General features: G+C 40.6%; 1 protein-coding gene and 1 pseudogene across 1 annotated transcript; one reads left to right on the forward strand and one right to left on the reverse strand.

Moving 5' to 3' along the window:
- Window positions 1–8,173: 8,173 nt before the first annotated feature.
- On the forward strand, window positions 8,174–43,186 carry LOC147926572 (uncharacterized; annotated as a pseudogene).
- Window positions 43,187–49,396: 6,210 nt separating this feature from the next.
- LOC104746721 (vicilin-like seed storage protein At3g22640) lies at window positions 49,397–51,635 on the reverse strand. Its single transcript, XM_010468248.3, has 5 exons — window positions 51,010–51,635; window positions 50,796–50,876; window positions 50,276–50,584; window positions 49,867–50,188; window positions 49,397–49,768 (listed from the first exon to the last, which is right to left on the reverse strand). Exons 1-5 carry the CDS (start codon window positions 51,586–51,588, stop codon window positions 49,575–49,577), a joined length of 1,485 nt encoding a protein of 494 aa, XP_010466550.2. The 5' UTR covers window positions 51,589–51,635; the 3' UTR covers window positions 49,397–49,574.
- Window positions 51,636–53,261: the final 1,626 nt, after the last annotated feature.

Consider the following 53,261-nt stretch of genomic DNA (forward strand, 5'->3'; position numbering starts at 1 on the left):
TAAGGTATTAAAAAAAAAAAAAAAACGGGAAGGGTTGTTTCATTTTGGTATCAGAGCCCTTACGGTTCTAGGTCTAGGGTTCATTGTGTTTTTGCTGTTGATGTTTAGGATTCCATGCTATGATTGATTGTGTGAGATGATCGATTTTGTGTGGCATGAAGTCCTAGAACATCCTCTTCGAGCCTGTTTTGTGATTCCACGGTAAGTTGTGTTTTTGTGTATTAGAATTATTGTTTGCTTAGCCTTCTGTTCTTGGATGATACAGATGGTTAGATGTGAGGATGCTGTTGGTCGCGGTCGTGGTCGTGGTCGTGGGCATGGTCGTGGTCGTGGTCGGGGATGAGGTCAGGTTCCTGAGGCCAGTGTGAGTGTGACCCAGAGCATGGCCAGTGAGGAGGTGGCGGAGTCACAGGTTCATCCTAGTGTGTCTGGAGACCAGGCTGGTTTGGGTGACGGCAGGGCGGATGGGCTCGGTGTCGGTCACGGTGTTGCCCCAGGTGTGAGGGTTGCAGCTGAGGGTGCTCCGGGCAGGGAGGATGTCTTGATGGACTTGCTAGCTCAGGTTTTGCAGCGACTTCCAGCAGTTGTGCCGTTAGTGGTTGGTGGGCAGGATCCAGTAGTGCTGCCAGTGGTTGGTGGGCAGGATCCAGTAGTGCCGCCAGTGGTTGGTGGGCAGGATCCAGTAGTGCCGCCAGTGGGTGGTGGGCAGGTTCCAGCGGTGCAGCCTGTGGCGGGTTTGCAGGCAGGTGTGCAGCCGGGGGCCGAGGTAGTGGATGCTCAGTATGTGCGGATGATGGAGCAGCTGCGGCATGTGGGAGCAGGGTATTTTTCAGGAAGTACCGATCCGAGTGTAGCGGATGAGTGGAGAGAGCGGATGGAGGATATTTTCCTTTCGCTTAGGTGTCCCGACCGATATAGGGTAGATCTGGCAGTGTTTTACTTGTCAGGAGATGCACGTGTGTGGTGGAGGTCGGTGACAGCACGGAGGGTGCAGCGGGGTATGTCTTGGGGAGATTTTGTGAGGGAGTTTAACTCCAAGTATTTTCCTTAGGAAGCTCTTGATCGTATGGAGGCACAGTTCTTGGAGTTGACTCAGGGGTACCGTACAGTGCGGGAGCTGGATGCAGAGTTCAGTCGGCTTTTGGGGTATGCAGGCAGGGCATGGGAGCCAGAGTCGGCTCAGGTGCGGAGGTTTTTGTTGGCTCTGCGGGATGATTTGAGGACTCGGTGCAGAGTGAGGAGCTATGCTACGAGAGCGGAGTTGGTTGAGGTTGCAGCTGGGATAGGGGATGACTTGAGGTCACAGATTGTTGTGGTCAGTCCTTCAGTACAGCCATAGCGGTCTCAGCCACATTCTGTTCCTAGCAAGGGCGGCAAGCCTGCGCATGGGCAGAAGCGGAAGTTTGAGGATATGCAGAGGTCGAGGTACGGTGGTGCGAGGTGCTTTGGGTGTGGTAGCAGGGACCACAAGGTGACCAACTGTCCTCAGAGAGGTGAGCAGCGGGCAGTGACTGAGCAGCGGGCGGTGATGGAGCCGCGGACAGATACTCGAGTGTGTTACTACTGCAGAGAGACGGGGCATATCAAGCCTCATTGTCCCAAGTTGCAGCAGAGGGGAGTAGCAGTGTTGCAGGCTGGAGCTCAGCCAGGGGTGCAGCAGGGTGTGCAGCACGGTGTGCAGCCAGTGGGTTGGATCGAGCCGACGTCACAGGTGTACTCGACCCAGGAGCCCGGTGGCACTAGTGCAGGAGCGATCACAGGTATAACTTCTGAGATTCGAACTTAGTCAATTCAATAGTTCAGATTATATTTGTTTTTGCTTGTGGTCAAGTGTTAGGTTCTTAACACATGAGGTTTGTGTAGGGACCTTGTTGGTGGGCGGGTTTAAGTCCCATGTTATGTTTGATTCTGGAGCTTCTCATAGCTTCATTACTCCAGAGTGTGCCGAGAGTGCGGGGATCAGAGGGGATTCTGGAGAGCGTTCAGGAGTTGTCAGAGTTGCGGGAGGCAAGTTCCTGAGGGTTATTGGACGAGCTGGAGGAGTTGATATTCAGATCGCAGGAGAGTCGTGGCCAGCGGATTTGCTTATCAGCCCAGTGGAGTTGTATGATGTTATTCTTGGGATGGATTGGTTGCATCGGTATAAGGTGCATTTGGATTGCTATCGGGGTAGAGTGGAGTTTGAGCGTCTAGGAGGGAAGTTGGTTTTTCAGGGCATTAGGCCGACTTCGGGGAGTCTCGTGATCTCAGCCGTTCAGGCTGGGAAGATGATCGAGAAGGGCCGTGAGGCTTATCTAGTTACTATATCTATGCCAGAGTCAGTGGGGAAGTCTACGGTTAGCGGTATTCCGGTTGTGAAGGACTTTGAGGATGTGTTCCAGTCATTGCAGGGATTACCACCATCTCGGTCGGATCCTTTTACTATTGAGCTGGAACCGGGGACGATGCCGTTATCCAAGGCTCCTTACAGGATGGCTCCAGCAGAGATGGCAGAGCTGAAGAAGCAGCTGGAGGATTTGTTGAGTAAGGGTTTTATCCGTCCTAGTTGTTCACCGTGGGGAGCTCTGGTGCTGTTTGTTAAGAAGAAGGATGGGAGTTTTCGGTTGTGTATTGACTATCGGGGTTTGAACCGAGTTACTGTGAAGAACAAGTACCCTCTCCCGAGGATTGATGAGTTGTTGGATCAGTTGAGGGGTGCTACTTGGTTCTCCAAGATCGACTTGGCATCAGGATATCATCAGATTCCTATACATGAGGCAGATGTGAGGAAGACAGCCTTCAGGACGAGATATGGGCACTACGAGTTTGTGGTGATGCCGTTTGGGTTGACAAATGCGCCAGCTGCGTTTATGAGATTGATGAACAGCGTGTTCCAGGAGTTTCTGGACGTGTCAGTCATCATTTTCATCGACGACATCCTGGTATATTCTAAGAGTCCTGAGGAGCATGCAGTACATTTGAGAGCAGTGTTGGAGAAGCTGCAGGAGCAGAAGTTGTTTGCTAAGCTGAGTAAGTGCAGTTTCTGGCAGCGTGAGATGGGGTTCTTGGGTCATATTGTTTCAGCTGAGGGAGTTTCAGTGGATCCAGAGAAGATTCAGTCCATCAGGGAGTGGCCGAGGCCGCAGAGTACCACTGAGATTCGGAGTTTCCTGGGGTTAGCAGGTTACTACAAGAGGTTTGTTCGGGGTTTTGCGAGTATGGCTCAGCCGATGACTAGGCTTACAGGGAAGGATGTCCCATTTGTGTGGTCACCAGAGTGTGAGGCAAGTTTTGCAAGCCTCAAGCAGATGTTGACTACCACGCCGGTGTTAGCACTGCCTGAGCAGGACGAGCCTTATGTTGTGTATACAAACGCTTCTAGAGTGGGGTTGGGTTGTGTACTTATGCAGCAGAGGAAGGTGATAGCCTATGCTTCGCGGCAGTTGTGGAAGCATGAAGCTAATTATCCTACTCATGATTTGGAGATGGCAGCAGTGATCTTTGCTCTTAAGATTTGGAGATCCTATCTGTATGGTGGGAAGGTACAGGTATTTATAGATCACAAGAGTCTGAAGTACATTTTTACTCAGCCTGAGCTGAATTTGAGGCAGAGGCGTTGGATGGAGTTAGTAGCGGATTATGATTTGGACATAGCTTACCATCTTGGTAAAGCTAACCTGGTTGCAGATGCCTTGAGTCAGAAGCGGGTGGCTTCGGCTCAGGAGCAGGATATGGAGGCGTTGGTAGGTGAGATTAGTGCATTGAGTTTGTGTGCTATCTCACAAGAACCTTTGGGTTTGGAGGCAGCTGATAGAGCGAATTTGTTGAGCAGAGTGAGGTTAGCTCAGGAGAGCGATGAGGGGCTGGTGAATGCCTCTAAGGCTGCGGGTGCAGAGTATCAGGTTTCTGCTAATGGTACTATCCTTGTGCATGGTCGGATCTGTGTGCCCAAGGGTGAGGATTTGAGGCAGGAGATACTGAGAGAGGCTCATTCGAGCAAGTTCTCTATTCATCCAGGGGCGACCAAGATGTACCGTGACCTCAAGCGGTATTATCACTGGGTCGGGATGAAGAAGGACGTAGCCGACTGGGTGGTGAAGTGTGATACTTGCCAGCTGGTGAAGGCGGAGCATCAGGTTCCTGGTGGTTTATTACAGAGTTTGCCTATTCCAGAGTGGAAGTGGGATTTGATCACGATGGACTTCGTGGTGTGTTTGCCTGTGTCGAGGACGTTTGATGCTATTTGGGTCATTGTGGACCGTTTGACTAAGTCTGCGCATTTTCTGGCCATCAAGAAAACTGATGGAGCAGCGGTTTTGGCCAAGAAGTACGTGAGGGAGATAGTCAGACTGCATGGTGTGCCTGCTAGTATTGTGTCTGATAGAGATTCCAAGTTCACATCGGTGTTCTGGAAGGTATTTCAGGCAGAGATGGGCACGAAGGTGCATATGAGTACAGCCTATCATCCTCAGACGGACGGTCAGTCAGAGAGGACGATCCAGATTTTGGAGGATTTATTGCGGATGTGTGTGCTGGATTGGGGTGGTCATTGGGCAGATCACTTGAGCTTGGTGGAGTTTGCTTATAACAACAGCTACCAGGCTAGTATTGGGATGGCTCCTTATGAGGCCTTGTATGGGCGGCCGTGTTGTACACCATTATGTTGGACTCAGGTGGGGGAGAGGAGCATATTTGGTGCAGATTTTGTTCAGGAGACTTCGGAGAAGATTCGGGTTTTGAGGCTGAACATGAAGGAGGCTCAGGATCGGCAGAAGAGCTATGCTGATAAGAGGAGAAAGGATCTTGAGTTTCAGGTTGGTGATAGAGTGTACCTCAAGATGGCTATGTTGCGGGGTCCAAACAGGTCATTGACGGAGACTAAGTTGAGTCCGAGGTACATGGGTCCGTTCAGAGTGGTTGAGCGGGTGGGACCAGTGGCATACCGGTTGGAGTTGCCTGAGGTTATGCGTGCGTTCCACAAGGTATTTCATGTGTCGATGCTGAGGAAGTGTCTTCACGAGGGTGATCAGCTGTTGGCTAAGATTCCTGAGGATCTTCATCCTAACATGACTTTAGAGGCGAGACCATTGAGGGTGCTCGAGAGGAGAGTCAAGGAACTTCGGAAGAAGAAGATTCCTTTGATGAGAGTCTTGTGGGACTGTGACGGAGTAGAGGAGCAGACTTGGGAGCCCGAGGCGAGGATGAAGGCAAGGTTTAAGAAGTGGTTTGAGAAGCAGACCGCGACTTGAGCTTGTCTAGCCGGGTCCGAGTTGTAGTCCGTGGCTGGAGCGGGTACGAAGTATTCCAGCCCATCTCTCTTGATATTTGGTCGCTTAGGGGTGGTTGGTTGTGCGACTAAGTATCAAGATGAGGTGGTGCTCGGGATGCAGGTTGATGGCTCTGGTTGCTGTATTTTTGTTTTTTCTGATGTAATTTCGTTGAGATTGTAACGATTATGACATTTTTGAGATTAATAAGATGAGTATTTTTCTTTACGTTTGACTGTTGTTGTCATGGGAAAAGAGAAATAGCTCGGGTTTCTATTTTTGGAAAGTTTCCATAAATAGAAAGTTTCCACAAAAGGAAGGTTTCCAGAATCAGAAAGTTTCTAAAAAAGGGAAAGTTTTGTGGAAATGTTGAGGTAGATCTAGCCTGGAGATACTCGTTGGCATCAGTATTTGTTTTGCTCAAGGCCGTGCGGGCCCAACTCATGTGATACCGATAGCTCGATGGACTTTGTGGCCAGAGAGTGGGAGTGGTATGTTGCTTCGGATGACGATCCGAGAGCGCGCTTGAGGGTGACGACCCAAGAGCGGGATATGTGAGGCTCCCTAGATACCGTAGCTGTGAGCCGAGGCTCGGCAGTGAGCCGGTATGTCTCGAGGGTTGCGACCCGAGAGTGGGGGGAGTGTGTGTGAGTGACTTCCTGGATGCCGTAGCTTAAGGCGGTTGGCCTGATAGCGAGCCGGCATGATTCGTTGGTTGCGACCACGGACAGGGGAAGCACTGAGTTGTGAGCAAATAGTATTTATGATGCGAGTATATTGGCTAGAGGGAGACCTCGAGGGTCAGTCGGAGGTGTGCGGGCAGTTGCGACAGTGGCACGGGAAACCTTGGCTGACGGTGTTTAGTCCGGTCTGGGGATCGGCTGGAATCGCCGTGCTGACGGTGGCACGGAGGTCCTTGGCAGACGGACGGTATTGCGGGATTCGGGGACGAATCCATATTGGTGGGGGAGAATGGTAACTGTTGGGAATGTCCTGAAATCATTTGTACTTACTCTAGTTTAAGTTTTATCGTCAAGGTTCGATAGTCGAATAATATTAGATGATTATAATGTTTTGCTAGAAGCCTCTTATAATCAATGACTTTAGAAGTTCATTGCTAATATTATACGATCCTACAGGGTCACACACCTAAGCAAACTGGATCAACATTGGGTTTAAGTTGTAGTATATATCATATGAGATATGTATGTATCTATAGACTGTGTATTTATAATAAAGTGTTTATTATATAAAAGATATATATGTAATATACGATATGCATATATATATATATATACAATGTACGTGAGGTTAGTTGGGCTTCGTGGCCCATTACTAATCTAGGTTAACGATAATGACTATATGTAGTCATATGTTATCACGTTCAAACACATCTTTTTGGTAGCCGCAACCATAACCCGACAAAAGTAGTTTGTCATCTTTGAGATTTTGATCTCTACGGTACTAGCATCCCGTTCGATCCAGTTTGTGTGCGTGTGGATACCAGTAGAGGCACGACGTTTGGAGTGCTTTACAACCTTGGTTTATTTTAGTTCATCTTTCCGCTGCGAACTATCCAGGTATATTCATAATCTTATGACATAGATTTGATTCAAAATTATACATGTATGCTCTAATACCACTGTTGGAATTTGGGACTAGTTTTATAAATTGTTATAAACCGGTACAAATTCTAACAGTGGTATCAGAGCATACATGTATAATTTTGAATTAAACCTAATTTACTGTTCATATTTGATATGCAAAGTAGTTTTGTTTTGTTTGTTAAATCCGATTATTATGGTTGATGAATGAATAATCGATACATGCAGAGTTGTAAAATTGTTTACGTTGCATGTATTATTACAAAAACACATAAGAGTTATTATGAATATAATATGGTTATTAGAACAACACGTATTTCGGCAATACTTGTCTGTTTGATTTTTGTATCATATATATAAGAGACTTATGATCTGTTTCATTACGTCTCTTTTAGGGCATAATAGTTATGCATATATGATGATACATATAACTAATTAATTGAAATATATATTGGGTATGTTTTGTTAGAGCATCACGTTTATATATATATATATTATGTTTGATTAAAGAATGAATATAATATATAAGATTAAACTTCATTTCCGAGAGATTGGAATTTGGTAATGAAAGTCATTACGGAAATTCTAATTTGATTAGTGTTATTGAAATTTAATTTGATTAAAATAATTAGTTTTAAATCATTTTTAATATGATTAAGAATGATTTACAAATTAATAATTATACAATAATTACACATATTAGATATGTATTAGTTGTATATCATTTAAATTTTTATATATCAGATATAAAATTTAGATAAAATATAAAATTAATTAAGATTAATTTCGAATAATTAAGTACATATAAGATATGTATTATTTATATTGGATATAAATTTTAAATATAAGATTAATTTATAAAATTAATTCCTCAACAAATATCAAGTATTTTTGATGTCTTTCCAATCTTGTCTACTGTCAAGCCTCGTTTCATTGTGTGATGGGTCTACCAAGTAGAGTGTCCATGATTACATGAGTAAGACAGATGGTAATGGTTACCATTTGAGTTAAAAGATTGGTTTACTTGATTAAGCTATCAAAACGGTTTTGGGCTTAGAGACATATGTTGGATATGACATAAGATGTTATCTAACAACCAAGAATTATATTAGATATAATTAGCAAGGATGTTGCTTACCTAAATAACTAAATATTCGGGCGATGAGCCAAAGCTCACTTGAATTTTAGTGAAATAAGGATCTTGGATTACTATATTCTTATGAGGAAATTTTGTTTTGAGTATAGTATGAGTTTTCTTAATTGTTGAGATTCCTCTAATTTTATGAATATCATATTAATTTCTGCTATTCTTCTGATACAGAGATGTCAAACCCTCACAATTTTAATTCATCTCAATGTGTCATTAAGAATGATAAATTGGATGGATCAAACCTCCTTGATTGGTATCAAGTTTCGAGAAATGTTCTCGAAAGGGAAGAAAAGAGTTTCACCCTTAAAAACAACTTTCCTGAAAAATACTTGGAAGATCTGAAAGAAAAGAAGGTTTTTGAAACTTCCTCTAAAGGAATATATGTTATAGAGGTAAATGTTACCACTTGTGGTTCTACTCGTTGGGTATTAGATACTGGCTGTGGCGCTCATATTTGTACAAATTGAAAGGCCTAAGTAATAGTAGAATTTTGGAGAAAGGACAAGTGGACCTACGCGTTGCTAATGGAGCAAAAGTTGCTGCTTTGGCCATAGGTACATATCAGTTGTCTTTACCTTCTGGCATGATTTTGGAACTTAAGAATTGCTATTATGTACCTACAATAAATAAGAATATCATCTCTATTTCATGTTTGGACATGGAAGGTTTTCATTTTTCGATCAAGAACAAATGTTGTTCATTTGATCGTGATGATATTTTTTATGGTAGCGGTCCATTAGAGAATGGACTTTATGTTCTGAACCAGAGTATGCCTATCTATGACATCCGTGTTAAACGATTTAAGTCTAACGACTCAAATCCTACTTTTCTTTGGCATTGTCGTTTAGGCCATATAAATGAGAAACGCATTCAGAAGCTTCATAGTGATGGACTTTTGAACTCATTTGATTATGAATCATATGAAAAATGTGAATCTTGTTTGTTGGGTAAAATGACTAAGGCTCCCTTTACTGGACACAATGAAAGGGCCAGTGACTTGTTGGGCCTTGTACATACGGATGTATGTGGACCAATGAGCTTAGGTGCCAGAGGAAACTATCAGTACTTCATTACATTTACTGATGACTTCAGTAGATATGGTTATGTTTATTTGATGAAACATAAATCTGAATCTTTTGAAAAGTTCAAAGAATTTCAGAATGAAGTACAAAACCAACTTGGCAAAACAATGAAAGCTCTTCGATCAGATCGTGGAGGAGAATATTTGAGCCAAGTTTTTAGTGATCATCTCAGGGAATGTGGAATTGTTTCACAGCTCACTCCTCCAGGAACACCTCAATGGAATGGTGTGTCTGAAAGGAGAAACCGGACTTTATTAGATATGGTTCGGTCAATGATGAGTCACACAGATCTTCCATTATCCTTTTGGGGATATGCTCTAGAAACGTCTGCGTTTACACTAAACAGATGTCCATCAAAATCAGTTGAAGAGACACCATATGAGATATGGACAGGAAAGGTTCCTAATTTGTCTTTTCTAAAAATTTGGGGTTGTGAAGCTTATGTCAAACGTTTTATTACTGATAAGCTTGGACCCAAATCTGATAAGTGCTACTTCGTTGGTTATCCTAGAGAGACCAAAGGTTATTACTTTTACAACCCTACCGAGAACAAAGTGTTTGTTGCTCGGAATTGTGTCTTTTTAGAGAGAGAGTTTCTTTCTAAAAGAAACAGTGGGAGTAAGGTACAACTCGAAGAAGTTCGAGAACCACAGGAGATGGCTCCACCTATTGAGGAAGAGCATCAATTGGATTTACGAAGAGTCGTAGAATCTACGCCTGTGGAACCTGAAGTGCGTAGGTCCGAAAGGACACGTCACGAACCTAATAGATATGGGGTTTGGGTGACAGATCATCATGATATATTTATTATAGAGAATGATGAACCTACGTCTTACGAAGAGGCAATGATGGGCCCTGACTCCGATAAGTGGTTAAAGGCCGCTGAATCTGAAATGGATTCCATGTCACAAAACAAAGTATGGACTTTGGTTGATTTACCTGATGGTGTAAAAGCCATTGAGTGTAAATGGGTTTTCAAGAAGAAAATTGACATGGATGGTAATATACAGATATACAAAGCTAGACTGGTAGCTAAAGGTTACAAGCAAATTCATGGTATTGACTATGATGAAACCTATTCTCCAGTTGCCGCTTATTATGATTATGAGATTTGGCAAATGGATGTGAAAACAGCTTTCCTTAACGGAAACCTGGAAGAGGATGTGTACATGACACAACCTGAAGGTTTCACACATCCTGAGAATGCTGGGAAAGTATGCAAACTTCAACGTTCTATTTATGGGTTGAAGCAAGCATCTCGGAGTTGGAATCTTCGTTTTAATGAGGCAATCAAAGAGTTTGATTTCATTAGAAATGAAGAAGAACCTTGTGTTTACAAGAAGACTAGTGGGAGCGGAGTTGCATTTCTGATATTGTATGTAGATGACATACTACTTATTGGAAATGACATTCCTTTGCTTCTGTCTGTGAAGACTTGGCTAGGAAGTTGTTTTTCAATGAAAGACATGGGAGAAGCTGCATACATTCTTGGAATAAGGATCTATAGAGATAGACCAAATAGACTAATTGGACTAAGTCAAGATACTTATATAGATAAGATCTTACATAGGTTCAATATGCATGATTCTAAGAAAGGCTTTTTACCAATGTCTCATGGCATAACGCTCAGCAAGACTCAGTGCCCTAAAACACATGATGAGCGAGAGCGCGTGCGTTCCACAAGGTATTTCATGTGTCGATGCTGAGGAAGTGTCTTCACGAGGGTGATCAGCTGTTGGCTAAGATTCCTGAGGATCTTCAGCCTAACATGACTTTAGAGGCGAGACCATTGAGGGTGCTCAAGAGGAGAGTCAAGGAACTTCGGAAGAAGAAGATTCCTTTGATGAGAGTCTTGTGGGACTGTGACGGAGTAGAGGAGCAGACTTGGGAGCCCGAGGCGAGGATGAAGGCAAGGTTTAAGAAGTGGTTTGAGAAGCAGACCGCGACTTGAGCTTGTCTAGCCGGGTCCGAGTTGTAGTCCGTGGCTGGAGCGGGTACGAAGTATTCCAGCCCATCTCTCTTAATATTTGGTCGCTTAGGGGTGGTTGGTTGTGCGACTAAGTATCAAGATGAGGTGGTGCTCGGGATGCAGGTTGATGGCTCTGGTTGCTGTATTTTTGTTTTTTCTGATGTAATTTCGTTGAGATTGTAACGATTATGACATTTTTGAGATTAATAAGATGAGTATTTTTCTTTACGTTTGACTGTTGTTGTCATGGGAAAAGAGAAATAGCTCGGGTTTCTATTTTTGGAAAGTTTCCATAAATAGAAAGTTTCCACAAAAGGAAGGTTTCCAGAATCAGAAAGTTTCTAAAAAAGGGAAAGTTTTGTGGAAATGTTGAGGTAGATCTAGCCTGGAGATACTCGTTGGCATCAGTATTTGTTTTGCTCAAGGCCGTGCGGGCCCAACTCATGTGATACCGATAGCTCGATGGACTTTGTGGCCAGAGAGTGGGAGTGGTATGTTGCTTCGGATGACGATCCGAGAGCGCGCTTGAGGGTGACGACCCAAGAGCGGGATATGTGAGGCTCCCTAGATACCATAGCTGTGAGCCGAGGCTCGGCAGTGAGCCGGTATGTCTCGAGGGTTGCGACCCGAGAGTGGGGGGAGTGTGTGTGAGTGACTTCCTGGATGCCGTAGCTTAAGGCGGTTGGCCTGATAGCGAGCCGGCATGATTCGTTGGTTGCGACCACGGACGGGGGAAGCACTAAGTTGTGAGCAAATAGTATTTATGATGCGAGTATATTGGCTAGAGGGAGACCTCGAGGGTCAGTCGGAGGTGTGCGGGCTGTTGCGACAGTGGCACGGGAAACCTTGGCTGACGGTGTTTAGTCCGGTCTGGGGATCGGCTGGAATCGCCGTGCTGACGGTGGCACGGAGGTCCTTGGCAGACGGACGGTATTGCGGGATTCGGGGACGAATCCATATTGGTGGGGGAGAATGATAACTGTTGGGAATGTCCTGAAATCATTTGTACTTACTCTAGTTTAAGTTGTATCGTCAAGGTTCGATAGTCGAATAATATTAGATGATTATAATGTTTTGCTAGAAGCCTCTTATAATCAATGATTTTAGAAGTTCATTGCTAATATTATACGATCCTACAGGGTCACACACCTAAGCAAACTGGATCAACATTGGGTTTAAGTTGTAGTATATATCATATGAGATATGTATGTACCTATAGACTGTGTATTTATAATAAAGTGTTTATTATATAAAAGATATATATGTAATATACGATATGCATATATATATATATATATATACAATGTACGTGAGGTTAGTTGGGCTTCGTGGCCCATTACTAATCTAGGTTAACGATAATGACTATATGTAGTCATATGTTATCACGTTCAAACCCATCTTTTTGGTAGCCGCAACCATAACCCGACAAAAGTAGTTTGTCATCTTTGAGATTTTGATCTCTACGGTACTAGCATCCCGTTCGATCCAGTTTGTGTGCGTGTGGATACCAGTAGAGGCACGACGTTTGGAGTGCTTTACAACCTTGGTTTATTTTAGTTCATCTTTCCGCTGCGAACTATCCAGGTATATTCATAATCTTGTGACATAGATTTGATTCAATATTTACATGAATCCTGGCAATAGAATTTGGGACTAGTTTTATAAATTGTTATGAACCGGTACAAATTCCAACAGTAACATCCGCGATCCAATTTTTGTAATTTTGGTGTGGGTGTCGATCGACACCCTTTGGGGCATCGATCGACACCATGTGATTCCGGTTTGGTCGGGTTCGTTTTAATTGCGGTTTGGTTCGGATTGGTTCAATTAAAATTTCTAATCGTGGTTTTAAGCGTCTAAGGACGAATTAAGGGTTTCAGAGTCTTATTTTTGGTCGCCGTTGAGTGAAAAGAAAGAGAGAAAAGAGAGAAAAACGTTTCTGAGATTTTCTGGGCTTGTTCTTGGAGATTTTGGAGAGATCTGAGGCTGTAGAAGGGATAGCTGTTGCTGGGAACGAAGGAGAAGCTCCTGGAGGTGTTGTTCCATCGTTTTCTCAACCCCAATCTTCTGTTCTTGAGGTGAGTGCTTGACCATGGTTGATCTAAGCATGAGATCTCTCTTGTTTGGGGTGTTTTCTTTGCTGTTTGTGTTGTTTTGTTGCTTGGGTTCGTTGCTTTTGTGATTCCCAGTGATTTCCGAGGTAATTGGGTGAGTTTGAGACGGATTCGAGACAATTTGGAAGGAGAGTTCGAAGTTCGGATTTGCGCAGATCGTGTCTGCAGAAGAGGCATTGATCGACACTAGGAAGCATCGGTCGACACCATTTTGAGGGGCATCGGTCGACACTGTTTAGCATCGGTCGACATCATTTTTTGTAGCATCGATCGACACCGTGAGGCATCGGTCGACACTGGTCTCAGCCGAGACCTGTTTTTCCTGGTTTGATGTATTGTTGTGTGTTGTTTGTTTTGCTTAAACATGAGGGTCTCATATGCTTGTGTGTATAACCTAGTAGATGGGAGGACGGCCTCACTAAGTATTTATGATAATACTTACGCATCTCAATTGTTGTTTGTGGTGTGCAGGTAAAGGAAAAGTGTGATCGTGGAATCAAAGGCGATGAGGAGGAGGATGTTCTAGAGGCTTGATTGATTGCGGTCTAGCTATTGTTAGGTTGCTATTATTGAGTTGATAGAGCATTGTAGGATGTTGGAACCTTGCTTTTTCATTGTTGATTATCGGATTATTGTTGTTGGTATTCTTTTGGTTTAATGGGAATTGTTTTATTTGGTTATCCGCAGTTATTGATTGTTGTTAGGATGTTAGTGGGTATGGGACCACTAGCAAATTAAGGTATTAAAAAAAAAAAAACGGGAAGGGTTGTTTCAAAGATGAACCCCAATTTGTCTTACCGGAGCACCAATGTTGCAAATCCACAAGATCAGGTGTACCCTCCTCAACAGCAACAACAAGGTCCGCAAAAACCTTTTGTTCATTACAATCAAGGATTCGTGCCTAAGCAAAAGTTCCAGTAAGGTTATCATGCTCCTTCTGGACCACCACCAGGATTTTCACCTCAACAAGTTCAACCTACTCAAGCTCCAGATCAAGAAATGAAGCACATGCTGCAACAACTTCTTCAAGGTCAAGCTAGTGGTTCTCTGGATACTGCTAAGAAGTTTGCTGAACTCAGTCAACGGATGGAATGTTCTTACAATGATCTGAATGTCAAGTTTGAAGCTCTTAACTCCAAGATGAAGTACATGGAAGGCAAGATTGTTTCTACTTCTACCCCAACAACTGGCCAACTACCCGGAAAAGCAGTTCAAAACCCCAAGGACTATGCTACTATCCATGCCATCACCACCCAAGTTGTAGATGTACGGCTCACTGAGGACACTGAGAATTTAGATGGGGAGGATTTTCTTCAAGATGAAGTTCAGATAAAGGATCCTGTCAAAATGCTCAAGGATCCAATTAAGTCAGCCAAGCAATCTGATCCTGAAGCTACTAGAGAACCCACTGCTCCCAAGGATAAACCTGTGAGATTCATTCCTCCACCATACAAGCCACCTCTACCATTTCCAGTGAAATTGAAGAAGCAGCTTACTGAGAAGAACAAAGCTCTGTTCGAAAACCAAGTCAAGGAGATTGAACTTAGGATGCCTTTGCTTGATGCATTTGCACTTGTGCCTCAATATCAAAAGTTTTTAACTGATCTGGTAACAGAAAGGACCAAAGAGAAGGAGGAGATAGCTAAAGGAGCTCAAACTAAGGTTTTGGAAGATGAGAGGGTAGTGCATGACATAGGTGGGGTTATTCATGAATGCAAAGCTGTTATTCAGAAGATGATTATCCCAAAGAAGCTAAAGGGCCCTGGTTCTTTCACCTTGCCTTGTTCTCTAGGTCCATTGACCTTCAAAAAGTGCCTATGTGACCTTGGTGCTTCGGTAAGCCTCATGCCACTCTCTGTAGCTCAGAGGCTAGGATTCAACGAATACAAGTCATGCAACCTCCGCTTAATATTGGCTGATAGGACTACTAGATTGCCTCATGGTCTACTAGAGAACTTGCCCATCAAAATTGGACAAGCTGAGATTCCTACTGATTTTTTGGTGCTGGGAATGGATGAAGAGCCTAAAGATCCACTAATTTTGGGAAGACCTTTCTTAGCTACAGCTGGAGCAGTCATTGACGTCAAGAAAGGGATGATTGATCTCAATCTGGGTAAAAATCTCAAGATGAAGTTTGACATCAAGAATTCTAAGAAGAAACCAACTATTGATGGGCAGACCTTCGTGATTGAAGAGAAAGATCATAAAGCTGGGTTTGACATCTTTGAGAGTGTGAATGAGGCAGAAACTGAGGTTTTAGTAACCAAAGAGAAAACTCAAAGTGTCACTCGACCATTCTCTAACTCGAGTGCAGTCGTTACCCTTCCTAAGCGTCAAGTCCTGCTTCCTAAACCTCACCAACCGCAAGAGTCAAGTCCTCCCGCGCTTGACAGTTTGTTTGAACTCCAAAATACTTAGATTCTAAGGGATTCAGTGAAAGAGTTAACTGCTATGGTGAAGGAGATGAGTGGGCAAGTCAAGAAGCTCCAAGGTACAATGAAAAGTTCTCCTCCAAGGAAATTAAGGAAGAGGTTTGGGATAATGAAGAAGAGGTGTTGCAGAGTTCAACCACCACCGTGTGTTCTCAACCATCGTCGACTCGAGCAAGGTTCAACCAAAGGCGTGGAATCAGACTCCACCCATCCTGAGAGGTTCATCATTCTGCACTCGTTCGAGCCACGCCTCCGCTGTCACGCTCGTCAGAGAACACTCTCCCCGGTTCCTTCCCTAGCACGTCAATCTTCATATGTGTCACGGGAGCGTCCGCCTTCACCCGCTCCTTCACGCCACTCGTCACATGAGTCTAGAGAGAGAAGGAGACGCGGTTCGCGAGGTTCTAGAGCCTCCTCTAGTCGTAGATCAGCGCGTCGCTCTGCAGCTCGAGATGAGCATGAGGTTGAGCAGCAAGTTGAACATCAGGGGGATTATCAGCCTACCGAGGTTGTTGTGTTGGTCTCGGACCATGGTGAGTCCAGAGTCGATGACATGCAGTGTGACGAGCAGCCGAACATATATCAGAACACGCAAGCAGTTGAGCAGCAAGTCGACCAACCAGCTGATGTCACACCTGCGGATCCCGAACAAGGCGAAGGACAGAGTCAGTTTTACGCTCCTCCTTGGGCGAGCACAGACTCCTTCTTCTTCTACTACTGAGGTACTCCGACCTTCCCTTTGTACATACCATTTCATTCCTGCATTGTTTCTGTTGTGATTCTTAACTCCTCCTACAAATTTTTCTTACACTAGAGACTGTGTAATTTAAGTTTGGGGGAGGGTTTGAGATGATGTATCTGATGTTGTGTTCAGTGATTCTTATTTTAATTTTTGCATCATATCATGTTTGAGTTTGCATCCATCTATTGCATAAAAAAAAAAGAAAAAAAAATCGGAAATTTCCACAAAAACAGAGTGTTCATGTAGTTTGCACTTGCATATTAGGATTGAGTCTAGGTTTATTCATATAGGGTTGTTGAATTTAGCATAGGAGTTGATGATGATTGTAACCTTGTTAGCATGCTGAATTCAATAGGATAGGATCAAGGCCCTTGTTATTAGTTCTTTGATGCTTGTTGATTGAACTTGAAAATGGAAGATTGAAGCATGTTTTGAATTGATATCATTCCCTATCTACCTGAACCTAATCCTGACTTGCAATTATCATGTGATGCATTGAAGTTGAACTCATGGATACCATACACATACTTGGATTGTCTTTCACATTTTTACCACCCTTGTCAATCCAAGTAGCTGATTCCCATCTTTGGAACAGTTCCCCGCACCCTTAACCAACCGTTCTTTCAAGCCAATTGTATTCTTGAGTGTCAGGCCTTTTCCGAGTTGAGCTTGTTAGAAAGTGTTAGGTTCTAACCGACAAGAGTAGGATCCTGTGTAGTTCTAGTTCGCGTTATCCGGACTAGTAGGACTAGGTGAGAACTCGATTCTGGATATTGGGTATGGATTTGTGCAGAAAAGTAAAGAGGTAGAAAGTCTTTAGGAGGGGGATGTGTTTACATAGTTTACAAGTTTAGTAAAGGATTTGGGTTGAGCAAAGTAAAAAGAGTTATTGGTTCTGGGCATAAAATAAAAAGATTAGACAAAGAAAAGAAAAGAAAAAAAATGCTTAAGATGTCTAGAGTCCCTAGAAGAAAAGAAAACGAACCATAGTGATAATAAAGATTTCCCAATCCGCTAGAATAAAAAGAAGTGAACTCCCCCTACGACTAAGTGTAAAAAGTTTGAGATGAAGTTTCTAATGAAGGGTAGAGATAGGACCAACTTCGGTTTGGAGTGTTCTTTGGGTAGACAGGACGCTGCTCTTGTATGTATCAGTTGGTTTCAACCTTTGGCCTTCTCTTAAGCTCAACTCCTTTTCGTGAGAGAACCTTGTTCTGTATTGATAAAACCGCTTGATGAGGAGACCATCTATGTCTCTAACCTTTACCCTAGCCAAATTAGTTCAATGACATTGCTTAGCTTGATTCACGGTTTTCTGTTAATGAATGTTAAAGGGGATGACTGATAGGATTGCATGTGTAGATTTGAAATAAAGTTCCTTCACCATGCATCATAGAACTAAAAAAAAGGACCTTGATTCTAACTATTCTATTCAGCATGTTTTAGGTTCGGAGACCCCATCTTCACACCTCTCTTCCGTACTTCGTTCTTGATAGTTTGCTTGAGGGCAAGCAAAAAATAAGTTTGGGGGAGTTGATATGTCTATATTTTGCATCTCCTTAGCTTGTATTTGTCATGCATTTAGCTAGGACAACTAGTCGTTTTGCATCATTTTAGAACCTCTTTCGTACATTTTGCATGTTTAGGAAGTTTCTGCATCATCCTTGCATACATTGCGCATTTCGGAGTTTTTCAGGTGTCTAGGAGACGTTGGAAGCGCAGAGGATCGAGCCATGCTCAACCTCCGCAATCGAGCCACGCTCAACCTCCGCAACCGAGCCACGCTCAACCTCTGCAACCGAGCCATCCTCAGTTCCGCAATCGAGCTACTCCTCACTTCTACAATCGAGCCCTCCTCACTTCCACAATCGAGCTACTCCTCACTTCCACAATCGAGCCCTCCTCACTTCCACAATCGAGCTACTCCTCACTTCCACAATCGAGCTACTCCTCACTTCCACAATCAAGCCCTCCTCACTTCCACAATCGAGCTACTCCTCACTTCCACAATTGAGCTACTCCTCACTTCCACAATCGAGCCATCACTCGAGCCACCGGACTAGAGATTCAGCTTTTGACGTCTTCATCAAAGTTGTAGAGAATTGAGTCATCTTTCCAATTCTGTTTATTTCAAGCCAATCGGAGGTGTGGTTCAAGAGTTATCATCGTTTTAGTGGATACGTATACACCCAGCTCGAGCCACTTTCACCGACCATGCTCGAGCCATTTTTCACTCACACCACTGGAGCCACTCCTACTCACTCCACTCGACCTCACTCTAGGGAGAGACGACACGCGACTCGACCGCACATGTCAGGAAGACGTTCCGTCTTACGCGCTTCAGAAGATTCCCAAACCGATGCTTCACCTTGTCGTTTTAAGTTTTAGGGATTTACATGTTTTTTCTATAAATACATTTTGTTAAGTCTTGGCTGAGGACATCTTAGTTTTTATCTTGTTTTGTTTTCTAAGGTTGACCTAGCCACCAAAAACGTATTCCGACATTGTAATCCACATAACTTTGATTTTATTGAGTTTTTGCATTGGATTTCTAACAATGCTTCTTTCAATGTTTTCTGAGTTTGTATTGTTGATGATGATTTTCGGATCTGAGTAGTGCGTTAGTTCTTGAGGTTGGAATAAATTAGGTGGAGGATCCTAGGATGTAGAGTGTTTAAGCGTTGATTGTATGATTCCCTTCTGGACTAGAGTAAGAAATACTAGTTTTTCTCTGATCAATTGGGACTAGGTTTGAGACATTTCCACACCCAAAAGGTGTTTGATGAAATGTCTGACCAACTAGTGCTAGAGACTTACGTTCCTAGCCTAAGAGATTAGCTGTCTAGGATGTTTGTTGACGTGAATGAACTTGTTTGTCATGCCATGCTTGATCATGTTTCTCTAGCGAGAGCTAGGTTTGGAAGTGGTTGAGTCTGAGTAGCTTCTGTCAAGAGATTGGATTAGCTAAGTCGTGATGTTCATTGTTTAGGGATAGATTGCTTGTGGCATGTTAAACACTATGTAGACTAGGATACTCCATCGACGTCAATTACTCCCATCCTTAGGACTTTTATCTTTCTGATTTTTATTACATTCCCGAGACTGTTTCGTTTCTCGCCTATTTAGTTCATGCTTAGACTCGTTTATGTTTTTATTCATTTTCGCTTCTTATCATGCATTCTCGTTTCTAGTTCTGTAACTCATTTCCGTTTTGCATTTTAACCATTCTAGGATTGTTAGACAAACACTCTTCTTGAATTGGCTTGACTTGTGATTGCTTGATTGCATCTTGATTGTTAGCAACATCCCATTTGGATTGACACCTTAAGTACTACAACGCATAAGGTTAATTGAGACCTACTAGGAGACACAAAAAAACCTAGTATCAGCAAGTTTCATCAATACGCATTTAACAAGACTCACCTCTACCATGTGTTTATCAAGTCGAAAGATCCAAAGATCACCCTAAGCTAATCCCAATTGCATTCTAGAGAGAGAGACAGAGGGAAAGAGAGAGAAAAACAATGTCTTGGAGAAGTAGGAAGATTTGAGTTATCTCTTCTTTCGTCCATCACATGATTTTAGAAATAAAAACATAGAAGAAAAAAAAAAGTTATCTGGTGAACAATTATTTTATGTTCTCCTAGGTTATGCAGTTAACACTAAAAAAAAATAACTCAATAATATGATGGTATGTTTTTCCTCTTTTTCATTGGTCATTTTGAGTATAATACAATATATATATATATATATATATATTAATTTTAAACAGAAAAGTATAACACACAAAAAAGCAAATTTTATTTGATATAATAATATATCAATATATATTAATAACATTTATTTACTCAATTCTAAACTAAAATTCAGTTTGCATTTAGTATGTTCAATAGATATAAAATACGTGATAAAAATATAGAAATATCTAACAGCGAACTTTCTTTTCCAAATACAATTAATCAAGAAACACAAAGAGATTAGGCTCATAAATTAGTTCAAATTATTGGGTTTAGCATGTGGACTGACCAAAAAAAACAACCAACACTTATAAACGATAAAAGATGAGATAGTTTTTTTACATAAATCTAATAAACTTCATCGGTAAATTGGATATATTATGTTTACTTATAAAAAATTTGTACTAGTAAAACATATTGAATTTATAAAAAAATATAATAAATATTGAATTTTGAATTAAATGAATTTTGGAAGTAAAATAATTTTTTATTAGAAAACAAATTGCAGCGTTTTTTCCAAAAAAAAAGAGAAAAAAAACAAAGCATGGATGTTGGGCTTGGATGAGATTAGGCTAACCGATTAGTTCAAAATATTATAATTGAATTTTAGCATGTGACTGAATATTAAAATGTTATCAGTTTCCAAGACAGCCAAGAAAGATGAATGGAGGCCTATTTGGACAAAGAGGGCTCTATGAATGTAGAAGTCGAATTTAAAGTCGTGTCTACCACCAAATACTCTTCATGAAGATTCTTTTTCATCTTTTATTTTAAAAAAATATTAGGTATGGAGCCTCCGCGATATCGCGGGAAACTCATTTTAGTAAAATATTTATTACAAATATTCTTTAGTTAAATTTATTTATTAAACTATTGGTATTTCTAAACTATTTATTAAAAATTTTAAAAACATACAAATTTTGAAACATTCTTTATCTTTCTTAAAATATATTTCTTAAAAAATAATCTTACTTTTACGTATGATTAAATAAATAATTATCAATGCTACACACATCAAATTAAACAAATTTTTACGATTAACTGCCATGAGATAACATTTTAGTTGTGTTATTTCGTTCGCTTTTACTCGTCTTAACCTTCTGTTCGCGTCTTTTCAATGTAACCTCTTATATATGTATTTTCGTCGTAATTTTTTGTAAAATATTTTTAAATTTTTGAAAAATGAATAAATGTAATCTACAGTCATGTCTTCTCTTTTTAACCTTATAGTCATATTTTGTATATTTTATGAACCATTACGACTTATTCTCTTGTTGTCAAATATGATATGTAAATGATTATATTTTTAAATTTCTTTTTTTTTATTTTGTTTTAAATGATAAAATTATGAATACATTATACAAGACACTATAAATTTCTTTAATAATCATATAACAAATTATAAATATTAAAAATATTAATTGAGGACCATTCTTAAATTGACATAATGATTTGTTTAAATTCATTTCTATTAATTATTTTAATCCTTTGTAGCATAACTCAAACATATTTCTATTTCAAAAATCAATTTTTACTTCATAAAAAATGAATATAAATATTACTATTCAGTCAATCAGTAAGAAAATTACCAATCCTCTCAAATTTGAATATAACTAAACAGAAAATTTTCACATATTTATTTATTTAAATCAAAAATTAGTTATATATTCGTATAAAAGAATACATCTATTTTCATAAAGGCAGTATTGTAAATGTATATGTAATACAAACAACTATCGTTTTACAGATGAAACATATTTTTATATAAAACAACCTATAGTCATTAAACATTTTGCCAATTATAATAGATTATATATACATGGTTAATCCAATATTGAATGTACTTATTACTAATTTTTCTCCGCATAAGATGCTGGTTAATTATCTCGAGTCACACATAAATAAATAATATAATAAATATTAGAGGGGAACAATAATAATTAGAACTTATAACAATAATATTTAAGTGTATGATGTAGCATCACAATGTGCACGTCTAAGGAAGAGGTCGGCCAAGGACGGCCGGGTTCATTGCTCTCACATGCTCCTTTTTTTTTGGCAGTCAGAATCCAAAACTTTTTCAAACTTTTATAATATTTCATATTCAGTATCTTTTGTTTTAAGATTTCAATTTGAGTGTATTATGACTAGAACTAAATATACAAATTCCCTTAACCTATATGAAGTTGTAGATAAGTCTTTATCGTCAAGATAGTTTATTGGACAATCATCTCAACCGTCAATCTTTCTGTTAATCACAAGTTTTCCATCTTCCAATAAACTGAATATTTCCAACTGTAGAAAATATAATAGAACAAACTATGATATTTTATATTTATTTTTACTTTGATATTTTATAATCAGATATTTTTTAAAAAAAGTAGAAATATAGAAATCTATATTGTTTTCTATAATACAGTTAGTTTTCTAATCAAAAAGCATGAAGTAGACAAATATATATATATATATATATATATATATACTTGTGACAAAAAAAAAACATATATGAGCCAATATGCTCTCATTTTCTTAAAAACCAACTTGAACCACATTTTTTAACAGCTAAAAACAAAAATTTTGGTTTGGATTCATACCAATAGAACGATAACCCTCTATGAATAGATGGTTGTATACCTAGAGACTGAATATAATTAAATATTACAATGATTAACAAAATATATCAAACTACAATAAATTTCTCACAGTGAGATACGTCATTTCTAACAAATTATATTTTAACTAATACAAATATAAAGAAAATTTGAATACAATGATTAGAAGTTATTAATAAATAGATTTCTAAAGATGTGAACATTTGAATACAACTGTTTATAATAGACACAACTCTATATTTAACAGACGCAACTTTTTAGAGAGACGCAACTGTAAAATGTTTTTGTCAAAAATATAAAATAAAGAAAATTTAAATACAATAATGAGAAGTCACTTATATATAAACTTATATATAAATTTATAAAAATGCAAACATTTGAACAGACACAACTGTTTGTAAGAGACACAACTCTACATTTAACAAACGCAATTTGAAATTTTCTGTCAAAATATATATATATATATATATTACGAAAAGGTACGACGAAAAATCGCAACTGTTGTTAACGTTTTTTCAGATTTTTATTATTATATTTGAATACAATAATGAGAAGTTATTTATATATAGATTTCTAAAGATGCGAACATTTGAATAGACACAACTGTTTGTAAAATACATAACTATATATTCAACAGACGCAACTTTTTAGAGTTACGCAACTGTAAAAATTTTCTATCAAAAATATAAAATAAAGAAAATTTGAATACAATGATGAGAAGTCACTTGTATATAAATTTATAAAAATGTGAACATTTGAATAGACACAACTGTTTGTAAGATACACAACTCTACATTTAACAGACACAACTTTTTAGAGAGACGCAACCGTTGAAATTTTCTGTCAAAAATATAAAATAAAGAAAATTTGAATACAGTAATGAGAAGTCATTTATATAGATGTGAACATTTAAGTAGACACAACTGTTTGTAAGATATACAACTCTACATTTAACAGACACAACTTTTTAGAGAGACGCAACAGTTGAAATTTTCTGTCAAAAATATAAAATAAAGAAAATTTGAATACAGTAATGAGAAGTCATTTATATAGATGTGAACATTTAAGTAGACACAACTGTTTGTAAGATACACAACTCTACATTTAACAGACGTACCTTTTTAGAGAGACGCAACCATTGTAATTTTCTGTCAAAAATATAAAATAAAAAAAATATGAATACAATGATGAGAAGTCATTTATATAGATATGAACATTTGAATAAACACAACTGTTTGTAAGATACACAACTCTACATTTAACAGACGCAACTTTTTAGAGAGATGCAACCGTTGAAATTTTCTATTAAATATATATATATATTACGAAAAGGTACGACGAAAAATCGCAACTGTTGTTGGCATTTTTTCAGACTGTTATTATTATATAGACTAGCCACCTAACCACAAGCACAATCAACAGCGGAATAACAATACCAATATTCAATAATAATCTAATAATAAACCAATAGTATAACATAAACAATATCCAGTAACCAAACATCAGGAAACATGAAACCAGCAACCTAGCAATATTTCTAATGACCCAACTCTAGCAACTAGCAATGCCAGACAACATCAAACCGCGTCTCTAGAACATCCTCCTCTTCATTGCCTTGATTCCACGATCACACTTTGCCTTTACCTGCACCACAAACACATATTGCAATGCATGAGTATTTTATAAACACTCAGTAAGGCAATCCTCCCATCTACTGGGCTATACACACAAGCAATAGAGTCATCTCTAACCATCAAACAACAATCAACAAACAACAAATAACAAACCAGGACTCTGCATCGACCGACACCAACACGCATCAACCGATACCACATGGGGATGCATCGACCGACACAAAAGCTGCATCGACCGATGCAAGTTACACTTGCATCGACCGACACCCAATCTGCATCGACCGACGCATGCTCGACATAACACGAAAACCCTAGAGTTTTACGCGCCGTCCTCGCACTTGCATCGACCGACGCAAGATATGCATCGACCGACGCAATGCCGAGCATCGTGTTTTCCCCGAAGCTTCTCGCCGGATCTTTGTTCCTACAACCACAAAACTCGATCCCAAGCCACTAGAAAGCTTCCTAACGTCCATAGCAACAATCTACCAAGTCTAACATCACACAACAAGCAGATTAAAGAGTTCTCTAGCTTAGATCAGCCATGGTCCTGCACTTACCTTTGCCAAGACGAATCTGAACCTAAACACAAGAAGAAAACGCCTCTAGGAAGCTCCTACAACGATCCCAGCTACAAATCTCTACAGGAACAGCCTCAAATCTCCACAAATCACCAAGAACACCAAGAACACTTCTCTTTCTCTTTCGTTTCTCTCAAAAGCGGCTAAACACGCCTAATGAGACAAAACACGAGCTTAAGGGTTTTTCTTTACCAGCGTTTGACTTAAGTCAAAACGCAGGAACTCGACCTTGCATCGACCGATGCATCATCTGCATCGACCGATGCAACTCCCAAACCGGGATTTCGGTTCATGGATGTTATAGTTTTAATCATCTGTTTGCTTGTTTTTTCTTTACTTCAGTCTACATTTTTATTTCTCTAATTTTATTTCTTTCTTCTTTCATTATTTGTTTTCATCATCTGTTTGCTTGTTTCTCTTTACTTCAGTCTCCATTTTTCTTTTGTCTCTAATTTTATTTATTTCTTCTTTCTTTATTTGTTTTCATCATCTGTTTGATGTTTCTCTTTACTTTAGTCTCCATTTTTCTGCTTTCTCTAATTTTATTTCTTTCTTATTTCTTTTCATCATCTGTTTGTTTGTTTCTCTTTACTTCAGTCTCCATTTTTTTTTTCTCTAATTTTATTTCTTTCTTCTTTCTTTATTTGTTTTCATCATCTGTTTACTTGTTTCTTTTACTTCAGTCTCCATTTTTCTTCTTTCTCTAATTTTATTTCTTTCTTTTTTTCTTTATTTGTTTTCATCATCTGTTTGCTTGTTTCTCTTTACTTCAGTCTCCATTTTTCTGCTTTCTCTAATTTTATTTCTTTCTTATTTCATTATTTGTTTTCATCATCTGTTTGCTTGTTTCTCTTTACTTCAGTCTCCATTTTTCTGTTTTCTCTAATTTATTTCTTTCTTCTTTCTTTATTTGTTTTCATCATCTGTTTGCTTGTTTCTCTTTACTTCAGTCTCCATCTGCTTTCTCTAATTTTTTTTTTCTTTATTTGTTTTCATCATCTGTTTGCTTGTTTCTCTTTACTTCAGTCTCCTTTTTTTTTTCTCTAATTTTAAATCTTTCTTCTTTCTTTATTTGTTTTCATCATCTGATTACTTGTTTCTTTTACTTCAGTCTCAATTTTTCTTCTTTCTGTAATTTTATTTCTTTCTTTTTTTCTTTATTTGTTTTCATCATCTCTTTGCTTGTTTCTCTTTACTTTAGTCTCCATTTTTCTGTTTTCTCTAATTTTATTTCTTTCTTATTTCTTTATTTGTTTTCATCATCTGTTTGCTTGTTTCTCTTTACTTCAGTCTCCATTTTTTTGTTTTCTCTAATTTTATTTCTTTCTTCTTCTTTTATTTGTTTTCATCATATGTTTGCTTGTTTCTCTTTATTTCAGTCTCTAATTTTCTGTTTTCTCTAAATTTATTTCTTTGTTCTTTTATTATATGTTTTCATCATTTGTTTGCTTGTTTCTCTTTACTTCAGTCTCCATTTTTCTGTTTTCTCTAATTTTATTACTTTCTTCTTTCTTTATTTGTTTTCACCATCTGTTTACTTGTTTCTTTTACTTCTGTCTCCATTTTTCTTTTTTTCTCTAATTTTATTTATTTCTTTATTTGTTTTCATCTTCTGTTTTCTTGTTTCTCTTTACTTCAGTCACCATTTTTCTTTTTTCTCTACTTTTATTTCTTTCTTCTTTCTTTATTTGTTTTCATCATCTGTTTGTTTGTTTCTCGTTACTTCTGTCTCCATTTTTTTTTTCTCTAATTTTATTTCTTTCTTTTTTTCTTTATTTGTTTTCATCATCTTTTTGCTTATTTCTCTTTACTCCAGTCTCCATTTTTCTGCTTTCTCTAATTTTATTTCTTTCTTCTTTCTTTATTTGTTTTCATCATCTGTTTACTTGTTTCTTTTACTTCAGTCTCCATTTTCTTCGTTCTCTAATTTTTTTTTTTTTTTTTCATCATCTCTTTGCTTGTTTCTCTTTACTTCAGTCTCCATTTTTCTGTTTTCTCTAATATTATTTCTTTCTTCTTCTTTTATTTGTTTTCATCTTCTGTTTGATTGTTTCTCTTTACTTCAGTTTCCATTTTTCTGCTTTCTCTAATTGTATTTTTTTATTCTTTCTTTATTTGTTTTCATCATCTGTTTACTTGTTTCTCTTTACTTCAGTCCCTATTTTTCTGTTTTCACTAAATTTATTTCTTTCTTCTTTTATTAATTGTTTTCATCATGTGTTTGCTTGTTTCTCTTTATTTCAGTCTCCATTTTTCTGTTTTCTCTAATTTTATTTTTTTCTTCTTTCTTTATTTGTTTTCACCATTTGTTTACTTGTTTCTTTTACTTCAGTCTCCATTTTTCTTTTTTTTCTCTAATTTTTTTTTTTTTTCTTTATTTGTTTTCATCATCTTTTTTCTTGTTTCTCTTTACTTCAGTCACCATTTTTCTTTTTTCTCTAATTTTATTTCTTTCTTCTTTCTTTATTTGTTTTCATCATCTGTTTGTTTGTTTCTCGTTACTTCTGTCTCCATTTTTTTTTCTCTACTTTTATTTCTTTCTTTTTTTCTTTATTTGTTTTCATCATCTCTTTGCTTGTTTCTTTTTACTCTAGTCTCCATTTTTCTGCTTTCTCTAATTTTATTTCTTTCTTCTTTCTATAATTGTTTTCATCATCTGTTTACTTGTTTCTTTTACTTCAGTCTCCATTTTCTTCTTTCTCTAATTTTATTTATTTTTTTTCTTTTCATCATCTCTTTGCTTGTTTCTCTTTACTTTAGTCTCCATTTTTCTGTTTTCTCTAATATTATTTCTTTCTTCTTCTTTTATTTGTTTTCATCTTCTGTTTGATTGTTTCTCTTTACTTCAGTTTTCATTTTTCTGCTTTCTCTAATTTTATTTCTTTCTTCTTTCTTTATTTGTTTTCATCATCTGTTTACTTGTTTCTCTTTACTTCAGTCTCTATTTTTTGGTTTTCTCTAAATTTATTTCTTTCTTCTTTTATTAATTGTTTTCGTCATGTGTTTGCTTGTTTCTCTTTACTTCAGTCTCCATTTTTCTGTTTTCTCTAATTTTATTTTTTTCTTCTTTCTTTATTTGTTTTCACCATCTGTTTACTTGTTTCTTTTACTTCAGTCTCCATTTTTCTTTTTTTTCTCTAATTTTATTTCTTTCTTTTTTTCTTTATTTGTTTTCATCATCTGTTTTCTTGTTTCTCTTTACTTCAGTTTCCATTTTTCTGCTTTCTCTAATTTTATTTCTTTTTTTCTTTTCATCATCTCTTTGCTTGTTTCTCTTTACTTCAGTCTCCATTTTTCTGTTTTCTCTAATATTATTTCTTTCTTCTTCTTTTATTTGTTTTCATCTTCTGTTTGATTGTTTCTCATTACTTCAGTTTCCATTTTTCTGCTTTCTCTAATTTTATTTCTTTCTTCTTTCTTTATTTGTTTTCATCATCTGTTTACTTGTTTCTCTTTACTTCAGTCTCTATTTTTCTGTTTTCTCTAAATTTATTTCTTTCTTCTTTTATTAATTGTTTTCATCATGTGTTTGCTAGTTTCTCTTTACTTCAGTCTCCATTTTTCTGTTTTCTCTAATTTTATTTTTTTCTTCTTTCTTTATTTGTTTTCACCATCTGTTTACTTGTTTCTTTTACATCAGTCTCCATTTTTCTTTTTTTTTTCTCTAATTTTATTTCTTTCTTTTTTTCTTTATTTGTTTTCATCATCTGTTTGCTTGTTTCTCTTTACTTCAGTTTCCATTTTTCTGCTTTCTCTAATTTTATTTCTTTCTTTTTTCATTATTTGTTTTCATCATCTGTTTGCTTGTTTCTCCTTACTTTAGTCTCCATTTTTCTGTTTTCTCTAATCTTATTTCTTTCTTTTTTCTTTATTTGTTTTCATCATCTGTTTACTTGTTTCTTTTACTTCAGTCTCAATTTTTCATTTTTCTCTATTTTTATTTCATTCTTTTTTTCTTTATTTGTTTTCATCATCTCTTTGTTTGTTTTTCTTTACTTTAGTCTCCATTTTTCTGCTTTCTCTAATTTTGTTCCTTTCTTCTTTCTTTATTTGTTTTCATCGTGTGTTTGCTTTTTTCTCTTTACTTCAGTCTCCATTTTTTTGTTTTCTCTAATTTTATTTCTTTCTTCTTTCTTTATTTGTTTTCATCATTTGTTTGCTTCTTTCTCTTTACAGTCTCTATTTTTCTGTTTTCTCTAATTTTATTTATTTCTTCTTTCTTTATTTGTTTTCATATCTGTTTGCTTGTTTCTCTTTACTTCAATCTCCATTTTTCTGTTTTCTCTAATTTTATTTCTTTCTTCTTTCTTTATTTGTTTTCATCATTTGTTTGCTTGTTTCTCTTTACTTCAGTCACCACTTTTCTTTTTTCTCTAATTTTATTTCTTTCTTCTTTCTTTACTTGTTTTCATCATCTGTTTGCTTGTTCCTCTTTACTTCAGTCTCCATTTTTCTTTTTTCTCTAATTTTATTTCTTTCTTTTTTTCTTTATTTTTTTTCATCATCTCTTTGCTTGTTTCTCTTTACTTCAGTCCATTTTTCTGCTTTCTCTAATTTTATTTCTTTCTTCTTTCTTTATTTGTTTTCATCATCTGTTTGCTTGTTTCTCTTTACTTCAGTCTCCATTTTTCTGTTTTCTCTAATTTTATTTCTTTCTTCTTTCTTCTTTTGTTTTCATCATCTGTTTGCTTGTTTCTCTTTACTTCTGTAACACCCGCAAACCAATTTTTGGTATTTTGGTAAGGGTGTCGATCGACACCTTCTAGTGAGGCATCGATCGACACCAGTTGTGGCCGGTTTGGTCGGTTCAATTTTAATTGTCCGGTTTGTGTGGTTGTTTTAGGGAATCCCTAAAATCGAGTTTTTAGAGGAAGAAAACGACCTAGGGTCGTGTGGTTTTGTGTTATTCGCCGTTTTTGAGAGAAAAACAAAGAGAGAGTGTTCTTGAGCTTTTGGGAAGAGATTGAGAGATTCCTTGATGTTCTTGGGAGATCCAAGGCTGGGAACGTGTTAGAAGCTTGCTAGGAGTGAGGAAATTCGTTCTTGTTGGTCAGAATCTTCTTGAAAGAGGTGAGTGCAGGACCATGGCTTATCTAAGCTAAGATCTCTATATTTTATGTGATTTGGTGCTTATATGGTTGTTTCTTTGAGTTCCCTATGGTATTTCGTCGCTGTTTTGGCTGGGTTTGGCTTCTGGGAATGCATGGAGTGGATTGGAGAAGATTGGAGGCGAGATTCGGAGTTTTTGATCGAAGGAAATCGCTGCTCGACATTGGTGTCGGTCGAAACCAGTTGGGGTGTCGGTCGACACCAGTTGGGGTGTCGGTCGATACCAACGCGAGGACGGCTCGAGACTTTGGCGAGTGTCGATCGATGCCATGTGGAGGTGTCGGTCGACACAAACTAGGGTTTTCGGGAGTGTCGGGCAGGGTGTCGGTCGACACCAGTATGGTGTCGGTCGACACCAGATTGTCAGTGTCGATCGACACCCTTCTTTCAGCTACGACGGATTGCTGTGTGGTTTGTATAATGCCTGGTTTGTTTTATTAATTGTTGTTTGTGGCATGTAGAGATCTTATTGCTTGTGTGTATAGCCCAGTAGATGGGAGGATTGCCTCACTGAGTGTTTATCAAATACTCATGCATCTCAATTTGTGTTTGTGGTGCAGGTAAAGGCAAAGTGTGATCGTGGAATCAAGGCAATGAAGAGGAGGATGTTCTAGGGACTCGATTGGATGTTGTCTGGCATTGCTAGGTTGCTAGAGTTGGGTCATTAGAAACATTTCTAGTTTGCTGGTTCCTTGTTTCTTGTTGTTTGGTATTGGGATATTGCCTTTGCTATAATATTGGTTTATTATTGGATATTGATTATGTTATTCCGCTGTTGAATGTGTTTGTGGTTAGGTGGCTAGTGGGTATGGGACCACTAGCTGTAGTTTATTTTATTATATTATATTTATTATTAAAAAAAAAGGTCGGTCGTTTCATTTTGGTATCAGAGCCCTTACGGTTCTAGGTTTGGGTTCGCTAGGTTTCTGTTGTAGATGTTTGGGATTTGCATGCTTGATTGATTATGTGAGTTAGTCAATTGTGTGTGGCATGGAGTCCTAGAACATCCTCTTCGAGCCGAGTGTGTGATTCCACGGTGAGTTTATGTTACTGTGTTATAATAGAAATTGTTTGCTTAGCCTTCTGTTCATGGTAGTGCAGATGGTTAGAGAGGATGCTGTGGCTGGTCGAGGTCGTGGACGCGGACGTGGTTGCGGACGTGGTCGTGGTAGGGGCAGAGCCCCAGTGGTTAGTGAGACCGAGGACCAGAGTGTGACAGCTGAGGGTGTTGGCGAGTCGCAGGGTGTTCCGGGGGATTCTGTGAGTGTGGCAGGAGGGGGCGGTGTTGATGCTCCAGTGGCCAGTGATGCTAGGGTCCCGGGTGTGGGGGTCCCAGCGGGTGGAGTCCCTGGTGTTGACGTTGCGGCTTTGCTAGCACAGGTGTTAGAGCGGTTACCACCAGTGGTACCGGCTCAGGCTCAGGTAGTGCCACCAGTGGTGGCGGAGGAGCGGCAGCCAGTGGCTGCGGATGCGGGGGTCCATGCTCGTTATCTCAGCATGTTGACAGAGATGGATCGGTTGCATACTGAGCTGCGGGAGGTGTAGATCCTACTGCTGCGGATGCGTGGAGGACGAGAGTGGAACGTAAATTCCATACTCTGAGATGTCCTGAGGAGTTTTGGGTGGACATAAGGGTCTACTTTTTGAGTGGTGATGCTGAGTTGTGGTGGAGATCTATGGCTGCTAGGAGGGTGCAGCGGGAGATGACTTGGGCTGACTTCGTTTTGGAGTTCAACCGCAAGTATTTTCCTAGAGAGGCATTGGATCGTGTGGAGGTGCAGTTCCTTCAGTTGTCTCAGGGGACACGGTCAGTGCGGGAGCTGGACTTGGAGTTCAGTCGACTTCTTTGTTATGGAGGTCGGGCTATGGAGCCTGAGGAGGCTCAGATCAGGAGGTTCTTGAGGGCTCTACGTAATGACTTGAGAGTTCACTGTAGAGGGAGGAGTTATGCTACGCGTGCAGAGCTGGTTGAGACTGCAGTAGAGATTGAGGAGGATATCCGGGCACAGTCAGTGGCGGTAGCTCCAGCAGTTCAGCCTAGTAAGGCTCAGCAGCAGGGTGGTTCTAGCAGGGGCGGTAGGCATGCTCAGGGAACCAAGAGGAAGTGGGAGGCTACGCAGAAGCCGAGTGGTGCGGGTTGCTTCGGTTGTGGGAGCAGGGATCACAGGGTTGCTAGTTGTCCCAAGAGGAGTGTTCCGACGGCAGGACCTCGGGTAAGTTATCACTGTAGGGAGACAGGGCACATCAAGCCTTTTTGTCCCAAGTTACAGCCGGCAGCAGTGGCAGCGTTGCAGCAGGTGCAGCCTGGAGGTCAGCAGGTGGCACGGATTGAGCAGGCGCCACGAGTTTACACGACAGCTAAGACTGGTGGAACCAGTGCTGGGGCGATCACAGGGACCTTGTTGGTGGGCGGGTTTAAGTCCCACGTTATGTTTGATTCTGGAGCTTCGCATAGCTTCATTACTCCAGAGTGTGCAGAGTGTGCGGGGATCAGCGGGGATCCTGGAGAGCGTGCAGGATTTGTCAGAGTGGCGGGAGGCCAGTTTCTTAGAGTTATTGGACGAGCCAGAGGAATTGATATTCAGATCGCAGGAGAGTCATGGCCAGCAGATTTGCTTATCAGTCCAGTGGAGCTGTATGACGTTATTCTCAGGATGGATTGGTTGCATCGACATAGGGTGCATTTGGATTGCCATCAGGGTAGAGTGGAGTTTGAGCGTTCAGGAGGGAAGTTGGTATTCCAGGGTATTAGACTGACTTCGGGGAGTCTCGTGATCTCAGCCATTCAGGCTGGGAAGATGATCGAGAAGGGCCATGAGGCTTATTTGGTTACTATATCTATGCTAGAGTCAGTGAGGAAGTCTACGGTTAGCGGTATTCCGGTAGTGGAGGAGTTTGAGGATATGTTTCAGTCTTTGCAGGGATTACCACCATCTCGGTCGGATCCTTTCACCATTGAACTGGAACCAGAGACGATGCCGTTATCCAAGGCTCCTTACAGGATGGCTCCAGCAGAGATGGCAGAGTTGAAGAAGCTGCTAGAGGATTTATTGAGTAAAGGATTCATCCGTCCTAGTGTATCACCGTGGGGAGCGCCGGTGTTGTTTGTGAAGAAGAAGGATGGAAGTTTCAGGTTGTGTATTGATTATCGGGGTTTGAACCGGGTCACTGTGAAGAACAAGTATCCTCTTCCTAGGATCGATGAGTTGTTTGATCAGTTGAGGGGTGCTACTTGGTTCTCTAAGGTGGATCTGGCGTCGGGTTATCATCAGATACCGATAGATGAGGCAGATGTGAGGAAGACTGCTTTCAGAACGAGGTATGGGCATTATGAGTTTGTGGTTATGCCTTTCGGGTTGACTAACGCACCAGCAGCGTTTATGAGATTGATGAACAGTGTGTTTCAGGAGTTTCTGGATGTATCTGTCATCATTTTCATCGACGATATTCTGGTTTATTCTAAGAGTCCTGAAGAGCATGCAGTGCATTTGAGTGCAGTTATGGAGAAGCTGCGGGAGCAGAAGTTGTTTGCTAAGTTGAGCAAGTGCAGTTTTTGGCAGCATGAGATGGGCTTTCTGGGTCACATTGTTTCTGCTGAGGGGGTTTCAGTAGATCCAGAGAAGATTCAGGCTATCAGGGATTGGCCTAGACCGCAGAATGCCATAGAGATCAGAAGTTTCCTTGGATTGGCAGGTTACTACAGGAGGTTCGTGCAGGGGTTTGCAAGCAGAGCACGTCCTATGACTAAGTTGACAGGGAAGGATGTTCCTTTTGTCTGGTCAGAAGAGTGTGAGGAAGGCTTTGCAAGCCTGAAGGAGATGTTGACTACTGCGCCAGTGTTGGCTTTGCCTGAGCAGGGAGAACCCTATGTGGTTTATACAGATGCATCTAGAGTTGGTTTGGGGTGTGTTCTGATGCAGCATGGGAAGGTGATTGCCTATGCTTCGCGGCAGTTGCGGGTGCATGAAGGCAACTATCCTACTCATGATTTGGAGATGGGTGCTGTAGTTTTTGCCCTGAAGATTTGGAGATCTTATCTTTATGGTGCAAAGGTACAGGTGTTTACAGATCATAAGAGCCTAAAGTATATATTCACTCAGCCTGAGCTGAATTTGAGACAGAGGCGGTGGATGGAGCTTGTGGCAGATTATAATTTGGAGATAGCCTATCATCCTGGTAAGGCTAACACGGTTGCAGATGCTCTGAGTCGGAAGAGGGTAGCTTCGGCTCAGGAGCAGGAGATGGAGTCTCTGGTAGGGGAGATCAGTGCTTTGAGCTTGTGTGCTGTTTCACAGGAACCGTTGGGTTGGGAAGCAGTAGATAGAGCATATCTTTTGAGTAGGGTGAGGTTGGCTCAGGAGAAGGATTTGGGGCTGGTGAACGCCTCTAAGGATGTGGATTCAGAGTATCAGGTCTTAGATAATGGTACTATCCTGGTGCACGGTCGGGTTTGTGTGTCCAAGGATGAGGAGTTGAGACAGGAGATTCTGAAAGAGGCTCATGCGAGCAAGTTATCCATTCATCCAGGAGCGACTAAGATGTACCGTGACCTCAAGAGGTACTATCATTGGGTCGGGATGAAGAAGGATGTAGCTAGTTGGGTTTCGAGGTGTGATGTGTGTCAGCTAGTGAAGGCTGAGCATCAGGTTCCTGGCGGGTTACTAAAGAGTTTACCCATTCCTGAGTGGAAGTGGGATATGATCACCATGGATTTCGTGGTAGGATTGCCCGTGTCTCGGACCTTTGATGCTATTTGGGTCATTGTGGACCGTTTGACTAAGTCTGCACATTTTCTGGCCATTAAGAAGACTGATAGAGCAGCGGTCTTGGCTAAGAAGTATGTGAGAGAGATAGTCAGATTGCATGGGGTGCCAGCGAGCATTGTGTCTGATAGAGATTCTAAGTTCACTTCGGTGTTCTGGAAGGCATTTCAGGCGGAGATGGGCACTAAGGTGCATATGAGTACAGCTTATCATCCCCAGACAGATGGACAGTCTGAGAGGACGATGCAGACGCTGGAGGATTTGCTGAGGATGTGTGTGTTGGATTGGGGTGGCCATTGGGCAGATCACCTGAACCTAGTAGAGTTTGCTTACAACAACAGTTATCAGGCGAGTATTAAGATGGCTCCTTATGAGGCTTTGTATGGGAGGCCATGTCGTACACCATTATGCTGGACTCAGGTGGGGGAGAGGAGCATGTTTGGTGCTAGTTTTGTTCAGGAGACCTCAGAGAAGATTCGGGTTCTCAAGCTGAATATGAAGGAGGCTAAGGATAGGCAGAGAAGTTATGCAGATAGGAGGAGGAGAGATCTTGAGTTTCAGGTAGGAGACAGAGTGTACCTCAAGATGGCCATGTTGCGGGGTCCGAACAGGTCATTGTCAGAGACTAAGTTGAGTCTGAGGTATATGGGTCCATTCAGAGTGATTGAGCGGGTTGGACCAGTGGCATATAGATTGGAGTTACCTGAGGTTATGCGTGCATTCCATAAGGTTTTCCATGTGTCTATGTTGTGGAAGTGTCTCCGTGAGGGTGAGCAGGTGTTGGCTAAGATTCCTGAGGATCTTCAGCCTAACATGACTTTGGAGGCGAGACCAGTGAGGGTTCTCGAGAGGAGGATCAAGGAACTTCGGAAGAAGAAGATTCCTTTGATGAGAGTCCTGTGGGACTGTGATGGTGTTGAGGAGCAGACTTGGGAGCCTGAGGCAAAGATGATGGCAAAGTTCAAGAAGTGGTATGAGAAGCAAGCCGCGACTTGAGCTTGTTTAGCCTGGTCCCATCTGTAATCCGTGGCTGGAGCGGGAATGGAGTATTCCAGTCCATCTCTCTTGTTACTCGGTCGCTTGGGGTGGTTGGTTGTGCGACTCAGTAACAAGATGAGGTGGTGGTGGGGTACAAAGTTTCTGTGAGGCGGGGTTGTGAAGGAAAGTTTCCTGAAGGAGATGTAATTTCGTTGAGATTGTAACGATTATTACATTTTTTTGAGATTAATAAGATGAGTATTTTTCTTTATGTTTGACTGTTGTTGTCATGGGAAAAGAGAAATAGCTCGGGTTTCTATTTTTGGAAGGTTTCCATAAATAGAAAGTTTCCACAAAAGGAAGGTTTCCATAAATAGAAAGTTTCTAAAATGGGAATGTTTTGTGGAAATGTGAGGTAGATCTAGCCGGGAGATACTCGTTGGCATCAATGTTTGTTTTTGCTCAAGGCCGTGCGAGCCTAACTCACGTGATACCGATAGCTCGATGGACTTTGTGGCCAGAGAGTGGGAGTGGTATGTTGCTTCGGATGACGATCCGAGAGTGCGCTTGAGGGTGACGACCCAAGAGCGGGATATGTGAGGCTCCCTGGATACCGTAGCTGTGAGCCGCGGCTCGGCAGTGAGCCGGTATGTCTCGAGGGTTGCGACCCGAGAGCGAGGGGAGTGGGCGCGTGAGACTCCCTGGATACCGTAGCTGTAGGCTGTGGCCTGGCAGTGAGCCGGTATGACTCGAAGGTTGCGACCTGAGAGCGGGGGGAGTGTGTGTGTGTGAGTGACTTCCTGGATGCCGTAGCTTAAGGCGGTTGGCCTGATAGCGAGCCGGCATGATTTGATGGTTGCGACCACGGACGGGGGAAGCACTGAGTTGTGAGCAAATAGTGTTTATGATGCGAGTATATTGGCTAGAGAGAGACCTCGAGGGTCAGTCGGAGGTGTGCGGGCTGTTGCGACAGTGGCACGGGAAACCTTGGCTGACGGTGTTTAGTCCGGTCTGGGGACGTGCGGGCCGTGCAGACGGTGGCACGGAGGTCCTTGGCAGATGGACGGTATTGCGGGATTCGGGGACGAATCCATATTGGTGGGGGAGAATTGTAACACCCGCAAACCAAATTTTGGTATTTTGGTAAGGGTGTCGATCGACACCTCCTAGTGAGGCATCGATCGACACCAATTGTGGTCGGTTTGGTCGGTTCAATTTTAATTGTCCGGTTTGCGTGGTTGGTTCAGGGAATCCCTAAATCGAGTTTTAAAGGAAGAAAACGACCTAGGGTCGTGTTGTTTTGTCTTATGCGCCGTTTTTGAGAGGAAACACAAAGAGAGAGTGTTCTTGAGCTATTGGGAAGAGATTGAGAGATTCCTTGCTGTTCTTGGGAGATCCAAGGCTGGGAAGGTGCTAGAAGCTTGCTAGGAGTGAGGGAATTCGTTCTTGTTGGTCAGAATCTTCCTGCAAAGAGGTGAGTGCATGACCATGGCTTATCTAAGCTAAGATCTCTAGATTCTATGTGATTTGGTGCTTATGTGGTTGTTTCTTTGAGTTCTCTATGATATTTCATTGCTGTCTGGGCTGGGTTTGGCTTCTGGGAGTGCAAGGAGCGGATTGGAGAAGCTTGAAGGCGAGATTCGGAGTTTCTGATCGAGGGAAATCGCTGCTCGGCATCGGTGTCGGTCGACACCAGTTGGGGTGTCGGTCGACACCAACGCGAGGACGGCTCGGGACTTTAGCGAGTGTCGAACGATGCCATGTGGAGGTGTCGGTCGATGCAAACTAGGGTTTTCGGGAGTGTCGGGCAGGGTGTCGGTCGACACCAGTTTGGTGTCGGTCGACACCAGGTAGTCAGTGTCGATCGACACCATCTGGTGTCGGTCGACACCCCTTGTTCAGTTACGATGGTCGTTGCATGCTATGTATATTGCCTGGTTTGTTTTATTGATTGTTGTTTGTGGCATGTAGAGATCTTATTGCTTGTGTGTATAGCCCAGTAGATGGGAGGATTGCCTCACTGAGTGTTTATCAAATACTCATGCATCTCAATTTGTGTTTGTGGTGCAGGTAAAGGCAAAGTGTGATCGTGGAATCAAAGGCAATGAAGAGGAGGATGTTCTAGTGACTTGATTGTATGGTTATCTGGCATTGATAGGTTGCTAGAATTGAGTCTTAGAGCATTGTTAGGATTGCTGGTTGTTTGATTTATGCTGTTTGGGATTAATGCTGGATATTACTTATTTGGTTATTGGATATTGTTTTATTGGTTATTTATTGGTATGTGGTTCCGCTGTTGGATTGTGAATGTGGTTAGGTGGCTAGTGGGTATGCGACCACTAGTTGTAGTTATTTAATTATATTATTATTTATTATTCTTTTATTAAAAAAAAAAAACGGGAAGTCCTAGAACATCCTCTTCGAGCCTGTGTTGTGATTACACGGTAAGTTGTGTTTCTTGTGTATTAGAATTATTGTTTGCTTAGCCTTCTGTTCTTGGATGATACAGATGGTTAGGGGTGAGGATGCTGTTGGTCGCGGTCGTGGTCGTGGGCGTGGTCGTGGTCGGGGTCGGGGACGAGGTCAGGTTCCTGAGGCCCGTGTGAGTGTGACCCAGAGCATGGCCAGTGAGGAGGTGGCGGAGTCACAGGTTCATCCTAGTGTGTCTGGAGACCAGGCTGGTTTGGGTGACGGCAGGGCGGATGGGCCCGGTGTCGGTCACGGTGTTGCCCCGGGTGTGGGGGTTGCAGCGGGAGGTGCTCCAGGCAGGGAGGATGTCTTGATGGACTTGCTAGCTCAGGTTCTGCAGCGACTTCCAGCAGTTGTGCCGCCAGTGGTTGGTGGGCAGCATCCAGTAGTGCCGCCAGTGGTTGGTGGGCAGGATCCGGTAGTGCCGCCCGTGGGTGGTGGGCAGGGTCCAGCGGTGCAGCCTGTGGCGGGTTTGCAGACAGGTGTGCAGCCGGGGGCCGAGGTTGTGGATGCTCAGTATGTGCGGATGATGGAGCAGCTGCGGCATGTGGGAGCAGGGTATTTCTCAGGAGGTACCGATCCGAGTGTAGCGGATGAGTGGAGAGAGCGGATGGAGGATATTTTCCTTTGGCTTAGGTGTCCCGACCGGTACAGGGTGGATCTGGCAGTGTTTTACTTGTCAGGAGATGCTCGTGTGTGGTGGAGGTCGGTGACAGCACGGAGGGTGCAGAGGGGTATGTCTTGGGGAGATTTTGTGGGGGAGTTTAACTCCAAGTATTTTCCTCAGGAGGCTCTTGATCGTATGGAGGCACGGTTCTTGGGTTTGACTCAGGGGGACTGTACAGTGCGGGAGCTGGATGCAGAGTTCAGTCGGCTTGTGGGGTATGCAGGCAGGGCATGGGAGCCAGAGGCGGCTCAGGTGCGGAGGTTTTTGTTGGCTCTGCGGGATGATTTGAGGACTCGGTGCAGAGTGAGGAGCTATGCTACGAGAGCAGAGCTGGTTGAGGTTGCAGCTGGGATAGAGGATGACTTGAGGTCACAGGTGGTTGTGGTCAGTTCTTCGGTGCAGCCACAGCAGTCTCAGCCGCTTTCTGTTCCTAGCAAGGGCGGCAAGCCTGCGCAGGGGCAGAAGAGGAAGTTTGATGTTATGCAGAGATCGAGGCACGGGGGTGCGAAATGCTTTGGGTGTGGTAGTAGGGACCACAAGGTGTCTAGCTGTCCACAGAGAGGTGAGCAGCGGGCAGTGACAGAGCAGCGGGCGGTGACGGAGCCGCGGACAGATACTCGGGTGTGTTACTACTGCAGAGAGACGGGGCATATCAAGCCTCGTTGTCCCAAGTTGCAGCAGAGGGCGGTAGCAGTGTTGCAGGCTGGAGCTCAGCCAGGGGTGCAGCAGGGTGTGCAGCACGGTGTGCAGCCGGTGGGTTGGATTGAGCCGACGACTCAGGTGTACTCGACTCAGGAGCCCGGTTGCACTAGTGCAGGAGCGATCACAGGTATAACCTCTGAGATTCGAACTTAGTCAATTCAATTGTTCAGATTATATTTGTTTTTGTTTGTGGTCAAGTGTTAGGTTCTCAACACATGAGGTTTGTGTAGGGACCTTGTTGGTGGGCGGGTTTAAGTCCCATGTTATGTTTGATTCTGGAGCTTCTCATAGCTTCATTACTCCGGAGTGTGCCGTGAGTGCGGGGATCAGTGGGGATTCTGGAGAGCGTTCAGGAGTTGTCAGAGTTGCTGGAGGCAAGTTTCTGAGGATTATTGGACGAGCTGGAGGAGTTGATATTCAGATCGCAGGAGAGTCGTGGCCAGCGGATTTGCTTATCAGTCCAGTGGAGTTGTATGACGTCATTCTTGGTATGGATTGGTTGCATCGGTATAAGGTGCATTTGGATTGCTATCGGGGTAGAGTGGAGTTTGAGCGTCCAGGAGGGAAGTTGGTTTTTCAGGGTATTAGACCGACTTCGGGGAGTCTCGTGATCTCAGCCGTTCAGGCAGGGAAGATGATCGAGAAGGGCCGTGAGGCCTATCTGGTTACTATATCTATGCCAGAGTCAGTGGGGAAGTCTACGGTTAGCGGTATTCCGGTTGTGGAGGACTTTGAGGATGTGTTCCAGTCATTGCAGGGATTACCACCATCTCGGTCGGATCCTTTTACCATTGAGCTGGAACCGGGGACGATGCCGTTATCCAAGGCTCCTTATAGGATGGCTCCAGCAGAGATGGCAGAGCTGAAGAAGCAGCTGGAGGATTTGTTGGGCAAGGGTTTTATCCGTCCTAGTTGTTCACCGTGGGGAGCTCCGGTGTTGTTTGTTAAGAAGAAGGATGGGAGTTTTCGGTTGTGTATTGACTACCGAGGTTTGAACCGAGTTACTGTGAAGAACAAGTACCCTCTCCCGAGGATTGATGAGTTGTTGGATCAGTTGAGGGGTGCTACTTGGTTCTCCAAGATCGACTTGGCTTAAGGTTATCATCAGATCCCTATTCATGAGGCAGATGTGAGGAAGACAGCCTTCAGGACGAGATATGGGCACTATGAGTTTGTGGTGATGCCGTTTGGGTTGACAAACGCGCCAGCTGCGTTTATGAGATTGATGAACAGCGTGTTCCAGGAGTTTCTGGACGTGTCAGTCATCATTTTCATCGACGACATCCTGGTATATTCTAAGAGTCCTGAGGAGCATGCAGTACATCTGAGAGCAGTGTTGGAGAAGCTGCGGGAGCAAAAGTTGTTTGCTAAGCTGAGTAAGTGAAGTTTCTGGCAGCGTGAGATGGGGTTCTTGGGTCATATTGTTTCAGCTGAGGGAGTTTCAGTGGATCCAGAGAAGATTCAGTCCATCAGGGAGTGGCCGAGGCCGCAGAGTGCCACTGAGATTCGGAGTTTCCTGGGGTTAGCAGGTTACTACAGGAGGTTTGTTCGGGGTTTTGCGAGTATGGCTCAGCCGATGACTAAGCTTACAGGGAAGGATGTCCCGTTTGTGTGGTCACCAGAGTGTGAGGCAAGTTTTGCAAGTCTCAAGCAGATGTTGACTACCACGCCGGTGTTAGCATTGCCTAAGCAGGACGAGCCTTATGTTGTGTATACAGATGCTTCTAGAGTGGGGTTGGGTTGTGTACTTATGCAGCAGGGGAAGGTTATAGCTTACGCTTCGCGGCAGTTGCGGAAGCATGAAGCTAATTATCCTACTCATGATTTGGAGATGGCAGCAGTGATCTTTGCTCTTAAGATTTGGAGATCCTATCTGTATGGTGGGAAGGTACAGGTATTTACAGATCACAAGAGTCTGAAGTACATTTTTACTCAGCCTGAGCTGAATTTGAGGCAGAGGCGTTGGATGGAGTTAGTAGCGGATTATGATTTGGACATAGCTTACCATCCTGGTAAAGCTAATCTGGTTGCAGATGCCTTGAGTCGGAAGCGGGTGGCTTCGGCTCAGGAGCAGGATATGGAGGTGTTGGTAGGTGAGATTAGTGCATTGAGTTTGTGTGCTATCTCACAAGAACCTTTGGGTTTGGAGGCAGTTGATAGAGCAGATTTGTTGAGCAGAGTGAGGTTAGCTCAGGAGAGTGATGAGGGGCTGGTGAATGCCTCTAAGGCTGCGGGTGCAGAGTATCAGGTTTCTGCTAATGGTACTATCCTTGTGCATGGTCGGATCTGTGTGCCCAAGGGTGAGGATTTGAGGCAGGAAATACTGAGAGAGGCTCATTCGAGCAAGTTCTCTATTCATCCAGGAGCGACCAAGATGTACCGTGACCTCAAGCGGTATTATCACTGGGTCGGGATGAAGAAGAACGTAGCTGACTGGGTGGCAAAGTGTGATACTTGCCAGCTGGTGAAGGCGGAACATCAGGTTCTTGGTGGTTTATTACAGAGTTTACCCATTCCAGAGTGGAAGTGGGATTTGATCACGATGGACTTCGTGGTAGGTTTGCCTGCGTCGAGGACGTTTGATGCTATTTGGGTCATTGTGGACCGTTTGACTAAGTCTGCGCATTTTCTGGCCATCAAGAAAACTGATGGAGCAGCGGTTTTGGCCAAGAAGTACGTGAGGGAGATAGTCAGATTGCACGGTGTGCCTGCTAGTATTGTGTCTGATAGAGATTCCAAGTTCACCTCGGTGTTCTGGAAGGCATTTCAGGCGGAGATGGGCACGAAGGTGCATATGAGTACAGCCTATCATCCTCAGACTGATGGTCAGTCAGAGAGGACGATCCAGATTTTGGAGGATTTATTGAGGATGTGTGTGCTGGATTGGGGTGGTCATTGGGCAGATCACTTGAGCTTGGTGGAGTTTGCTTATAACAACAGCTACCAGGCTAGTATTGGGATGGCTCCTTATGAGGCCCTGTATGGGAGGCCGTGTCGTACACCTTTATGTTGGACTCAAGTGGGGGAGAGGAGCATATTTGGTGCAGATTTTGTTCAGGAGACCTCGGAGAAGATTCGGGTTTTGAGGCTGAACATGAAGGAGGCTCAGGATCGGCAGAAGAGCTATGCTGATAAGAGGAGAAAGGATCTTGAGTTTCAGGTTGGTGATAGAGTGTACCTCAAGATGGCCATGTTACGGGGTCCGAACAGGTCATTGACAGAGACTAAGTTGAGTCTGAGGTACATGGGTCCGTTCGGAGTGGTTGAGCGGGTGGGACCAGTGGCATACCGGTTGGAGTTGCCTGAGGTTATGCGTGCGTTCCACAAGGTATTTCATGTGTCGATGCTGAGGAAGTGTCTTCACGAGGGTGATCAGTTGTTGGCTAAGATTCCTGAGGATCTTCAGCCTAACATGACTTTAGAGGCGAGACCAGTGAGGGTGCTCGAGAGGAGAGTCAAGGAACTTCGGAAGAAGAAAATTCCTTTGATGAGAGTCCTGTGGGACTGTGACGGAGTAGAGGAGCAGACTTGGGAGCCCGAGGCGAGGATGAAGGCAAGGTTTAAGAAGTGGTTTGAGAAGCAGACCGCGACTTGAGCTTGTCTAGCCGGGTCCGAGTTGTAGTCCGTGGCTGGAGCGGGTACGGAGTATTCCAGCCCATCTCTCTTGATATTTGGTCGCTTAGGGGTGGTTGGTTGTGCGACTAAGTATCAAGATGAGGTGGTGCTCGGGATGCGGGTTGTTTGCTCCGGTTGTTGTATTTTTGGTTTTTTCTGATGTAATTTCGTTGAGATTGTAACGATTATGACATTTTTTGAGATTAATAAGATGAGTATTTTTCTTTATGTTTGACTGTTGTTGTCATGGGAAAAGAGAAATAGCTCGGGTTTCTATTTTTGGAAAGTTTCCATAAATAGAAAGTTTCCACAAAAGGAAGGTTTCCATAAATAGAAAGTTTCTAAAATGGGAATGTTTTGTGGAAATGTGAGGTAGATCTAGCCGGGAGATACTCGTTGGCATCAGTGTTTGTTTTTGCTCAAGGCCGTGCGAGCCTAACTCACGTGATACCGATAGCTCGATGGACTTTGTGGCCAGAGAGTGGGAGTGGTATGTTGCTTCGGATGACGATCCGAGAGCGCGCTTGAGGGTGACGACCCAAGAGCGGGATATGTGAGGCTCCCTGGATACCGTAGCTGTGAGCCGCGGCTCGGCAGTGAGCCGGTATGTCTCGAGGGTTGCGATCCGAGAGCGAGGGGAGTGGGCGCGTGAGACTCCCTGGATACCGTAGCTGTAGGCTGTGGCCTGGCAGTGAGCCGGTATGACTCGAAGGTTGCGACCTGAGAGCGGGGGGAGTGTGTGTGTGTGAGTGACTTCCTGGATGTCGTAGCTTAAGGCGGTTGGCCTGATAGCGAGCCGGCATGATTCGATGGTTGCGACCACGGACGGGGGAAGCACTGAGTTGTGAGCAAATAGTGTTTATGATGCGAGTATATTGGCTAGAGAGAGACCTCGAGGGTCAGTCGGAGGTGTGCGGGCTGTTGCGACAGTGGCACGGGAAACCTTGGCTGACGGTGTTTAGTCCGGTCTGGGGACGTGCGGGCCGTGCAGACGGTGGCACGGAGGTCCTTGGCAGATGGACGGTATTGCGGGATTCGGGGACGAATCCATATTGGTGGGGGAGAATTGTAACACCCGCAAACCAAATTTTGGTATTTTGGTAAGGGTGTCGATCGACACCTCCTAGTGAGGCATCGATCGACACCAATTGTGGTCGGTTTGGTCGGTTCAATTTTAATTGTCCGGTTTGCGTGGTTGGTTTAGGGAATCCCTAAATCGAGTTTTAAAGGAAGAAAACGACCTAGGGTCGTGTTGTTTTGTCTTATGCGCCGTTTTTGAGAGGAAACACAAAGAGAGAGTGTTCTTGAGCTATTGGGAAGAGATTGAGAGATTCCTTGCTGTTCTTGGGAGATCCAAGGCTGGGAAGGTGCTAGAAGCTTGCTAGGAGTGAGGGAATTCGTTCTTGTTGGTCAGAATCTTCCTGCAAAGAGGTGAGTGCATGACCATGGCTTATCTAAGCTAAGATCTCTAGATTCTATGTGATTTGGTGCTTATGTGGTTGTTTCTTTGAGTTCTCTATGATATTTCGTTGCTGTCTGGGCTGGGTTTGGCTTCTGGGAGTGCAAGGAGCGGATTGGAGAAGCTTGGAGGCGAGATTCGGAGTTTCTGATCGAGGGAAATCGCTGCTCGGCATCGGTGTCGGTCGACACCAGTTGGGGTGTCGGTCGACACCAACGCGAGGACGGCTCGGGACTTTAGCGAGTGTCGAACGATGCCATGTGGAGGTGTCGGTCGACGCAAACTAGGGTTTTCGGGAGTGTCGGGCAGGGTGTCGGTCGACACCAGTTTGGTGTCGGTCGACACCAGGTAGTCAGTGTCGATCGACACCATCTGGTGTCGGTCGACACCCCTTGTTCAGTTACGATGGTCGTTGCATGCTATGTATATTACCTGGTTTGTTTTATTGATTATTGTTTGTGGCATGTAGAGATCTTATTGCTTGTGTGTATAGCCCAGTAGATGGGAGGATTGCCTCACTGAGTGTTTATCAAATACTCATGCATCTCAATTTGTGTTTGTGGTGCAGGTAAAGGCAAAGTGTGATCGTGGAATCAAAGGCAATGAAGAGGAGGATGTTCTAGGGACTTGATTGTATGGTTATCTAGCATTGATAGGTTGCTAGAATTGAGTCTTAGAGCATTGTTAGGATTGCTGGTTGTTTGATTTATGCTGTTTGGGATTAATGCTGGATATTACTTATTTGGTTATTGGATATTGTTTTATTGGTTATTTATTGGTATGTGGTTCCGCTGTTGGATTGTGAATGTGGTTAGGTGGCTAGTGGGTATGGGACCACTAGTTGTAGTTATTTAATTATATTATTATTTATTATTCTTTTATTAAAAAAAAAAACGGGAAGGGTTGTTTCACCATTTTTCTGTTTTCTCTAATTTTATTTCTTTCTTCTTTCATTATTTGTTTTTATCATCTGTTTGCTTGTTTCTCTTTACTTCAGTCTCCATTTTTCTGTTTTCTCTAATTTTATTTCTTTCTTTTTTCTTTATTTGTTTTCATCATCTGTTTACTTGTTTCTTTTACTTCAGTCTCCATTTTTCATTTTTCTCTATTTTTATTTCATTCTTTTTTTCTTTATTTGTTTTCATCATCTATTTGCTTGTTTCTCTTTACTTCAGTCTCCATTTTTTTGTTTTCTCTAATTTTATTTCTTTCTTCTTTCTTTATTTGTTTTCATCATTTGTTTGCTTCTTTCTCTTTACAGTCTCTATTTTTCTGTTTTCTCTAATTTTATTTCTTTCTTCTTTCTTTATTTGTTTTCATCATCTGTTTGATTGTTTCTCTTTACTTCAGTCTCCATTTTTCTGTTTTCTCTAATTTTATTTCTTTCTTCTTTCTTCTTTTGTTTTCATCATCTGTTTGCTTGTTTCTCTTCACTTCAGTCTCCATTTATCTTCTTTTTCTAATTTTATTTCTTTCTTCTTTCTTTACTTGTTTTCATCATCTGTTTGCTTGTTTATCTTTACTTCAGTCTCTATTTTTCTGTTTTTTCTAATTTTATTTCTTTCTTCTTTCTTTATTTGTTTTTATCATCTGTTTGCTTGTTTCTCTTTACTCCAGTCTCCATTTTTCTTTTTTCTCTAATTTTATTTGTTTCTTCTTTCTTTATTTGTTTTCATCATTTGTTTGCTTGTTTCTTTTTACTTCAGTCTCCATTTTTTTTCTCTAATTTTATTTCTTTCTTCTTTCTTTATTTGTTTTCATCATCAGTTTTCTTGTTTCTCTTTAATTCAGTCTCAATTTTTCTGCTTTCTATAATTATATTTCTTTCTTCTTTCTTTATTTGTTTTCATCATCTGTTTGATTGTTTCTCTTTACTTCAGTCTCCATTTTTCTTTTTTCTCTAATTTTATTTTTTTTTCTTCTTTCTTTATTTGTTTTCATCATCTGTTTGCTTGTTTCCCTTTACTTCAGTCTCAATTTTTCTGTTTTCTCTAATTTTATTTCTTTCTTCTTTCTTTATTTGTTTTCATCATTTGTTTGCTTGTTTCTCTTTACTTCAGTCTCCATTTTTTTTTCTCTAATTTTATTTCTTTCTTCTTTCTTTATTTGTTTTTATAAATGAATATGTTTACATATTTATAGTAATGAATATATTTACATATTTCTATTTCCGAAATCAATAAATCAAAATTTATCAAATTAATAACCTTATTTCTTTTAGACATATGCCTTGTTCGTTTGTGAGTCTCAGCGACACCTTCAAACGACTGTAATTATTGTGCATTTTATTTCTTTCTTCTTTCTCTATTTGTTTTCATCATCTGTTTGCTTTCCATTTTTCTGTTTTCTCTAATTCTATTTCTTTCTTCTTTCTTTATTTGTTTTTATAAATAAATATGTTTACATATTTATATTAATGAATATGTTTACATATTTATATTTCGGAAATCAAGAAATCAAAATTTATCAAATTAATAACCTTATTTCTTTTAGACATATGCCTTGTTCGATTTGTGAGTCTCAGCGACACCTTCAAACGACTGTAATTATAGTGCAATTTTCTTTTTTAATCATTTCCATCAATATCTTCTGTGAATCAGTGCACCATGTTTCTGTCGCTGGTTTTTTTGGCGATGTATTTAAGCGATACAAGTGTCGGATTTTTTCATCTCTCTCACTATATTTAGTCGCTGGTTTTAAAAATTGTTAAACAATCAGTGTTAAGAATAAGAAGATTACCAATCAATCTCAAATTTAAATATAAATAAATAAAAATTATCACACATTTCACTTATAATTCACTTATAATATACATTAATAAAAATGAATAGATTTATATACATAGAGGTGGAATTGTAGATGAATATATAATACAAACAGCTGTCGTTTTGTAGACAAAACATATGATATATAAAAAAGTCTAAAGTCGTTAAATATTTTGACAATTCTAATAGATTATATAGATTGATAATCCAATATTAAATGTACTTACTACTTATTTTTCTCCGTACAAGATGTTGGTTATTTATCTAGTTTTTTGGAAAGTAAAAACAATTATGAGTGAAAAAATACAAACAGATTTATAATCTAAATGACTTCATTAAAAATTTAAAACTTTATTTTAAGAAAAATCCATAAACCTGCCTTACAAAAAAATCATTCTTATAATAATATATATTTAGTAATTTTAAAAACTACTTGCAAATGGTTGATTATTAAAAATTTGGAACAATTGAAATATTAATATAAAAATGAAAACAATGTTTTCTCAGTAAATTACACATAAATAGGACTGCACTTACATGATTAGTAAATGAATGCAGAGTTTCTCCGAGTGATGTGATCTTAAATATTAAATTTACTAAATGTTTCAATGCTTCAATTAAACGGCTAGGATAATTTCTTTTAATATGTTTTAATAAATAAAGATAATTTATGAAGAATTACACTTAGTTAAAGATGTGAACATTTGAATAGACACAACTGTTCGTAAGAGACACAACTTTACAGTTAACATACATTTACAATTTTGCAAAAAGACGCAACAATATAATTTTTGGTCAAAAAGATAAAAAAACATATTTTTATGAAAGTCATAATGAAAAGACACAATTGTTTTTCGCATTTATTCAGCTTGCTATTATCATATGTTAAAAAAGAAAATTAAAAATTTCCCAAAAGAAGAACAAATATATATAATCCTAAAGACGTAAAAGGAAAGTTGGAAATTGTTACAAAAGAAGAACAAATTATATAGATTACTAAAGATATGAATATTTGAATAGACATAATTGCTAAAGATTTGAACATTTGTATAGATACAATTGTTCGTAAAAAACACAACTGTTTGTAAAAGACACAACTCTACATTCAATAGATGCAACTTTTTAAAGAGACACAACCATATAATGTTTTTGTCAAAACAATAATTAAATAATATTATTTTAATGAAAAGTCACGATGAAAATATGCAACTGAATTTTTTTAATAAAAAGTCACAATTTTTTGAATAAAAAGTCACGATGAAAAGACGCAATTGTTCTTTGCATTTATTCATATTGCTAATATTATATACAAAAATCTCAACTGTTTGTAAAAGACACAACTCTACATTCAACATATGCAACTCTCTAAAGAGACGCAACCATATTTTTTTTTGTCAAAAGAATAATTAAATAATATTTTTTAATCAAAAATCACGATGAAAAGATGCAACTGATTTCTTTTAATGAAAAGTCACGATTTTTTTAATAAAATGTCACGATGAAAAGACGCAACTGTTCTTCGCATTTATTCATATTGCTAATATTATTTACAAAAGTCTTTGTATTTATTTATATTACTAATATTATATACAAAAGTCTTTATATTTATTTATATTGCTAATATTATATACAAAAGTCACAAATGTTTGTAAGAGACACAATTCTACATCCAACAGATGCAACTTTCTAAAGAGAAAATAACCATATAACTTTTTTGTCATAAAAATAATTAAATAATATTTTTAATGAAAAGTCACGATAAAAAAATGCAATTGAATTTCTTTTAATGAAAAATCACGATGAAAAGATGCGATTGTTCTTTGCATTTTTCAGATTGCTATTATTATATAGATTATTTTACTCAGATGCTTTTATTTAAGTAAATTATGATAAAAAATTGGATTGATTTGATGCGTTGTATCTTTGTTTTTTTTTTTTCACTTGTTTTTTGAAAAGATCCACACCATAACCAACCTTCAGGTTATATTATTTATCAAACAGAGCCGTTCAGAGCAATTTACAACTCAAGAAACCTCGGTAGACAGAACTTACATAGCGTCACCGTTTTTTTTGTTGTTGTTTTTATTACATCGCCAGACACATATACCAAACCTTTTCACTCGTAGCAACTTGTAAACGCATTCTCAAAAACCGGCGAAGCTGAAGATTGATTGGAACGATGGCTCGCGTTTCTCTTGAGTTTGTTGATGGCTACGAGTCGTTGGCGCAAAGTAGGAATAGTTTTGGCTCGTGAATAGTTTCTCCGCCACTTTACTTCCCACACCAAACGTCACTCTCGTCGCTACCGTGTCGAGGTTGCTCAACACATTCTCTTGCCCTAAAACACAAACCACCACTCAAGTTACCTTTACAGAGAGAGACACTCATAAAAAGATATAGTTTAGAAAAAAAATCAATTACAAACCCTTTCTTTACCTGCAAGGAACGTTCTTGTGCAGTTGGATGCATGGATACCAAACCCTACCGAGACAAAGTTCTCATCGTGTGAGACTAAAGTGACTGGATGACCTGCCGGAATGATAAAGACGTCGCCTTTACACACTCTTGAGACAATCTTGTGTACTTGTCCACTCATATCTTCTTCTTCTTCTTCTCCTCCTTGTTCAGGCCACCATTGTTGTTGTTGTTGCTCTCCTTGGAATGAATACGGAGAAGCCATCTCATAGCGGGCGCAACCATTCTCCACGAACGTAACAAACGTTGTCTTGGAGTTATAGTGAGGAAGGAACAAGGAACCCTGCATTTTTCCACAACCCGTATCTCATATTAACCATTTAACCTATCAACCAATAGGAAAATATAAGGATTGTTGACTTTGTATGACCTGTGACATGTTGGTCCAAGCGACGGCGATGCGAAGGTCTTGGAGTTGATCAAAACTCTCAGGACGTGCCTCGTGGAAATGACCAAAGTCGTTGGTGTAGGTTGAAACTGAATCTTGAGTAAAGAGATTGAAAGGTCTCAACTTCGTGCTTGTGTCTTTGTGTTTGGATTTTGTTTCTTTGTGTTTGTTTGACGGAGAAGTAGCATGTTTGGTGAGCTCCTTGATCTGATCTGGTGAAACTCTCCGCATAATTCCTTGTCCCGTTTGTTGTGATCCAGAAAATAATCTCCCTACCAACTCTTCCGGTATCTATATACATTTAACAATAATAATAATAAAAAAACGTGGTCAGATAAGAAACTAAAACTTGGTTATCAATTTTACAATAATCATTTCAGAATTACTCAAAATTACTTTCCGCAACTATACGAGATTTTCCAAACATGATTCGATCCTTACTAGTTAGTGAATACAAAACCTACTCTTGACTTAAAAAAGATGAAAAAGTTAAGAACCATACGTTGAAACTCGCTGAGAGGACTTCTTTGCTAAACCCTGTGAAGTAGGATTGCTGAAACTGGGATCGAGCTGGGAAGTAATCCTGAAACAAATCGTGGACGTTAATAGAGACACAACAACATTACTAACTCAAACTAGTACACTGTCTTGGTCAAACAAGGTATCATTATTAATTGTGAAAAAAAAAATATTAAGGATTTAAATAATAAGTGGACCTTGAACTGGCCAGGATTGTTGACGGGGACAATGATCTTGACGAAGCGAAGAGGAACGGTCTGGTTAGTGTTGGTGGCATAGTGGGTGACGCCGGAAGGGAGTCTCACCACATCACCTTTGGTTACGTGGAACGATTCTTTGGTTTTATCCGTCACAAACTCAACCACTCCATGACCTTGTAGTACTAGCACCACGGAATCAGCATCCAGATGGTGAGGCACAAGGAAAGTGTTTGGCTCCATCTCAAACAACGCGAATCTGTAATTTTCGATCCCACGGAAGAGATTCGGTGCGCGTTTTGTGAACTTAGGCAACATTTTCACAAAGCCTTCATTTGATTGGAACCAATTCTTGAAACTCCGCTTCCCAAAGTGGTAGGGAAACTCCGTCGACTCTTCCTGCCATCCCTCGCCTGAGCGACCTCCAGGACGACCGCCAGGACCGCGGCGAGGGACGTCTTGTTCCTCTTGCTGCGGGGGCTCGAACTCTTCGAGCTCCACATGGAAGGCTAAGCAATGGACGAAAGCTATGGAGATGAGAAGGAGAAGTGTTATGACTAATTTCTTGGTCATTGTCATTTTTGTTGCTGATGTGTTTTCTTCTTGAGGAAAATAATGGATTGCTTTGCTTATATAGGATGGCGACATTGACATGCATGGTGACGAGTGTTCTTAACACACTAAAGCCACGATTGGACACAATCCAGACGTTATCCAAAAACCCAAAAAAAAAATGGAGAAAACATTCAATGTGATCTAGAAGTTAGTATATCAATTGATGACCAGTTTTATATAACGATGTAAAAAAATCTAAAAACATTTCTAAATACCTTAAGAAAAAAACTTATCTAATATAATTGGCACTTAGTTTTGGATTTTGAGAATCATGAATATTTTTTTAACATTTAAGATTTAGTGATCAAATTGTAATCCAATATTGCTCCTAATTATTGTGTGTTTTACAAGATAGATGAAAACATTTGAATCTAGCAGATATGGATAACACTTAGGTGGACGTGGTACGTACGATAAGTACGAAGGTGGATCTTGATTCTCAGTGATCTTACGTTACGTGTCTCATCACCAAGTTTTGTTCTACCTCAAATAGCATGACTAAGACACTCCAATTTTTTGTTTTTTTTTGTCTTGTTTTAAAAATCTTTTAGCGTGTGTTTTTTATTTCTAGCATCACGTGGCTTGGTGTAGTAACTAGTAAAGTAGTAAAAAGAAGAGAAATATTAACAGAGTTACCTCGATTGCAATATATTCTTCAATATAAACCTCAAATTAAACTCGAAAAAAGGGGAAACTTGTCTACCATAAACGGAAAAAAGCCATTTCACGTCACATAATTTAAAAAAAAAAAAATGTAGAGGCAACGTTTAATTATAACCAAACCATTCACGAGCGTTTTATTTAGAAGCCAGACCATTTTTATTTGTGTCATAGTTTACTTTTTTTTTTTTTTGTTGGTTTCTTCTCAATTCCGCATGGCTTCTTCAACTGAACGTTCGTTGTTTTCTATTGATATAATAGAAGAAATATTTTGTAGGACTCCAATCGAATATTTGACGCAATTCAAATTGACGTGTAAACAATGGCACGCTCTCTTGAACGACAAGAGATTCATTTACAAGTACTTGGATCTTGTCCAAGATCAAGAACTTTTCATAATGTTCAGATCATCGATCCGGTGAACCGCGCGTGAACGTTGAAAGAAAAGAAGATAATGTGAAGAAAGTGCGTTGATAAAGAGTTCTGATTCGTTTGTGCAGAGCTGATAGGAACCTGAGTTGGTGTAGAAGTGTTTGCTGCATCATGGTGAGTACTGAGTCGTAACAAGTGAGTTTGCCCTGGTTAGTGGGAGATGTTGTTGGTAAGATAGCTGATCCAGTGTGAGTGATAGGCAAGAAATTACCATCTCCCATCATGACAGTGTCCGCACCAATGTACTGCATGTCATGACTCTTGACTGCTGCAGGTGATTCTGAGAACTCGTAATATGTGCAGTGGCTCCACTGTCTGTAGTCCACTCATGTCCTCCCTGATATTGGGCGTCTGTGATCCCCAAGGCAGCCAATGTAGCAGGCAAGTCAGACTGATACGTGTTGTCAAAGCGATGCCAACACTTGAATACACCGTGACCCACTTTTCCACAAATTTCACACACTAGTCTACCATCAACAGTGTAACCGGAGACAACAGAGCCTGGAGAACTAGTAACAGAGGGTGATATATGTTGGTGAAACCTC

The sequence above is a fragment of the Camelina sativa genome, chromosome 15, assembly GCF_030686135.1.
Source record: "Camelina sativa cultivar CO46 ecotype springtype chromosome 15, ASM3068613v1".
NCBI classification, from domain to species: Eukaryota; Viridiplantae; Streptophyta; class Magnoliopsida; order Brassicales; family Brassicaceae; genus Camelina; species Camelina sativa.

Coding starts and splice junctions, on each gene's coding strand:
- LOC104746721 (XM_010468248.3), bottom strand. CDS start 51,588: ATGACAATGACCAAGAAATTAGTCATAACACTTCTCCTTCTCATCTCC. Junction 50,877..51,009: donor ACAATCCTGGCCAGTTCAAG/GTCCACTTATTA, acceptor GATTTGTTTCAG/GATTACTTCCCAGCTCGATC. Junction 49,769..49,866: donor CACAAGAACGTTCCTTGCAG/GTAAAGAAAGGG, acceptor TTTGTGTTTTAG/GGCAAGAGAATGTGTTGAGC.